This window comes from Trichogramma pretiosum, unplaced genomic scaffold, assembly GCF_000599845.2.
Source record: "Trichogramma pretiosum strain Unisexual culture from Peru unplaced genomic scaffold, Tpre_2.0 scaffold13, whole genome shotgun sequence".
Lineage (NCBI taxonomy): Eukaryota > Metazoa > Arthropoda > Insecta > Hymenoptera > Trichogrammatidae > Trichogramma > Trichogramma pretiosum.
The window spans coordinates 1833338-1903669 of record NW_019641606.1 but is presented as its reverse complement, the minus strand read 5'-3'; the positions used below and the strand labels follow the sequence as shown (position 1 = coordinate 1903669).

General features: G+C 40.6%; 9 protein-coding genes across 10 annotated transcripts; 1 reads left to right on the top strand and 8 right to left on the bottom strand.

Moving 5' to 3' along the window:
* The first annotated feature begins 12973 nt into the window (after positions 1–12973).
* LOC106651992 lies at positions 12974–15313 on the top strand. Its single transcript, XM_014370708.1, has 9 exons — positions 12974–13021; positions 13541–13717; positions 13775–13953; positions 14011–14385; positions 14475–14600; positions 14680–14770; positions 14849–14988; positions 15055–15187; positions 15257–15313. Exons 1-9 carry the CDS (start codon positions 12974–12976, stop codon positions 15311–15313), a joined length of 1326 nt encoding a protein of 441 aa, XP_014226194.1.
* A 2318-nt stretch (positions 15314–17631) lies between these two features.
* Positions 17632–18783, bottom strand: LOC106651993 (chymotrypsin-like elastase family member 2A). The gene is made up of 4 exons (XM_014370709.1): positions 18720–18783; positions 18300–18631; positions 17938–18225; positions 17632–17862 (listed from the first exon to the last, which is right to left on the bottom strand). The coding sequence occupies exons 1-4, from the start codon at positions 18781–18783 to the stop codon at positions 17632–17634; spliced, it is 915 nt and encodes a 304-aa protein (XP_014226195.1).
* Positions 18784–19843: 1060 nt separating this feature from the next.
* On the bottom strand, positions 19844–20996 carry LOC106651994 (trypsin eta-like). The gene is made up of 4 exons (XM_014370710.1): positions 20933–20996; positions 20510–20850; positions 20151–20432; positions 19844–20071 (listed from the first exon to the last, which is right to left on the bottom strand). The coding sequence occupies exons 1-4, from the start codon at positions 20994–20996 to the stop codon at positions 19844–19846; spliced, it is 915 nt and encodes a 304-aa protein (XP_014226196.1).
* A 1136-nt stretch (positions 20997–22132) lies between these two features.
* On the bottom strand, positions 22133–23461 carry LOC106651995 (mite allergen Der p 3-like). Its single transcript, XM_014370711.1, has 5 exons — positions 23398–23461; positions 22976–23322; positions 22617–22898; positions 22451–22511; positions 22133–22167 (listed from the first exon to the last, which is right to left on the bottom strand). Exons 1-5 carry the CDS (start codon positions 23459–23461, stop codon positions 22133–22135), a joined length of 789 nt encoding a protein of 262 aa, XP_014226197.1.
* An 11917-nt stretch (positions 23462–35378) lies between these two features.
* LOC106652072 (zinc finger protein 431-like) lies at positions 35379–36895 on the bottom strand. Its single transcript, XM_014370815.2, has 3 exons — positions 36749–36895; positions 36554–36677; positions 35379–36483 (listed from the first exon to the last, which is right to left on the bottom strand). Exons 1-3 carry the CDS (start codon positions 36772–36774, stop codon positions 35428–35430), a joined length of 1206 nt encoding a protein of 401 aa, XP_014226301.1. The 5' UTR covers positions 36775–36895; the 3' UTR covers positions 35379–35427.
* A 2871-nt stretch (positions 36896–39766) lies between these two features.
* On the bottom strand, positions 39767–41073 carry LOC106651996 (neurofilament medium polypeptide-like). Its single transcript, XM_014370712.2, has 2 exons — positions 40926–41073; positions 39767–40628 (listed from the first exon to the last, which is right to left on the bottom strand). Exons 1-2 carry the CDS (start codon positions 41053–41055, stop codon positions 39976–39978), a joined length of 783 nt encoding a protein of 260 aa, XP_014226198.1. The 5' UTR covers positions 41056–41073; the 3' UTR covers positions 39767–39975.
* A 236-nt stretch (positions 41074–41309) lies between these two features.
* Positions 41310–43178, bottom strand: LOC106651997 (circumsporozoite protein-like). Its single transcript, XM_023458451.1, has 3 exons — positions 43037–43178; positions 42519–42950; positions 41310–41443 (listed from the first exon to the last, which is right to left on the bottom strand). Exons 1-3 carry the CDS (start codon positions 43176–43178, stop codon positions 41310–41312), a joined length of 708 nt encoding a protein of 235 aa, XP_023314219.1.
* Positions 43179–43865: 687 nt separating this feature from the next.
* On the bottom strand, positions 43866–44705 carry LOC111693566 (clumping factor B-like). 2 transcript variants are annotated; one of them, XM_023458408.1, is made up of 3 exons: positions 44524–44705; positions 44269–44442; positions 43866–44124 (listed from the first exon to the last, which is right to left on the bottom strand). In XM_023458408.1, exons 1-3 carry the CDS (start codon positions 44675–44677, stop codon positions 43898–43900), a joined length of 555 nt encoding a protein of 184 aa, XP_023314176.1. In that variant the 5' UTR covers positions 44678–44705; the 3' UTR covers positions 43866–43897. The 2 variants fall into 2 exon arrangements, with proteins under 2 accessions (XP_023314176.1, XP_023314175.1); XM_023458407.1 differs by having other exon boundaries at positions 43866–44442.
* Positions 44706–54331: 9626 nt separating this feature from the next.
* On the bottom strand, positions 54332–55234 carry LOC111693567 (coiled-coil domain-containing protein 80-like). Its single transcript, XM_023458410.1, has 3 exons — positions 55063–55234; positions 54472–54993; positions 54332–54387 (listed from the first exon to the last, which is right to left on the bottom strand). The coding sequence occupies exons 1-3, from the start codon at positions 55214–55216 to the stop codon at positions 54374–54376; spliced, it is 690 nt and encodes a 229-aa protein (XP_023314178.1). The 5' UTR covers positions 55217–55234; the 3' UTR covers positions 54332–54373.
* Positions 55235–70332: the final 15098 nt, after the last annotated feature.

The window sequence follows — 70332 nt, the reverse complement described above, 5'->3', positions numbered from 1 at the left end:
GAGAAAAGAAGAAGAAAAAGAAGAAGAACGTAGCGTCTCATCCCGAAAGAAACTCGGTGGATAGCTTTAATTATTGTTTATGCATTATTCATCCTTTTTTCTGCGATTCCGAAAAACGGGCAGAATTAAATTTTTCGAGCTCCGCAGCTCTGCGATATGGCTCGCGGACGCGTCATGCGTGCAGTCGAAGTAGTGCTATATACAAAATAATACCGAGACTCGTCGATGCATTATCTCGCTGTGTTTTTATTATATGCAGATCCGCAGACAATAATATGCAAAACTACTCTCTACCTCTGTTTTCTCGATCTACATCTACCCGTGATCGGTGCATAATGGCACCCACAATTATCAAAACATTAACATAAATCGAAACTCTCTCTCTCTCTCTTCTGCCTCGTAATGCCGTGATACACAACACGCATGCGGCAATAGTATCCAGTAGCCCCATCGCTCAAGAGTCGAATTCACGCATACGATACACGAAAACAACACATTTGCGTATTCGGTAGCCGCGCAAAACGATCTCTTTTGGAGTAATGATCGGTTTGCCGAAAATCTGTCGATCGCACGCACACGTATATTATGAGCGCCCGAAAATCGGAGACGATTTAATACAATCGCACATATAGGAGCCGGCCGAGTTTATGCCAAAACGAAGCTCCGATCGGGTTACCCTAAAACATCGTGTCAAGAGAAATGATGATGCGGCCGTCGATATACGTCGCTCTGGGTGCCAAATTATATTCGCTGGGGCAGCAATAGAAAACAGCAGCTACCGATCATTTATCTATCGAATCAATGACACACGCGATATCGTCCCGAAAACAAAAAGAGGGAGTCTCTAAATCCTCGTCCAAAATTACATCCTCTCGGGGCCTCTCTCTCTCTGCGTATGTATAATCGTTCTTCCCCGATACATTCATATATATGTACCAATCTATAATGGCCAGCCGGCCGGCAGAGCTGCGCAAATAGCCGAGGTATAGCATAAGAGAAAGAAACATAAAACTACAAATTGTGCATAATTTCTCTTTCTCTTTCTCGTTCTTTCTCCTCCTCCTCCTCCTCGTCTCTTGCCCAATAATGTATGCGTTATGTGTAAGTGTTAGGCCCTTGAGCGGCCCATATACATACGTGAAAAACACACGTGTATATGTAGGTATATATATGTGGGCCGCAAGTCGCGAAAGTTCGCTCGCTCGCGCGGGCGCGCGGCTACACAACCAGAAGGTTTTTAAGGCCCTCCTCGCAACGAACGTCTCTCGAGTCGAGTTTAAGTTCCAAAAATATATAATGACGGCTGAGGGGCCCCACATATGTTCCTATTATACCAGCGAGCTGTATATGGCGCAGCTTTGAACACTCCATATATGATCCCTGAAGGGCGTCCCTATGTGTATGTGTGTGCTCTTCGTACGTATTCATATACCTATATGCATGATAATACGCGCGCTAATTTTTTACTCGTCTGGTTCCTCAACACACACACACACACACATATACACGAGACACTCACGAGATCGGCTACCGCCGCTGGCGTACAGGCGCCGCCTTTATACACAGATCTAGAAAATCGCTTGCTCGGGCCCGAACGTCGGCAGCTATTATCTCCGCGAGTTCGACTCTCTGTCTGTATAACCATGCACACACACACGTGTGCGATATATTCGCCTACGGTCTGTTGTATACCAGGACTCATATACGAGCTGCTATTGATTATATTTTTCTGTGTCCGTGTAACTCGCGTTCCTACTGTCATTATACTATATACGCTCTCTTCTTCTTTTCTCGTTTCTCCGATTGCTCGCAGTCGCGTCGTCTATTCTTCTACGCCCGAGGATCGTCGTCGTCGTCTACTCTTTAACGATAAATGCGCGCGAGCATGTGTGCTCGTATATGCGCGCCATGCACCCTCGGCCGCTCTCTCGATTTAACGAAGAGTATAATCGGAGAAAGAGAGAAAATTTCGGTCACTTATAGTTTCGTCGTTGCATATTACACACCGCGTAAACGTGTACCGCCGGCTCGACTCGTGTATAATGTGCGAGCAAGCTCGCAATTATCGGGGGCCGAGATGAGCCGCGCGTGGTCCACCACCGACGAGTAAACCATTATACATACGTAAGTAACGCGCGCGAGGGGGTAATTATTGCGCCGTCGCCGGGGGACTCTGTTTTTCTTGCAATTTTCTTGTGTGTGTGTGTATATCGACGCGTTAATGCGCCGTTCATTAACCGAAATCATACGATTTTTAGCTGCCCTCGAATGATACGGACTCGCGTAAATATACACACGCGTATACGCGTGACCGTATTAGCATTGTAATATCATTCGCTGCTGCTGCTGCCGCGGCGGCGGCAAAAGCAATCAAAAAATTAATTAGCTCGCACCGCACACTGTTCCGGCAAAAATCCACTGTATCGTAAAACTAATTGTTTTCCTCGCGGCTTTTATGTATTATTTTAAAAAAACCTTCGGTATATATAAACACGCACGGGCAAGCGCGCGCACGTGTTTGTAAGTGCTAGTTTGTTCCGGCTTTATGTATTTTGATATTAAAAAATTCATGCCGCCTCGCGAGCGGACATCGATACGTATATATAATATGCGTATATTGTAGAGTACCGTTAAAACGACGCTCGAGGTGTTTGCACGCCACAGCTATTTTCTCTGTATTACGAGTGTCACTTAAAAAAAAAAAAAATCTCCGTGGACGAGAGAGAAAAAAGAGAAGGCAACAATATTAAGTTAAGAGCGTAATGTAGTGCACTTTTCGATGCATTAAAGCGAATCATAAGATCCAATTAAGACCTGTTGGATCGACCGATGCTGCTCGGCGCGCTGATAGTAGTAATCTACCCTGAATTCAACACAAAAATAATAGCTAAGGTCCCTCGAAAAAGTTTCCAATTTAATGCACGAGCTTTGTCATCTCGCCAAAGCGTCACCTTTATGTTCACCAATTTACTCTTTCTCTCTCTTTCTCTCTCGTTCCCTTGAAACTCACATCCAAACGCGAAAAATGAGTCCCCGCACACGAGGATCCCATTAAAATTATTTCGTTATTTTCGCATTTCGCGTAAAGGCACTGTCGTGCGCGCTCAACGATCAGCTCGTGTATAAGTCCCACCTGCGCGTACAGCGACGACTTTCTTTATATATAATATATTTAAGGTAAAAAGCTCACTCGCACATATTATATATATATGTATAGGTACGATGCAACCGGTGCACTACTGCACCCAAGAGCTGTATCGTTGCCTGCACGCACACACACACACACTTGCGACGTATAATTTTTTGTCGACGCATCGAATAACAATCAATAATAAAATTCGTGCACCTTTTGATATGGCGGCCTGTGCGCACATACGTAAATGCATTTAATTTGTATCGTCGTGTGTGCGTGCGCTTGTGTGTGTGTGTATGCGTCTCCCGTACTCGCATGCACGCGTCTTGGCTTGGAAGAGCTCTGCCACGCGCGCAGGTGATCGAAAATGGACGCGTGTCCGACGCATAAAGTGCACAGTACTATATACATATAAAACGCGAGCTCAAGAGCACGCGTATGTACATATACCATAAGAGTAATTGGCGTTTTTTTTTTTTTTTTCTGCGCGTACACCTCGTGGTATATGTGTAAGGCTCTACTACACTACGATCTTCTACTGTATGCACTCGTTGTCCTTCGTAATCGGCCGATCGCACGGCCCGATAGGCTAATGCTTATCGCGTGCTGCTTCTTATATTATGATTATATTCCTGGTGGACGTGGTTTGACAGTAAGTGATATCCTCGATAAATATCGTTTCTCCGGGGCCTTTTTACGTGTCCGTCATTCCGATCCACCGCCGCGTGCGTGCACTCGGCATGATAATTCCATTATATGGCTTTCGAAGCGACTTTTTATGCAGTTTTTTTACGCTGTTTCGTTTTTTTGTGGATTAAAACGATATAAACTCGTATACCTGGGTTAAAACGATACTAAAATCTCGCAAAAATTCGCTCGTTATTGCTCAAATATATCGCGCTCAACAAGTTGCAATAAATCACGGTCACTGTGTATTATAACATACCCTTATACAAATCGCAAGTACACACTTAGCAACAAATGACGCGAATACATAAACCATCGGTGGCGTTGATACACCCCATTGGGCTCGGCTAGCGGGTCGAGAGGCTGTGCAGGGCGTTTGTGTTTGCCCAACACGACACGCCGTCGTTCCATGCACGACATGCACAATGCCACCCGCCCGAGCTGACTATCCGCGCGGGCGACACAAAACGTCGATGCACGGCACAATAATACGTAACATTTGTTGTAAGTATATAACCAGCTGCAGCTTCTCTCGTATAGAGACGAGAAAGAGAAAGAAAAGGTGAGAGACTATATGGCGAGGTACTTGTGGGGGTGCAAGACGCGCTATATGTGCGATCGTAAATTCGTAAACGTAGAAGAGACCAAAGGACCCATGAGGATCTCTCGAGACTATACTGGCTCGCAGCCGCGCGTGTCCAAATATTGAGGCGCGACGAGCACGACGAGAGAGATAGTTAATGTCCATCGTTAATCTTGCGAGAGACGATCGACTGCGACGATTCTCGCGCGTACTCCTGAAAAGAGATTTATTGTCGAGAGGACGTTTTCGTGTGTGCGGTAGCGGGTGGTTTGTTCGCGTCTTGTTTTTGTTGTTGTGTATTATATTATAGCGAAGCTTGATTTTCGTAAATCGACGTGTGCTGCTACACGAGTGTGCCGCACTATTTAACCTTTTATTGATGAATGGGTGAATGTACGCTGCCGAACACATACACTTTTGTCAAAACAGCTGACATAATAATGCCGTTTAATGAACTACTAACTCCTGGCTATTTTTCAAACGATCCTCGGCATTTTTCAGAGGGCATACTTTGTTCTTTTTAACAAATGAGTTGATCGTTCAAACGCAGTCCGACAAAAAATGTAAATAATAAATTGATATCACAAATCGATCCAAATGACTCGGAACATCGTCAAGTTATTAAAAAATATTCATTGATTTACTATTTATTAAAAACTTTTTTTTCGTACGACAACCGATGCATAATAAATTGGTCTAAAGGCACGATGACGTACGTCAACTCGAAGTGAGCGAAAAAGCATAAAAAAGCTAAAAAATCTACTTACGCTCCAACAACTCGGCCTTTTCACGATGGCTCAACGCGTTATGGCCCTTGACCAATGATTTTCTTTTCTTTGCAGTAGACGAAAGAAAGAAATTCTAAAGAAACTTTTGTAAACGTCTGGTCAGCTAATGCATTACTTATTACCGTGCAGCGCCTGAGTGAGCATGATGTAAAAAACGACAGCCAATATTGAATGACAGTTCATTCGTCATTTAATCAAATAGACCGTTTAACACCATCTGATATTTTTGTGATTGATTTCAGTCAAACGTACATTTCATTTTTCAATATTATTTCATTCGTCTCATTTTCTATCAATTTTTGAAAAAAATTCAACTCTCACCATCTTATCCAGTCATTTAGACATATAAAGAACACATAAACAATCGAGAAAAATTACGTATCAAATAAAAACTCTCTCCTTTACCAACGTCAAATTTATAAAAAAATTCAAACCACATTGTCGTGTCATCTCCAGTTTATACCTAACACAATGCGTACTCGCATGCATGAATAAAGAGGGGGATAGATAGACCAGGTCAAGGATCACACGAAATCAAAGATTTTTCGCATTGTATTACGACATATACGACGCGAGCGCATATAGTATACACACAGGCATATAGAGTCGCGAGGCCAACACTGCAGCAGCAGCAGCAGCTGTCGCGTCTTAAAACTCGATCACGGTGGCGCGTGCCAAAATAATAATATAACATATCCACGCGCGAGAGGTACCTACAAGACGTATATACGAAGCCGAAGTGCAACGTGTCTACCTACGTAAGATTTCTCGTTTATAATAGGGGCTGCTTTTCGGCTTTCTTCGCTATATATACACGTATATATGCGTATCGGTGTAAGAAACACCGAGGGTGACGCGCACCGGTTGCGCCTTTTTCCCTCTCTTTATACATACGTATATAGGTACGCGCATTATCGTCATCTCTCGAAATTATGACTGATTTCTGATGTTCGCGCTGGGGATGAGACGTCGGGGGCCGAGGTTAAAGAGAAAGAGGGAGCACGGCCCGAGATTCGCGCGCGCGCGCTCCTTTTGAGACGACGCGCAGCGAGCGACGATCGTCCTAACCCAGCGGGGGGAAGGATATCGCGTTCTCGGCCTCGACTCTATTATGTTCCGAAGATGGGACGATTTGTACGTACGACTGTGCGCGCGAGAGCCAGAGGTTTGTATATAATACGTGCTCTTCTGTGCGCGTGTGTGGCGAGCATCTCTCTCTGCGAGGCTATACATATACGGAGGTACTTATAATACACAAAGACCGCGCGATACCACCTTTATATAGCAACCGAACCTAAGTCCGATGGGGGATGTTTTCTGATATCGAATTTTGTATGCTGCGTTACGATGTTCTTGCTTCCAACAACGGCTTGGCTTATATTGTCCAATCGAACTTTTCGACGCTACAAATTGTTTACGACGTGATTTCGACTCATCGTCGTGCTTGGCTTCTTCAACGGCGTTTGAGAATTCCGAGGATGTGCTTCGTATTTATAATCGGTGACTGAAGAGCTGGGAATGATTCGCGATGATACCTCGGTAACTAGCTTTCCATAAAAAATAGAAAGTGGCATCCCTGTCAGGGACGCGCGCTCAACAGTTTATGTCTAGTTTTTTGCCACAATGAAAAAGTTTCCTGAGCCGTTAGAACTGAACATGTACTATGAAAATACGGAACATTATTTCAACTTCTATAGTCGTACTTAAACCGCTCTTTGACTTATACAAATATTATGACTTTATCACTTGCAGGTATACATATAGAGATACTCGCCATCTAGTGGCAGAGACTTGAAGTAGTATAATCGCATTTCAAGTAGTTTGAATATCAGTCAAAATTTTTTTAATCGATTAAATAATTATTTTCACATCATTTCAAAATGAAAAAGAGCTTAGAAATTCGATTATTATAGAAAAATCGCTATAAACAAGCAAATTAATGGTAATGTATTTTGAAACATTTCAAATGGTAATTTCTCAGTAATTAGGCCATAATTATTATTAATCATTTCTACCAAAGATTTTGAAGTTAAAAGTCGACATTTTTCCTTAAGCATAACTCAAATTGATGAGAATACATTCATCAACCCACGTAAAACCTTAATTTTTTGTTAAAAAAAAAAAAAAAAAAAATGAGAATAAAAAATTGTATCGCTAATATTTATTCTAGATTTTCGAGCTATATCTCGTTAGGAAGCGCATCGGCCTTTGACGATTTCGAGCGTAAGATGTGCGCCAAATTACAGCAGATATACGTGACGAATTCGAGATTAAATTTTTCACGAAAATCTCTCGTCGACCGGCAGCAGACAGCGCGGCGCGGCGCGCATAATCCATTTGCGCGTATACAGGCTTTGTCGCTCATTGCGCCTCGGTCAGAAATTCTATATACTCGTCTTTCTTTCTCTCTCTCTCTCTCTCTCTCTCTCTCTCTCTCTCTCTCCGAACATTACGGCTATGGAGCGTTGACTGCGTTGATTCAAAAGGTTTCTCTTTTTTTCTGGCGTGGACTTTATAAGCTGCGATATGCATCGGGCTCTGCGGTAATGCCGCTGCTGCAGTCAGCCACGAGGCCCGCGCTGATGCGGGGGGTGCGCGCAACAGCTACATCTTAAAACAGCTGAATCGATGTGTATATACGTCCCCCTCTTTTTTCTTATACCTACTTGCAGCCTGAATATATATAAAATATATATATGATATTATTATATATGAGTAACGTGTGGTACAATGAGCAAGAAAAGGTGAGAGGGAGATCTCGGGCACGCGCCTCCTTCCTTCTTCCGACTTGCGTTTAGATTTCTTCTTTTTTCTTCTTCTTTTTCATTGTGCTTAGCTGCGGATTATGCTGCGGGTGAAGAAAGTGAAAAAAAGAAAAAGGGCGAGGGTGAATTCGTGCCTGGATGGATTTTGATAACCGTTGCCAGCCGTTTATACTTTATATTTTTTGAAACAACAATGGTCTCTGCGGCTATACTATGATAACTTAGCGCGCAGATGGCCTAGATAATCCTTTAGCGTTTTTGGACCAGCATCTTCAAGTCATAACTGAAAACATTTTTTTAATTTTGGCTGTGTACTCCTTTCTCATATATAATTACAAAAAATATTAGAAGATAACGGAAACAATCGTGTTATTTATTCATTTGGAAGTAATAATAAGATAAAAATTATTTTCATATTAGAGATTACTTTTATGAGACAAAAAAAAATTAAGTATAAAAATATAATTTGGTACTATAGATTTGTGTTTGTATTTACGCGCATAGCGCCTACTGCGCTCAAAACCGAGCAAGCATCATCATTTTCATTTTACGTAAATGGAAGATCGTTGACAAGTTTACTAGATTCAAACAAGACCTTTGCCTCTTTGTGGCTGGACTCGCTCTCGTGCGTCGAGAAAAAAAATCCGCAGCCGAGATGGCGCAGTAAAGACACGTCGAAAAGTCGGCGTTCCCAAACGTGACAAGTACGAAGTGCAGCTTTAACCCTTTAGAATAATTAATAGGGAATGCGCTGTGTGTCGTGCCACGGCGTATAGTACACCAGAGATGCGCAGCTCTCGTGACGCCTATATAGCCGGTCCAAATGGAGCAGTGCAATATCGCATATAAGCGGCGGCGGCGGCTCCGAGACGATCAAATTTATTGCGTCGGACTTGGTGCACTTAGAATGCCGAGAGATCACGCAAGTGCCCCGCGTGCGTGTCGTTGTATTTCTTTTTTCATCGTCTAACGCCCGAATATCAAAAATTTCTATTTAGAAAATAGTTTTTACAGCTATTAGCTGTTCAAAGAATCAATCGAAATATATTCCATTATGAATGCGATTTCTTCAATAGTATGTTACAATAGTATTAATTATATTAATAGTTGATTTATACAATTATTTTGCTCTTTGACGTATGCAAATATTATGACTTTGTCACTTGCGAGTTAACAGATAAAGAGGTACCCGCCATCTAGTAGAGGAAACTTGAAGTAGTATTATCGCATTTTAAGTAGTTTGAAAATTGTTCAATATTTCTTAAAACAGTCAAATTATTCGTCTCAGGTCAATTGAAATATAACAAAACTTAGAATTGAGATTATAACAGAAAACTCGCCAAAAACAATCAAATTAATGGTAATGTATTTTAAAACATGTCAAATTGTTATTTTCGCTAATTAAACAATTATTAGTGTTGAGCATTTTCACCAAAATCTGAAAGTCAAAAATTGACCATTTTATCGAGGAAAACTTAAATTGATGAGAGCGTATTTATTAACACACATTAGAAAAATGGAAAATTTGATGAAAATTACAATTGTTATAGCAAACTAAAAACCATTAATTTAAGAAAATTAATTTTTTTTTGTCAAAAATTTCTATTTAGAAAATAGTTTCGACAACTATTATTTCGAAGAATCAGTAAAAAAATTTTTCTCATGCACTATTTTCGCATAAGTATTCTCATTCACTTGCTGCACATACTGAACCCAACTGAAAAATAACCCTTTTATCCGGGATGACACCAATTCGACAGATCGTTATGATCAGCCGGCCCCGTACATAATAGTCGCACTTTCTCGATTCGTCGTGCACTTCCTCGATCATTACGCAACGATCTCTTCACCTGTACTGTGCGCCAAACATAATGATACACAACGACACGTACCGCGATTCACCTTACCTCGCTCACCTAAGTCGAGCGACAATGAAAAAAAAGTGTCCAACAAAAGCTCGCCTCGCTCGTGCATCCTCATCTGCATAAGTTCCCTAAATTTATTTCCTCGCGCGTATTATAATATTCGTATCCGGAAGAACCTTTTTAGGTGACACGAATACACCGCGCGTACGTTGGATCCGTGCTCGATCGTTTCCCCCTGCGGGCACAACACGATCATCGACGCGCGCGAGCCGTATACTAGCGTCTGCCGGAGCAGATGCTGCCAGACATACACGACGGAAGAGACGTTACGCCATTGTGCCGAGAACGCGTATACGTATCTTTGTAAGTTGCCTGTAGCTCTGTATATAGGCAATAATAAGATCAGAGGACAAAGGGATGAGCATTATCGTTACGGACTAGATTTTTTTTTCTCGTGTGTGTGTGTGTTTTTTTTACTCGTAATACGGCGTGCGCGCGTGGGCTGAACGAGTTGGAGCTGAGGAGAAGACTCGAAGAACGGGAGGAAGAAAGAAATGATTGGCTTAGTTTCCATTCAAGATCATAACATTTGAAGAAATTGATTTAAATTTATATAATTATTTTTACTTTGTCACTTGCAGATTTACAGATATATAAGTACTCGCCATCTAGTGGTTGAGACTTTAAGTACTATTATCGCATTTAAAGTGGTTAAAAACTGCTTCAAAAATTTTATAATCGTTTAAGTTGTCATTTCCAAGTCATTTAAAATGCGCTTAATATTTATATAAAAATTGTAACAGGCTGTGGGCTAATATTAATTTGAGAATTTATACAAGAGAAATCAGCTTTTATATTTTAAAAATGTAACAATTGAGCGCAACTGCGATTTATAGTATAGTCTGTGAGACTTACTTTATCTCCAACACAACAGCAACAATAGCAATCATGTGAATGTTTTTATTTATTTTTACCAGTTGAATATTTGAACAATATTGTCATTCTTTTATTTAACATAGTAATTTTTAGAATAAGCTCATGCAATGAATTATGTAAACAGCTTTACATTCTACGCTTAATATTAATAGATGTGGCTAAAAATTGTTATTCTGAATCTACATTTTATTTCTAATGCTTAATGATCAAATAATTCGTTAAGCTGAAACGGTAGATCTTTGCAAAACAAAAAGCAAAATAATCAATATTTGGTTATTTACAAACGCAAATAAGCGTTTATTGAAAAAAATTCTTATTTTTATTATTACACTACTTAATAATTAGTATTGCATATTAAAAGTTATATTATTACAAATATTTATTCATTGTATCCCCTAAACAATGCATAAACTTGAGGCACGCTCTTTATTAATTAAAACATTTTAGTCGGTAAAAGAGGAACGTGAGTTTCATACTTTACGCGAGTCGTGTCTTCGTAATAATTTAATAATAGTTTTTCAATTGTACAATGACAACAGAGCCATTATATACGATAAGACTTTGCTTACTACCTATTGAAAGAAACTGTTATACTAATTTAAAAATGTATTTTTTGGTCATATTTTACTTACAACTCCACCAATCCTCACATTTAAAGGAAAATTGGAAAAACCAGCTGAGAAAATTGTAGGGTTAGACGTCCTTGTTAATATCATCAGTATAAATAATCTGATTTTGGGAGGGTATAAATACCAGCTGTAAGTGTGATAGCTGTTTCCAAAAAGATATAATTTATGAACCATTTATTCAATCACCTTAATTATATTTATTTACTTTTACCAAAAGTCATCAAGGCGACAATCGTCGAACAGTTCTTGACTTGGATAAATAGCTATAAAAAGGATTACTATCGAACCAAGCACCGAAACTAGTAATATTTTTGCGCACTTTGGATTTGATTTCATTGCCACGACCATCTAGAAGAATGCATTGTATAGTTTTTGAAAACTCATTCGAAACATAATTAATCAACTTACCCAAGATCCACTCATACATCCATTTATAACAAGCACAGAAATAGAAAAAAGTAATGCTCGATTAATAAAATTCTTATGAGAATCAAATAATTTTATACATTCTTGATGATTGTGAATTAATTTTCTGACTCGTTGAAATAACCAATGATTCGCATTTTCATCATTTTCATATAATTTGAACTTGTACTCTCGATCAGTAGTTTTCATCTTCAATCTGACAATTTTAGGTCACGTTATAATTTATATATGAAAATTTTTGATTTTTAAAATCTCACTTCATAATTTGATATTGAATGATTAAAGAAACTACCAAAAATCTGTAGTGAAAAATAAATGCCCCCGATAATAAACCGTACATAAGTAAGTAAAGCATGCGAAAAAACATTAAACTGAAATAATAATCTTCAAAGTCGATAAAAAACTTGAATTCAAACCATAATGGTCTCTTTTCCCACTTAATTAGACCCCAAATCATATTGTGCTCGAGAGAAGTAGCCATTACTACGAATAACACTGTAAAAGGAAACGTTTAATTTATCTACTTTTACAATTTTAACATTCAATTTTAAAACTTACTCCATGCAAAATTACTTTCTCGGTAAAATTGATTCAATTTTCTTTGTAAAAATGTTTGCTCAACTTTATCTAATTCCATTGTAAATATTGATACCGAGATGTTAAACGAATTTCGTAACTATTAATTAAAAAGAACGAGTAAATTTTACTTTTTGTGCGAATAAAACATAGGTGAAAATTGATTTTCAAACGTCCTGACCCTTTCATCAATAGTTGATGTCATTATATATAAAGTCAAAGCTCCCACAGATGTTAAAAGTTGAAAAGCACATGGAACTATTACTTCCCATTTTGTCTCAAATTGGCCACAAATTTCCTCAATTAATCTCCATAACTTGAATTAAACATTTGTTTGAATTAATTTATAAAATGTAAAAAGCTGTACTCACCGAACCTATAAAGAAAACTAAGAAGGTTACTATTATGAAAGACCTCCCAGAATAGCATAATTTTTTATTCATCCAAGGCCATACAAAAACCGATTTTAATAATATAATATTCCAACGAAAATGAAGATTCAAAAATCTTTTGGTTTTTAAAGATGCAAAATCGTAATCATCGATAACCTTCGAGTTGGCTGACATTTTCGAAGTTTTTTCAAAAATGACGGAGGCAACCAAAAGTATACCAATAGAGAACACGTGGGATTTCGTAAGCTTGTAGGTCTTAAATTTATTATTTAGGCACCTTTTGAATTGAATTGTAAAGGTAAATGCATTTTTAATTGTAATTTTATTTGCAAGGTTCAAGTAAACATTTCTGATACGCTTTTTTGTGTCGTAAATTTCACTTTTTTTTCACCTCACCTCACTTCATGGTACCGAAAAGTTCTTCGATCTCCAAATGATGATCATAATAAATTTCACTTTTTTAGTGGAATTCAAATAAAAAATTTTTTTATGATCTCATGAGTCGAGTTTTTTAACTTCTTGAAGAAATTGGTTCGACGAAAAATAAATCAAGTGTAACTAATAAATCATTAAACGTATAAGCTTAAATTTTAATTTGTTCAGCTGTCAAAAAAATCAATTCAAAATTTTCGTTGCATATAGGTACGGAATAGCATTGAATAGATATTAATAAGAAAAGAGACTATTTTAGCCACGGGGTAATTTTGACTTTAAATTAAAATATCTTTTGTACCTCGTTTTTGTCTTCATGGAAATACAGACGACACAAGCTGAGCTCTCAGAGCTCTCCAGGCAGCTAGACTTCGAGGAAAATCATTTTTACTGGCTAAAGAAATTTCTCAAGTTCGTTTTTTTGTGTCCGGTGCAGCCAAAAATTATTCAAAAATCGGGAAGAGCCATGATGCACTCGACCTTTATTTTTTCAATAACAGTGACGGTAATTGTTAAAAAAGAACCTCAACTTTACCACGAGTAAAATTTAAATAATTTGCAGTGCACCAAAGCTTACAAAGAATTATTTGTAAATGAAATATATCCACCAATGCTGGCAGAGCTTGCTTTTCAATTGATCGTTTTGTCGACCACTTATATTATTTATTTGCAAGCAATAGGTATGGAAAAAGAAGTAAGAATCCGAATTCAATCATTGAAGAATCCGAATGATCCTAATAGGCTGAAAATTTTTTTTTATGCATCGCTCCTATAACTAACGCAAACTTAGCTTTACAGGATGTGCGAGATCATAACAATCGACTGGCTCGGTATCAATGATCCAGAGGAGAAGGATATCATGAGGGTGGTGTGCGAACGAGGATCTCGCCTGATATTCATACACTTTGGCGTCTTGCTACCGTGCTTCATGGGTTACGCATTTGCTCCGGTGGCTTTGCCGTACATTCTCAATCGTTACTTGCCGGAAAACAAGACCCTCAAGAGATCCCTCTGCGTTCACGTCGAGGTGTTCATCGATCAGGACAAATATTTCAACTTCATTTTATGTTTTGTTATACACATGATTATGTTGGTTCTGCTGATTACCTGTGCCCTAGATTTGGCCTACACGTCTTGCATCACTTACATCATGGGCAAAATCATATGGATAGGGTTGAGTATATTAAAAACAAATCATTTGAAGATTTTAAACTACAAATGATAATTTTTTTCCTGCTGCCTTTCATTCTTCTTTGTTGCAGACGAGTTTTCGAAAAACTTAATGAAGTAAACATTTATGATCAGAGCCCGAGTTTGAAACAAAAAGCAAACATTTACATTCATCAAACTGTTATCGGATTGATTAAACGTCATCAAAAATGCTTGGAGTAAAATATGTCGTATTGAAAATTAGTTTGAAGTTTTATCTTAAAACAATAGTGTAACGAGTAAAATTTCATTTTAAAGTTTTTCTCAAACGTTGAACGACGCCTGTAGTCCCAAGTTCATTATTGTCGTGGCATCCTTGGTGATTTTATTAAGTTTATCCGGATCTATGGCAAGTTAAATCATAGTTGAACATATTTTAGCATTAAAATTAAATCCAGTATTACGTTTAATTTTTTTCATGCTACAGGCAGTCGTTGAACTTTCTTATGACGTAAGTAGTGCTGCTAAGATGACCGTAGCTTTTACAGTGTTATTGGTCATAGTACTAGTAATGTGTTACCCTAGCCAACTGATGCTTGATGCCAGCCATGATATATATTTCAAATGGTATTCTTATTATTCGTAAAAATCATGATTACTTTAACACAAAAGATTTAAAATGTTGTTCTCCAGCTACTCCAGCAAATGGTACGAGTATCCAGTAAGAACCAGAAGACTATTGATTTTGATGATGATCAAAGCAGCTGAACCTTGTTGTATGACGATCGGACCCACAACGCCTCTTAATTTTAATACAGCGGGCAAAGTGAGTCCTGATAAACACAAAACCTTCATTTCTAATAGCTTCTCCGCTAAATTTCGTATTTTTTTTTAGATAATCAAAACGGCTCTGTCATACGTTACGACGCTGGTATCACTGTGTGCTCTCTAAATCTATTAAATTTCCTCACCTATGTATCCTTTATTACATACGTAACAGGCAAATTTACCGTTTAAGTTTGACCGCCTGGTGACAGACGCGTTATGGGTCATGTCATGCACACAAGTTTCATATAATTTATGTAAGTTTTTTTTTTATTCAACTATGTTCCCGTTGAGAAGTTCACTGAAAGTTTACTGTGTATTCACTGTAATTGTTAGTAAAATCAGCAAACATTTCTCACTTGATATGGTTTATTAGTAAATTCTACTGAAAATTGTGTAACTTCAGCTTAATTTCCTATTCGGAGAAAAAAACTTTAAGAAAAGTGTATGATCAGTTTTTTATTCAAATCATAAAAAAATCTATTTTGGCTACGAAAATATATTTTTTACGCGGGTACAAACGCATCAGCCATCTCGACGAATAGAAAATTCACGTACTATAACTTTGTACATAAGTTTATTCGAAATAATTCCATTATCGCTTTTCAAAAGTCAATAAAAGAAGCTTCAAGTTACGTTTTCATTTCAAACGAGATCATCTCAACGTTCCGCTATAAAAAACGTAAAAAAAGTCTAGCGAGTCGTATTCGTTCACTTTTAGCTCACATTTACGTATACCATAACGAGAGTCGCACAATTTTCGGTCAATCGAGAGCTCTCCAGCGCGATTCTCGTTCTCACACATATGTAGCTCGACGCGGCACGTGCAAGGCGCGAGAATTGAATTATCCTCGTACTTTATTAAGATTAAGATTTCACTCTCGGGGCGCGCGCGCATTACTGAAATAATCTTAAATTTTCTCGCTCTCGAGAAACCGTGATATGGTCGCACACACATACATGCCACAATACTCATTCACTCGGGGCAAAAGTGGCATGAGCATCGAGTGCAATTCTCTTCTCCTATATCACACGTATAGTGCAGCGCGTGAACATCGGGCAGCAGCAGCAGTCCAACTTGTGTGTGTGTGTGTGTGTGTGCGACTCCGCCCGCAGTACGTACACATATATACGCAGCGCACGGGCCATTATTTATGCGTCCATTATGAAAATCTACGCGCTCGACTCTCTTTCGCTCGACTCACACTCGCCCTTTCTAAGTTCGTAAATGTGTGCGTATGCATATTATACAGCGGAGAAACTGCGCGACTGCGGTCGTTATATTGTGCTCGAGACGCGAGCGCACAAACGCATGAATTTATATCCTTAATGCCCGTACATGGCACATAACGAGATATAGCTACTCGTCGCGCGCGTATACCCGCGTGCTATATTATAATGCGCTTGTTTCACGCTCTTTCGGCCTTTTACGCGGCACTTTTTAATTGCGAATTTTTACATTCGATCTCTTTCTGGGCTTCGTGAAAATCTGCATCGACCGACTCGACTGGTGCACCGCCACGAGCGCGCGCGCGCGCGCGGGAGCAGAGCAGTGTCGGCTTTTATTCTAATTTAAACTCCGCGCCCGTTGAAGTGTACCGATAAAAAACGAGCCTCATCAATTGCTCTAAGTACTAACAAGCCTTTCTCTCTCGCTCTCTCGGTATCTTTCTCTCTCTCTCTCCGTCTGACTGCACGCGGGTGCGAAAAAACGATATATGGCGCGTGCTGCTGCTGCAGCGTTGGACTCATTAAGCCTGCAGTGCTCGGTAGTAGCAGTGGCGCGCCGAAAATAAAGGTGGCGATAGTCGATGATCGGCAGTTAATTTTAGTGGCGCGCGAACAGTACGAAGCGCTCGAGGTTTAAAGAAGAAGAAGAGAGAGGAGCCAAGAGGAAGAAGAAGAAGAGAGGCGTAAATCCGCGAACACAATCGGTTCGTCTAGCAGCGATCGCTCAACGTCCGCAGCTACAAGACGCTCTTCGGCCCCGGCCAAACACGATCGCGCTCATGCACTTTGCCGGCGAGCGAGCGATATTTAGGCAGCGGTAGATACGAGTCGGCTTATATGGACACAAAGCCGCGCAAGCGGGCTGCAACCAGAAGCTGCTGCGGCGTCTCGAGGGAGGAGGAGGCGAGGAGCCACATGTTGCACGCGCAGAGTCACGCGGCGATGCGTACGGAGAAACGCGAATTTATTGCCGAAAATGAAATGATACTAAAAGTGTATACTTGATTTGCAGAGTTTAAGTTTGAGTGCGACAAAGATGATATTTAATTCGATGAGTACGGATTTAAAAGCTCCATTTAATTGAAAAATATCGTATAGCGATTACATTTACTTAAGTACGTAAGCCCGTAAATTAATGAACTTAAAAAATTAAATTTTAGAATAATATTAAATAAATCCACAATTATTAGTAAAAAAAATACGAATGAATAGCTGTTATTTATAATTGCATAACGGAGATCTAGATGAATCAATGATAGGCAACCGTGTAACATAAGTGGCATCGGACAATCGACGTGGTCTGTATAACGACTCCCCGATAATTTTCCGATAGGACGAGACTCGGGTGAATTTCTCGACCTTTCCGCACAGATCGAACTCCGAGTAACTGCTGATACCGATCAGCGTATTTGTCTTTATATCGACGAGCGGTCCACCACTGTCACCCTGAAATTCGTATTTAATTAAATCGAGTCCGAAAGAAAAATGCATTTGATTATTAATGAACGTTAGTCAACGTACTCTGCATGCTCCTGCGTATTTACGATTGACAGGAGAGACGCATACTAGATGGTCCTCGCAGGGCTTGATTCCGGGAGCAACGTAGTTGATCTGTCCCACACTGTACCGTAAAATCGGACTCGCACCGGATTCCGAAAGTAACTTTCCGTTTGGGTCTATTTTTTGTTTGTAAATACCGAAACCCGACAAGACAGCGATTTGTGTAGAATTTCCTGGCAGATACTGATTTGGCTTCGCTATCCTGATCTTACCTAGTCTATCGTCATTGAGAGGGAACGGCTCGCTCAACTATTATATCAAGAGGAACGAGATCGAAACGTTAAATTCGATGAATAATTGTTCGACAGTTCCAAGCGACTCACCCTCAAAATTGCTATGTCGTTCGCTCTGTAGCCGGTCTTAACGTAATCCGTAGGCATGAAGACCCACTTGGCGCTGCGGTACACGCCTGATCCCGGTTTGCGCAGATCCACCGTGCCGGCCACGACGCTGATCGGGTCAAGGATAACCAGTCTGGTGCGATTGTTTACGACGCAGTGGGCCGCCGTGATGACGTGATATCTATCGAGTATGCTGCCACCGCAAAAATGTCGAACGCATCCATCCCATAGTGAGACACGTTGAAGGGACACTTGATACTTGAATTGCTTTTCACGGGCGACATCGCCACCGACTATTCGTTGTATTATTTTCGCTGAAACTGAATTTTTGGGAGAAAATAGAATCGATTGCAGAGTGGAGTTTGTTTGGATAAAACGGGTGGAAAAAAGAGAAAAGCTCACCATTGCTTACTGCGGCGATCAATAGCAGTCCCAATAACAAACTCCTTAACGATGTTTTCGACATCTTGTTATAGCTTACTAGATTATGAGTATTATTAAAACTGACACAAGTTGATCTGCATCATTAAAGCTTCAGAGTTGTTATACGTTGAACGATTGTCATATTATGTATTCATATTTTTCTTGACTTTTGTTTTAATCTACCTGTAGGTTTTTTCGAGAAATAAAATGCAAACATAATACAAAATAATGTCGATTTTATTATGCTACATTGATGAATGTGATGATTTAAGATTTGAATAAAAGGACAATAAAATGAAAGCCAAATAAAGAGATGAATTTGTAAGGTGCAAGCAAAGTTCAATGATCAAATTAGTATTTGCAATTCTGTCAGCTCTCTCATGCGTGAAGGCTATGTAAAATCTGTTTCAATACGACTAAATTTTCATTGGTGAAGGTATGCTTATCATCACAAGTAAATACCATTATTGGCCTTTCTTTTACAAGCAAAACTGATTACGGATGACAATAAGTGTTCAAGTTTGATTTGAATATAAACCGATTTTTAAAGCTATTGTCTGAATTTCAATTAGACGTGCAAGATTTCATTCATAAAAAAATTCCTCTCGCTGTCCGAAACTAATTACAGTTTTTTACCAACAATTTATCCTTCAATTATAGTTTAGAAAAATTACAAATCTTATTTAATACCTATGTAAGTGCCGGCGTCTATAGTTATTCTGAAGTAAAAAAATGATTCCTCGGAATCCCATATTATTATCTTAGAGAATTCAATTTTCTTTAAATTTCTTTTTTTTTTAATCTTACGATTAATGAGCCATATGAGCTGAAATATATAGGCGTTTTTTGGCGATTTCCGCTTATCAGACGCTAGTTTAAGTCATAAATTTAATAAATTTGTGCACGACAATTGATGAACCATGAGTACGCAACATGAATTTTTAGACATATAATCATCGAATATCAAAAATTTTGTTTATCATTTTTTATTCAATTTTTTTTTTATAATTTATACAAAATAAAATGATTAGAATTTAACTAATAAAATTATTAGAACAAAGTGAAGAATCATAAACACTTCCGAATGAATAGTGGTTTTATTGTTAGTTGCAGAGAGGAAGCGTGGGAAAAATAAGTTCATGAACATGCTTGAACTGTATACCAGAAGTAGCTGTTCTAAACTGCAAACTCCGTACATCCTCAATGAATTTCAGATAAGATGAGACTCTGGTAAATCTCGTCGTTATTCCGCATTGGTCATAATCCGAACCGCTTGTGACACCGATCAGGGTATTTGTGAAATAATCGACGAGCGGGCCGCCACTGTCGCCCTGAAATTTGAGAAAAATGTTTAAAAATATTTTTAAAAAGAATATAATTTGATTATTCATAAACGTATGATCAACTTACGAAGCATGTTCCTGACAATACTCCAGGAGTCACACCTTGAACACAGACTACCGTGCTTTCGCAGACGAATTTAGGATCAAACTTGTTTATGTATCCGTAAACGAACTGTAAAAATGGAGTGCTACCAGAGTCTATTAATTTGCCGTTTACCAGTGTTTGTTTCCAAGCGCCAAAGCCAGACATAACGGCGGGTGGTGAATACGGTGGCTGATACTGATTGGCCGTCGGTAACTTGATTGCACTTATTCTGCCATCCGTGTGCAACGGCAACGGATTTCTCAACTAGTGTCAAAATGTAAAAAGTCATAAATTAATTGAAAACGTCATCGGTTTTCTTTTAACAATTCCAAGCAGCTCACCCTCAAAATCGCTATATCATGTATTAATTTACGAGTTTTTTCATAAGCTTCAGGCATGTAGATGTACTCGACATCACGATAGATGCCGGGTTTCCGGGTTTTATCCTTCAGATCGTCCGTTCCAGCCACGACAGTAAATTCTAAATTGTTGAATTTATGTGTGTACTTGTCAGTGACACAGTGAGCGGCCGTGATGATGTGATACTCATCGAGTATGCTGCCACCGCACCAATGATAACTGCAACCGTCTGACGAGAGTAACTGAAGAGATACTTGGTACTTGAATCGTTTACCATCTGCTCTTGAGCCCCCGATTATTCTTTGTTTTATTTTCGCTGAAACTGAATTTTTGGGAGAAAATATAATCGATTCCAGAGTGAAGTTTATGTAGATAAAACGGGTGGCAAAAAGAGAAAAGCTCACCATTGCTCACTGCGATGATTAACAGCAGTCCGAATAACAAACTCGACAACGATGTTTTCAACATCTTGATCGAGCTTACTAAATTTTGAGTACTATCAAAACTTACACAAATGGACAGAAACTTTGATCTACACCATCAAAGCTGTAGAGTTGTTATACTTTAAACGATCTTCGTAATGGATATTTATATTATTTTTTCTTTTTAATTTGGATCGTGGGATTTTTTGGGAAATGAAATGAAAATATAATTGAGAGAAATCTGTAATTGGCTTGAAACAATGAGCGGCATGTTTTAGATGAAATTTTGCACAACCTATTGAACTTTTGACAAAAGCTTTGAAACAATAAATTCAAACATACCAAACTGAATAACTATTGTCAGTTTCTATTGAAGAAGAAAAAACATTTATGTTATTGACTCATGGTGATAAGCACACCTTAACCGAAGATGATAAATTAATCGTAATAGAGTAGATTTTACTCACGAGAAAGTTTACTGAATCACAAATGCTAGTGTGCTCATTAAAATTCACATGCACCATTAAAATTGATTTCCTAGTCTTTTATGCAAAATGTTGCTATCAAAGGTATAATGAAATGATAATTCCTTCATTCATTGCTAAATTGAAGGAGACTTATTATTGTTTGAGTGAACTAGAGTGTTAAAACAATACGAACATCTAAAAGAGAGTGAACAATTAATTTTTATATAGATTTTAACTGCTACAAATGTCAAATGTGAGACAAAAAATTTAATAAATTTTCTTCTCAGCTTTATTATAAAGCTCTGTGTAAAATTTCAAAGATAAAATTGTACTCAGGCTACACTTATTTCATTGAAAAAAATGCAATATTAATTGGTTGTAAAGTTCAGATGCAGACTGTTGTATTGACACTTGCTGCGTCTACATTGGTTTCACAAACGAAATTGAGAGCGATAAAAAAGGAATTTCACTTCAATAATGCGTTGCTCACCACGAGCATGCGACTGCAATGATATCGTGCTATATCCACTTACAACGAAACATGTTCTGCTGCATGTGCTCTAATCAAAGTACGAGTACTTATCAATAAATAACGTATATCGATTTACTGCTGACTCGAGATTTTCAAACAACGCCTATATTTATTTTGAATCCAAGTAATTTACTTTTGGGCAAAAAATAATACATTTTTGCGTAAAAATCAGTGAACTATACATTAGTACGTAACATTAATCTTTACACCATTGAACACTGAACATCAAAAGTATTGTTTATTTATTTTATTTTTTTTTTAATGATTTGTACAAAATTAATTGATTAGCGATTATAAATGATTAAAAGAATATAAATCAAATCTAGAATTATAATGGCTCATTTTCCGTGCAGTGACGATATTGGAATAAGTTATATTGATATGTTAACTTTTTGTTGACCATATTATACAAATTATAACTTCGTACATTCTGAATGAAGTTCAAGAAGGACGAGACTCTGGTGTATACGCTTGGTCGTCCGCACTGTGTATAATACGAACCACTGACGACGCCAACTAAGATGTTTGTTTTGGGATCAACGAGCGGGCCGCCACTGTCACCCTGAAATTCGAGTGAAATTTGTGAAAATATTTTTAAATAAATACGACTTCATAACCGTATATTATTAATAAATGTACATAATTAATACATGAAAGATTAACGTACGTAGCATGATCCTCCCAAATTTTTGCCATTCCCATTTTGAACGCAGACTTGTGTGCTTTGGCAGACGAAATTTTCATCAATCTGGTTGATCCAACCCCAAACCCATTGTAAAATTGGACTGGTAGGAGATGATTTATATTCACCGTTTACCGGTGTTTGGTAGTCAGAGCCAAAACCGCTAATCTTGACGGGTACTGAATTAGGTGGCAGATAATCATTTGGCTGTGGTAACTTGATTGCGCTTATTTTCGGATTAGACCTGAGAGGCAACGGATCCTTCAACTAGTGTCAAAAAGTAAACCAGTAAAAAATTAAATGAAAACCCGATGAGTTTTTTATTAAGGTTCTCAGCGACTCACCTTTAAAACTGCTATATCGTTTTCTAAATTTTTCTGCGGGTACTGGAGCCAAGCGGTAGGTATGAAGACCTCATCGACAGCGTGATACAAGGCGGGATGTGATTGTTTTTTGTGCAGTTGGGACGTACCGGCCACGACGGTAATTGGAATATTGTTAAGTCGATGGGTATTCTTTTCGGTGATGCAGTGGGCGGCAGTGATGATATGATACTCGTCGAGTATGCTGCCACCACAAAAGTGGTGGGTGCAACCCGATGTTGTGAGGAATTGAAGAGACACTTGATACTTTAAGTCACCATAATTTGCTCTTGAGCCCCCGATTATTCTTTGCTTTATTTTCGCTGAAACTAAATTTTTAGGAGAAAATAGAATTCATCGTTGTGGAGAGTTAATTTAGATAAAATAGGTGGAAAAAAACTCACCATTGCTCACTGCGATAATTAACAGCAATCCGAATAACAAACTCGACAATGATGTTTTCGACATCTTGAACGAGCTTACTAAATTATGAGTATTATTAAAGCTCTCCTAAGAGGACAGCTTTGACCCGTACCATCGAAACTGTAGAATCGATATACTTTGAACGATTTCCATACTGAATATTTATATTTTTTTCTTCATTTTAACTTGGATCAAACAGTGGGATTTTTTGGAGAATAAAATACAAATATAATTTAGAGAAATGTGCAATTGTATTGAAACAACGAGGGGAATTTTTTTAGATGAAATTTTGCACATCTCATTGAACTTTTAACAATAACTTTGAGATCATAAATATAACATTTCAAAATAAAACACCTTTTGTCATTTGTAATCAGTTTTGATTGAAACGCTTAAACCGATGACAATTTATCGCACTGAAATAGATTTTACGTAGCCTTCTTCATTCTCGAAAAAGCGGAATTGCGACTACTAATTTGATCATTAAACTTTAATTGCATCATTAAAATTGATCTACTCGTTCGGAACTTATTTTAGTGCAAAATATGTTTTAAATTGCCATCAAAGATATTATGAAACGACGATGCCTTCTGGTTCCATTTCTTGCTGCATCGAAGGAGACTTATTATTGTTTGAGTGAAATTGAGTGTCAAAACAATACGATTATATCAAAAAGAATGAGCAATTAATTCTTATAGCCGATTTATTTCATTCTTCGAGGTGAGCATAGGATGGCTACGTGGAGCGCAACCCACGCTCCTCGATAGGCCGAGCTCTAGAAAGGTCTTTTACATTCATTCCTTACATTCTTCCTTCAAAATTTGCCACACTCACACATTTATACTTCGTGAGAGACGTAAGACTGCGATTCTAGCGCTCGATAAACAGGAACAAATATACCCTCGACGCGGCCAATAATAATGCATTCGAACCGAATGATATAGAATAATATACAACTATAACAATGAGTCGTTGGCGGTTCCCATGGTGCATATCTCGGGGCCCCGATACAACGCGCGAACACCCATCGAACTCGCGGTAAATAGCTCGTAAACTAATACACAATGTCGAACACGCCGTCGAAACATGCGCCCATACACGTGTGTATGTTTGTACCTTACGCACAAGCATATCGGCTCTGGACCAAGATCATCGCTGCCGCATAATATGCTGTACGAGCCCGCGCACTTTTACACTCCTACGACATCGACATGCGAATAAGCCTATGTGTACGAGCGTGTTGCACCCCATATGTATAAATATACTCTAAAAGCTCGGATCTCGATATGCCGAGAGAGAGAAGAGTTGCCTGTGTACGCGAGCGAGCGAGCCCCGACACACATCCAACGCCGCACGGAGAGCGAAAGAAAGAGGATCGGTGTTAACACGAGCACAAAACACTATCTTTCATCGATGCTCGTATCGATATGCGTGTATGTGTGTGTGTATTTCTACCTTGTACGTAAGTCAGCCTTCGAGCGCGCCTATGCGTCGAAATTTTTCGACCTCTCCGTGGACGAGGTGTGTCTGTCTTTTTAGCGATTTTTTTCAACTCGAGCGCGTTTTTTATTCTCGTATATGTTACAATAGCGCGATCGGCCACGCGCACGCACGCGCGCAAGAAAATAAAAAAAAAAAAAAAGATTTATTCGATACGATACGCGAGCGAGCTCGATCAATTTGTACGATACGTCCGCGAGTATTTTATATTATATTATATACGTGTGCCGATCGTCGACGCAGGTGCAAAATCGGCACGAGGATATACACTCCATTACCGAACGCGCGTCTCGATTATTGCGGGCGCTTAGAGGCACGAACTGCCCTTGTGTACGTGTGCGCGTGTATCGATATTGAATTTATATTAGTGCTCAATTACGCGCGACGACCGCAAGAAAGCGACATGTTCGTTTTTTTTTTGCTTCTGTCGTCGTTATTTTTTCCTTTGAAGGAAATCAATTAAATTTTCCGTCCTCTTGGGGATTGATGAAAATTGTATGGGGAGAAGAGAGATTGCATTTCATTGAAGTTCGTGAAATATTTGAAAATTTCAATGAATCTCAGTAGAGTTCTACTCCGTCTATTCAAAAATATATCGCTGTAAAATTCGATAAAGGATAATGGAGTAAAAAATGTACGACAAGCTTCGAACCTTACAATCTGACCTGAATACCCGATGAAATCGCATTTAGTTGTCCAATAGCAAATTAAAGGTACGGAAAAGTCGATCGGGTGATAAATAAAAAACAATTCGACCCAGTTAGCCTTTACTTTATGCGGTAGCGCGACGTTTAACAGCAGCAAAAGTCGATGTCAATGTTATTAGATGACGATTAAAGTTCAATCGCTGCTTCGTTACGATAACTTCTCTTTAAAATATTACAACTTCACTCAAATTCAATTGTCTCAATTGATTTCGGTTGAGGTTTTGAAGGGGCCATCGTAAAGCAATTCTAAACATCAAACAAATTGTCACTTCCTTTTTTTAATTTTTTGTGATACGCATAGAGATTAGTTCAGAAATTCTTGGCAGAATTATGATCTCAAGCTTCGGTTGATGAAGCTCGCTTCTTCATAGGATTATAACTTCTAAGCTTCAGATTCGCAATCTTCACAGTTGAAATTCATCATCTCAACCATTTAATCTCGAGCCGGTGGGTCATACGTCGTTATCGCATTAGCATATCGTTGCTTTCTTTGCTTAGACGAGTCATTAAGCTTGGCGAAGTTCAGATGCATCCAAAAATATAGAATATGAGAAATATCGCACCCATTACAGCCAGACGGATCTAGCTTATTTTAATAGAAAAATAAATCGAGAAAAGGCATCGAGACAAATAAATAAATAAACAAACGAAAAAAATCGTCGCTTTTTGATGTACGCGCAAAAAGCTAAATTAGTCGTGTACGCGAAAATCTATTCTCTCTCTCTCTCCTCCGTGGGCTTTTCTTTTACACGTCCCCGAACGTATCCCGAAATAATTGGCAAAAGAAAGACAGCGAACAATGTGAATTATTCGAGACGCCGCCGCAGACGTCAACCGAAAATCTTCCTCGCTTCCAGAGAGAGAAAGAGAGTGAGAGAGGGGGGGCAACAACTCCACAATGAAAGTAAAATGAGACGAATTTCTATGCGTCACTATAAAAGCGTCGTTTTACTCTTTTTCCATCGTGCGGCGTGTGTTGTGGTGTACCCCTTTAAGAGGCCCGACGAATGATCGATCGCAGAAGAGTCGCAGCGAATGAATGTACTCAGATGCGTATGCAGCTATATAATGTTTTAGGAGAAAACAAATACATACACAATGTGCAAAGCTTCTTTTGCTTAAATCACGAGGAATTCTTCATTCTTACTGAGGGAGGGGCTATTGGACTATTAAAATCTAAGAATTAGATTAATTAAGAATATTTATAATAGCTTAATTTGTAATTGTTATAACTGTGTAAACAAAAACATTTTCACGTAAAATGCATGTATTCTATTGAGAGACACCGTCGACAGGCTAGTTCAGACGCAAACACTAGATGGCTTACACGAATAAAGATGTAAACATGCTAGGAAATTAATCATAAAATAAAGATAAAAGAGAGAAGTTAAGCTTAATGAAGTTCGATTGTGTACCTTTTTCTTCGCTAGGAAAATATTTAGTATTACTTTTCAGCAGGCACAGAGATTCTACGTGTTAATTGATTGCACTGCATACTATACGCGAGACAGCTCAATTAAAAAATTGTCAAATATTGCCTCCGTTTCATTTACACACGAGGAACACCATCGATCGAGATAATCCGCAAATTCATGCGGCAGTGCAATATTACATATTTGCAAATAGGAATTATGAGCGGCGCGCCCTCGCTCTAACTATACGCAGAGGGCCTGCGCTCCGATACGTACGAGGCTCTCTCTCGGTCTCGCGTACACATTTACAGACTCGAGTGATTTATCGAGTCGGACTCGCGGTGCGGATCGATTTAAAACTCTCGACTCGTTGGCATTATATATAGGCCGAAAATAGAATTACTTTTAATGCGCTCGCGAGGGGTTATATAGCATGCGTACGCGCGCGTATGTAGGCCCGCACACACTGTTAATCACCTCGTCTTCGACGTAATTATCTCCTTAGCCGCGTGCGGTGTGCTCGGGCAGCAACTCGCGCGCGAGGAAGATCGCCAAACGATGATGATCGCTTTTGGTCTCGAGTCTCGATCTGCGGCAGCCAACGTATATACGTGTACGCGCGAGCACGAATGCACCTGGTCCCGCCGTGCTCTACTCTATATACTCGGCTCTTTTGTGCGCGTATATAGAGGGCTCGATCGGCTAATGCATTTCCCTCGTGAATGAAATTGCCATATCGCGCAATTTCTCTCTATCCGTATTTCGATTCTCTCTCTCTCTCTCTCTCTCTTGCATACACGCATGCCCCGTGTAGCGACTTATGTTGCCAAACGATGATGTACGCGAACGACGACGCGACACGCGTCGTTTTATAACTTGTTCGAAGCGGCTCTAATGCGCGTTTGTAATGGGTGGAAAATGGCCTCAGGATCTCGCGTGTAAGCGCGTTTCAAGTAGGTCGAGATTCGCCTTCGAGATAAAAAAACTATATAGGTGTCTGCGTATCGAGATTTCCCATATATATACCAATGCTGCAGCCGTATATGAGACACTGCCGATCCTGCCGATCGATGCAACCGCCGTCGCGATCATTGAAAATTAAGCCGTAAAAAGTCGCGTACGTACACGCGCGTGCGACATTAATATTTATATAAGTCGCGGGTTGGGTCGCGCTCGTACAGGCTATAAAATAAAATATAATATAGCGCCATAATGTCGCGCGTTTATTGAGTTTATGAATAAATTAGCGGCGCGCGCGAGCAACAATAAAAATACACGCATACACGTGTGTATGTCTGTTGCTGACATCGCGAGTACACGGCGCAATTGAAAGATTTGAGAGACTCGTCGACTCCGCTGAACTATTACGCGTCGGGGCTATTGGCGATCGTGCTAAATGAATTTTCGTACGACTCTCTCGGTTATATAGCTCGGCGCGAAGGTATAATGTCGAAATGCGATTCGATGTACCGGCGCGTTAAATCAAGTACTCAATAATATATGCGTCGACGCAGCTGTTTGGCCTTTTACTGCCAAAGTGTCGAGTATATTATATATTGGCTTCTGCTTGCTCGAGCACCTCGCGAATCGATCGATGCAGTCCACTAGCGCAAAGAATTATATATATAGTCAACTCTCGCGTATTATAATAATATAGCACCTATCGCGCGCGGTAGATATGGATAGACGCGCCGATATATAACGCAATTACTCAAGAAAAAGTTAGTTGCGCCTATGAGAACTCGGAGAGCTTTATATTGTTTCGCTCGTAAATTCTGTCCCTAAACTGACACACGTGCAAATCGATCTTTTCCATATATACACGCGTATAATACATAAATCGGCTTGCCACTGCTACCATACTCACATGCATATAAATAATAATAATAATAAGCGAGCGATAATACGTTGGCTTTTTTTTCGTGTCACACGCGAATATTTTTGCCATGTCATCTGATAATAAACAAAGCTCGTATAGCGCACAGGAGTGCAGTATATAAATATTGCCCCGCGACCTGTGTGCGTTATACGCGCGGCTCGTCCATTATGACGCTATATATGAGCAACAATAGAGGGACTCCCGCGCAAACGTCTATAATATGCAGCTGCACACACACTGACTGACACAAGAGTGCGTATGTATATACTTATACGAGTGACTTTTATGAATACAAATAGTTTCGATAAAAGTGAATGCGTTGTGTGCGGTGGTAGTATGTGTACCTATATAAAAGCTATACAGTGCGATCTGGGTCGCGCCCGAGAGAGAGAGAAAAGAAAATTATTAACGACCTCGCGGCAGTCGCGGCGCTGCTCCTATGGGTTGACACGCGTAAATCATAAGGCTATTTACACCTTTTGCGTCGTACACAGCAGAGATCGAGATCGTTTTTATTTACAAGTATAACCGAGCAGAGCTCTTGTCTACGCGCGTTATATAAGTCCCCGAAGCCGAGATAGAAACGTACACGAAAAACGATGCGATCGCTGGAGCGAATCCGGCGCACGAGAAGAAGAAAAAAAGAAGAAGAAGAAGGAAAAGCTCGGTGGCGGCAAAAAAAGAGTCCCGGAGTAGCGTACGCGTACATTTATAGCCGAGCGATTTAACGAGCAAATGGCCGGTATTTATACGCGAATATACAACATCAATGCGCGAGCAAAACACGTACGCATCTAGAAGGACAAAAGCGAGATGAACGCTAGACACCCGCTCGCGCGACCGCAGCCGACACAAGTGATTATGAGCACAGCTCGAGGAGAGAGAGAGAGAGAGAGAGAGAGTTAGAGCTTTTGGAAGAAGATGCAGCGCTACAGAAAGGGAGAGGCAATTTCGCCTTCTTCGCGCTCCATTAGTAAATTTGGGCGCGGACAACTGTATGCACTCTACGCGCGCCGATGTTTACAAGCGCCAGCTCCGTCTCTGAGCGATGCACGCGTTTATGAATTTATTTACCGAGCCTGGATGTTAATTAAACGGCTGGTTTTTAATTTAGTACGAGACAACTGAAAAGCATCGTAGGTCTCCATATCTCTATAATTCTCGAGATATTTTCTCAGAGACTCGAAAAGCTCAGAGAGTGAAAATTATAACTATATATTACAATGATCATTAAATATGATCGCCTTGAATTTTGAATTCCGCGAGTCGACAACTTTACTCGAAGGCTATGACGTTTCAATTTCTCAAAACGAGTCATACGCATGATGAAGTTTGTACGAATTTTTACGACTAGCTCGAGCAAAAAAAAAAAAGATAACGCGCTGCATTCCGTGCGGGGCCGCCGCCGCCGCCACTGATCGTGACATTTCGACGCGACGATTCCTCGAAATAATACATCAGTTTGAGCACTATTAAGACTTTGCAGCTTATACACACACACACAGAGCCACCCGCTGTCATACGTCTATATATCGGCCCACGCATCGGCGCGTATATAGTTCGTGGCGTCTGCGGCGTAAAAGTTCGCGCCACGCAATGAAAATCTAAATCTCGAGTCGAGCGGCAAAAGTGCACGAGCGTGACCGTGTCAATGAGCTCTCTTCTCTCTCGCATACACTGTACGAGTCGCGGGGCGCTTATACCGCTCACACACACAGCTTCGTGGCCCCGCGCGCGCCGTATTACGCCCAATGCGAACTAGTCGAAGCGTGCATGACGCTCGGCGCGCGGTGTGCATGCCGCAAAAGCTCTCTCTCTCTCCGTCGCTAAATTTACGGCTCGCTTCCATGGGGGATCAGCGGGCATACGTACGATGTAAAGCATATACTTGTAGATATGGGCGCATGTGCGACTGCGAGCACCGCTCTGTGCGCCGTGCACCGTCGAAATCCATCCGAACGCGTGTACGATATACTACATCGTATACGACACTGTTTCAGGCATTATAATGACCATTAAAATATTTCAATAGAACTTTAGAGCTTTAGCGTTGCAACGGATCGTGGTATAACGTACGTAAAAGTGTGTGTGTGTGTGCTTGCAGAGCTTGCACGCCGAAGCTCGCTAAATGATATTCGAGAGTTTAATTAAAAGCAACGGCCGGTCGAGCATCCGCCTGATTCGAGCCGACGCAGTATAAAAGCCGCATTTGTCAAGAAAAGTCGTCGGTCAAAGTCCACCTGCGGACGATATTCACAAAATTCAGAGCTTGCGTAGCGTGGAAAATTTCAGGACTCGCGCACGTGCGTTATCAAGTATCAAGTCTCAGTTACTCCGAGCTGCTCCAGCAAAGTGAAATACCACTGTACTCGCGAGCTATACGGCCCGCAATTTGTTACCTCGTCGGCGCGTGTATATATACACAGCTCGCGCGGGGGCTGCTGCTCGCTCTCTATATGAGTAATTGCCTTATAGCCGCGGCAGCGGCGGCGGCGGACGATATATATTCGCGCGCGGGCATACGTGTCGTCGCTCGAGCCACGCGGGCCGGAAGTGCAATCGTTCATCGCGTTCAGCGGGCACGCAGCAGCACGTCTTCATCCGCAGCAGCAGCAGCAACGGTATGCGCAGTGTGTATACCTCGTACTCGCGGCGTGTCCGCAGCTTTTCCGCGACGCGTGCAGTCGCACGCGATAGATACCATACGCGCGTGCATTTCTCCACTCGCGCGAGGGGCAGAGAGAGAGAGCTTTAATAACTCATTTATGAAACGCGAGGTATATATATAATGCACAACACTCGTTTGGCCATAGGCGATCCCGTACGTGGCGAGTTCGTGCCGCGTTCGAATAGTGTTTGTATACATCAGAGAGGCTGCTGCTGCTGCTGCTATACGTACTACGCTACGAGTGACACGACACTTGCGGGAGTATATATACGGGAGAGCATCGTATTAAATGTGCAATATACTTATGTTTGTACCGCACACGCGCGCGCGAGCTCCAAGGTATCGTATACGTTTCTTACGACGGATGCGAGACTCTAATCGAGATAAATCGTTCGCGGAATTATTTATTTCTCTCGCGCCTCGTGTACGCACGCGCTACACAGCTACACGGCTCGCGCGCGAGTTATTCGCGCGAAAATAGAAATATTTCGCTTTTGCTGCTGTAGCATCGGTATGTGTTTGTGTGTGTGTGTGTGTGTGTGTGCTCGACACACGCAAGCTTTACAGTTATAAAATTGTGCGCGGCGATATACGCGTGCGCAAGATCGAGGCCCGATAAAACAATGCAAAGCTATGTGTGCACTAGCTGCTTCGCAGATCTCGACGACTCTCGTAGCTACTTCGTAAATTTAATCGCGGAATTCGCAAAATTTTCCCGAACGCACGAGCGAGCGTAATTATCAAACCTGAACCAGTGCGCGTTTCCTGGACCCGCAGCAGCACCAGCTGCACCAGCAGTATATATAGAGCTCATTTGCACCAGCGCCTGGCGTGCAAAGAATCGCCTGCCGCTGCAGTGGCCACTTGCAATCCAATCAAAACGCGATCATCGCGCGAGCACAGTGTCAGCTGTACCAGAGAGAAAGAGAGAGAGAGAGAGTGAGTGAGTGAGTGAGTGAACGAGCGAGTGAGAAAGAGAGAGAGAGAGAGAGAGAGAGAGACACGCGGTACGAGGGAGACCTCACACGGAGTTTTCAGATTTTCAGAGAAAGATCGGTGGCGGCGGCGGCGGCCCGTTGCGCACTCGGTTCTCTCGGCTGCTGCGGTGCGGGCCTCCGAGGAAGCGATCAGGAACACGAAGCGCTCGCTATGCATGACGACGCGTTCGAGGGACGCAACAGGCCTGGCTTTCATTCGCACTCGAGCCCCGATCGCGTCGAGATCTTTCGCGCTTTTCGAAACATACAAACTCCCTTCAAAAACGCGTAATCAGCCCTCGCCGGCCGAGAATTACATTACGCGTATATACCTACGTGAAAGTGCATTTGCACCAGGCCAACTCGACCGAAGCTCGACGATATCTCCGATAAAGATCGTTGGTGCGCGTGTGGCAGTCATTAGTCCGAACAATCGCGGTATTGTACTCGCCGCGTGTGTTTACCGAGGCAAGCTCGTAACGAAAGATCGTGATGCGATAACGATCGATGTCTGGCCCCGCGCGCGTCCATCGCGTGCGTACAAACGTTTATGAAGCAAATTTAATCGTAAAATAATTCATTCCTATGTTATAAGGACGACAAAAAAGGCAATCCAGCTCTCTTAATTTTTCCCTTTTACAAGAGCTTGCTCTCAAAAACCAACGAACTGTCCATCACGTATACGCACGGCTCGAACTATTTCGTCCGCAGCTAGCTCGCAGAGAGAGAGAGAGAGAGCACTGCTAAGTCGACAGGTGTGTAACGCGATCTCGCTCTCCGTCGTCTCGCCCCGAAGCGTCTCTTAAGCCAACCGGAAATAGCTTAAGTAAGAAAGAAAAGAAGAAGAAGAAGGCAACCAACACCCTCGCATCTCTCTCCCTCTCGCGCGCGATTTCTTTTTAGCGATCGTCTGCTTCTACTTCTTATAATACAGTCGAAAAAGACGTGCTCGACGCAACGAGTCGCTCGGCCGCTCGCCGTTGACAGGTTTGCGGTTGTCTTATAATAGTCCGCCTGTGCGCTCCAAACGCGTATTATATGTAGTAGTGGCGATCGCCACACTTGCACTACCGCACGCACGCACACACACCTTTGTCTCTGCTCGACCACTCGGCTATATTTATCTTCTTATAAAAGCGATCGGTGCGAGCTGCATAATAGGTGAAAGATGGCACGCGAGCTCTCGTCTACTTCGTCGTCGTCGTCGTCGGGCAGATGCGTGGGCGCTTCGTTTTTTACCTTTTTTTTAAAACTACACCTCGACTCTCTCGTTTATGATATTATTATAGCTCGTTGTTCCGAGTCATCAGGCGTAATTAGGGCGAAATGTGTGGATTCACGCGAAAGTCGGTGTGTTTTTGTGTATATATTCTTTTTTTGGTTTTTTTTTTTGTCGAAGGGAGAAGTTGAACTATATGGGCTCGTTATTGTGTCAAGAGGGAGACGGATGTGTGTCCGTGTGTACTTTTTGATGGTTTTTTAATCACGTTGGCAAAAAATTGGAAGACATGCCCACGCCGCGCCGCCGCATAAAACACGCGAGCGCATACGGCCGTATAATCGAATTAAAATTCAAGATAAAGCCGCAAGAGGTATCCTGAATCATAATCTCTCATAATTATTCATGAATTCATAATATTCCAGCCCAATGATTAATAATGAATTTATTAAACAAAATGTTTACACCAAAATAAATCGAGCGCACGCACACACGCGCACAGGTACGCCGTATACGTTTTATGACTACATAATTAAATTAGAGCAAATCTAATATCGTACGCACGCGAACGGCGTTGGCTGTAGCTGCACTCGAGCCGGGTACGAAAAGCCGAGTCGAGCTATATAAGAGGCGAGCGCTGAGAGAGAGAAAAAAACAAGGTACTCGAAATAATTAGCATTCCAATAAAACTTGGCGTTTTCCGCGCGTCGAATTCCGCGTCGTATACGTACGTATGTACATACGTAATTATACCGAAACTCCCTCAACACACGCATACACACACACACGGCACACGGGCGACTCGTTGGTCTTTTTACATATCTCCGCGGGGATTAGAATCAACCTCTTTTTTCTTCTCTTTTTTTTTATACCTTCTTCCTCTCTTCTACCGTCCGATCGTATTGCTTCGCGCATACACAGGAGCTGCGACTCGTAATTGTACGCGTAGACGCACACACAGACGCGCATACATATGTGTATAATTAATTCAAGGATTGTGCAGGACCGAAGATAGATACGCGAGCCTAGGCGCATACCGTTATAATACGTGCAATCGAGCATACGTGTGCTTCGAGACTCCAACTTTTGCCCAGGATGTTTATATTCGAGCGGCCGTGAATTTCATACGGCGTACGCATAGATCGGCCTATATGAGTATCATTTTAAAGTGGACGTGTATTTGCTCGCAGATATCATTTGCGTACACGCGTGCGACGGCCTACCGTGTGCGTCGCGCAGTTCGATACGTTCATCTTTTTTTTTTTTTTTTTTTAAGTGACGGCCTGATCGTGTAAACGCGTTGTACAATGATGAATTGGAGGAATCGACGTAAAAGATTAAAAATGACAAGGATTTTCTACAAGGATACCGATAGTAAATAAGTACTTCGGAAAAGGTTCAATTAATCATTGGAACTTTGAAAAATCGGTTCAACAGCAATACATTCGAGAAGGAATTAAAATTTGAGTTTACATACGACAACACTCATACAAAAATGAATAACAGTGAATAACGGATTGATATATTTTATTGTTCTGCACAAAATTGAAGTATTTTCAGGTGAAACATTTTCAAAAACTACATTGTGCACTCATATAATTGTATAAAACTTCATTATATCCGAATGTCTATGAACAAATCTCACTCTCCTAGGGTTTGCTTCGATTATGTACTACATGAATGTGAGTTCTGAGGTTACGATAATGTACTGAATTTATGTGAATTTTGAGGTGACTTTTTCGCCCAAATGCTTTCTGACAAATATCACATTCAAAGGGTTTTTTCTGATTATGTACACTGTTTATATGATTTTTGAGGGTACCTTTTTCTCCAAATGACCTGTGACAAATCTCACAGTTAAAAGGTTTGCTACGATAATGAAGTGTCATAATGTGCCTTTTGAGTTTACCTTTTTCTCCAAATAATTTAAAACAAATCTCACATTCAAAGGGTTTGCTACGATCATGTACTTCGATCACGTGTCGTTTAAGGTTTGGTTTTAGCCCAAATGATTTGTGACAAATTTCACATTCGAAGGGTTTGCTTCGATCATGTACTGCTTTAATGTGACGCTGAAGGTTAGAGTTGAGTCCAAATGATTTGTGACAAATTTCACATTCGAAGGGTTGGCTACGATCATGTACTGTAATTATATGAGTTTTAAGTCTTTCTTTTAGTCCAAATGATTTGTAACAAATGTCGCACTCAAAGGATTTGATACGATTATGTACTGAATTTATGTGAGTTTTGAGATGTGATTCTTTTCCAAATGATTCGTGACAAATGTCACATTCAAAGAGTTCGTTCTCATTATGTAATGTATTTATGTGAGTTTTGAGACTAGCTTTGTATGCAAACGACTTGGGGAAAATTTCACATTTATATTCAATGCCCTTATGTGCCGAGTTGATACGTGCATTTAAACTCGACTTGACTGTGTAAAATTTTTGACACATTTTGCACTCATAAGATAATTTGGTTTGAGGTTTTTTTCTAAATATTTTTTTCTCCTCACATTCATTAGAGTAATTGGTCTGAATTTGATCTTCTACTTTCACGATAGGTGGATTATTCTGATATTCAGTTTTGCAAATGGTGGCCGATGGAGACTTAGGTTCAAGTTTAACATTTTCACACTCAAAATCGACGAATATTTTTTCATCTATCTTTTCCTGTAACGCTACAGTCTCATTTATGTGACTTGTCTGAAATTAAAATTTTTTATAACTTTTTGATATCGAAAATACAGAATATAATTTGAATCATTGAACTCACTGATGATTTATGAAACTGAAGAGTTTCAATGTTTTTGATGTCGCAATAGTCTACAAAATCGAATGGAGGGTCACACAAATCGTCGCTGGCAGCTGGCCAAGAATCTTTCGGCTCTTCCTTAACACTAAGGAATGATCAAATTTAATGAAGCGATCATTTGAAAAAGCATCATTGAACAAACATAAAATGTTATACCTAATTGTATCTACTCTGCTACCCATCACTCACTTGATTTTGAGTATTCACTGTGAATTCGCACGATACAAACTGAAAAAATATTCGAGGTTATGTGCAACTAGATTTCACCAACTTGTAAACACTCGCTTAATGCAGAAATTTAGCTCTCCTCGTCAGCGACTGACTCACTATATTTGTAAATAAGCGAGGTTATCCCGCGACTGTGAATATAGCTCCTCGCCGATACTTTCCCCCTCTAATATCGACCGGTCGTACGCTAGAGGGATTCGCATGACATTAAAACTGAAAAAAAATTGTAATAAAAGTTGCATTCATTCGGGCGCATAATTTGCTTACACATTGTAAAATTGAAGCGGAGAAACATTTACAGTTAAGTGAACTCACACCGATAGTGCATTATGGTATTACCTACATTATTATTAGAAATTATGTTATATTAGTCATTGGAGCCGTAAGGTGTCAGACGTATTGATAATTTTACAAAATACATCTCTTATATTCTATATTATTTCTCTTAAAAAACTAACGGCCTGATTGTAACACGATCGCACAGTTTGCACTCGTTTTTAGTGTCCTGAAAGGTGGAGTTTATGTAATATAAAGAATGTCTCAGGCTTCAGTATGATTATGGATTTTGCACCTCACTGGAAATATATTCAAATGCAATGATGAATCGATGCGCATCACGGGCTTTAAGTATCTGACGTCTATATGTGTAAGCACAGCGAGCCGAAAATGCGCTCGGGTGCAAATTTTTTTTTTTTTTTTTTGCGATTCCCTCGATTAATCGCTCGATTCACTCGTGTACGCAACATAAATCAAAATCGCGCATAACGTACGCATTCTTGGCATTGCCGCTCGGCTCTAATGCGTATCTCGTCGAGAGTCGGCGACGGGCGACTTATAAACTCGCTCGAAAAACAGAAATATGGATAAAAACGTCCGATAAGTATAAATATATAAAATGAGGCATACTGGCGCCACAGGAATGTACGATGATCTCTTGTCTCACCTACACAGACGCGTATGTATAATACTCGCTCGCGAGCATTAACATGTCATTTAATAGATCTAAGTACTGTAACGATTTATAAGAGCAAAAAAGAAGGCCGAGGCACTCGAGAGCTTGCGCGAGTATATCTCGAGCGTGGCCATCTCTCTCTCTCTGTCTCACCGCGTGCAAAATATAAACACGTGTCGCCTCATAGTCTACTACCGTATTTAAATGCCAGGCAAGTGAAACGACATCACCTCCGGTCCTAAGGATCATTAATTAAAATTTCGCGACGTGCGCGATATACCGGAGCTGTCACTGCTCCGCTGCTACTGCTGCTGCGCCATGCCATAAGCATCACAATAGAGATATCAGCGTGTCGCGCGCGCGATTCCAAGCAGTGGTGTACACCGGTGAACATCGCACATAAGTGGCTACCGTCGTGTAATAATCGCCGAGCGCGCGCGAGGGACTGCATATTATGTATGGAAGCAAAAAGTTAAAAAAAAAAAAAAGGAGAAAGACAGAGAGAGAGAGAGAGAACGAGAAGCTCGTGCAGCTGCAGCAGCTGATAATTTATTAATGCGTCAGTCGAGTTCCCTTATCTCGTGGGTGTGTTGTATACGTATGGCTTGTATATAATATACTTGTTGCACACCTACAACTAGCTGCTGCTGCTGCAGCTACACCATATATATACGCACACGATACGTTACCACTTGCGTGTCTCGTAAAAGGAACGACGAAAGCGAGTTTGTCGTTTATAGTTTGCGGATGATTTACGGGTTTTACTTGCCTCGCGCGCGCGCAAAACCCGACTCCGTACGTATATATGTATATAATACCTGCAGTCGATCGACTTAGCGCCGAGATACATATATATATAGCTATGTACACTGATATTCTTGAGACGTTGTTTAGATCCGAGATTGCCATGCGCGCAGCCATACGTAATGTATGCTTGTGTAGCTTGCGATAAGTAGTAGCGACAGCTTTTGCCAGCGAGGAATTAACGTAGTTCGAACGAAAAAAAAGCTTCTAATGAGCCCCGAGGCAGAACTTGAATTATTACGTTTGGTTTATTTTTTGTTCGTTTCTTTTTTTTTTTTTTCAACGAGTCGCAACGAGCTTTTTTCTTCGAGTTCACGACGATTGAGAGAGAGAGAGGGGAAATTGGGATTTGAGAAATTGATGCGAGCGATTCTTTCTTGCAGTCGCGAGGTGTCATCAGATTTTTGAAATTAGCAATAATTTTCATGGTATTGTGTGATAGCGACTTACTTGCCATGAGCCAAATGTAGCAGAATTTTAGTGTGGGTGACTCGATTAACTCGTTAACGCCGAGATGGACAGAATTTTTTTCTCTATTGTAGTCTACAATTAAATCATCTTATCGGAGCGAGAAAAATTTTTGAGTACTCATTTTTTATGTAAAATTTAATGTACTTTTTGAATATGCGTTTATAATTAACCTCTGATAAACATTAAAACAGTTATAAACAATTACTGCAAAAAAACACGATTTTGAATCTTGAAAAAAACTTTGATTTAAATTTTTTTTATGAAAGAGACTTGAACTGTGGCCAATAATATCTAAAATTGTGGAATAATGATCAACAGTTTAAAGTACTGTGGGTGGGATTTGAATATTCAAAATGGTAGACTCCAAAAAATACACTTTTCGCAAGAAATTTACCAAAAAATGTTCCAAAAAATGTACTTTTTTGTTCGAAAACGATCAACATTAGAAAAAAAAGTTATTGAATATTCGAATCCCACCTACAGTACTTTAAACTGTAGATCATTATTTCACAATTTTAGGTATCATTGGCCATAGTTCAAGTCTCTTTCATAAAAAAAAATTTGAATCAAAGTTTTTTTTCAAGATTCAAAATCGTGTTTTTTCGCAGTAAATTGTTTATAACTTTTTTCATATTTATCAGAGGTTAATTATAAACCCATATTCAAAAAGTACATTAAATTTTACATAGATAATGAGTACTCAAAAATTTTTCTCGCTCTGATAAGGTGATTTAATTGCAGACTACAATAGAGAAAAAAATTCTGTCCGGCTCGGCGTTAACGGGTTAACGACGACATAAAATAATACATATAAAAAAGATTTGCATTTAAATTCAGTTTTATTTGACATTTAATTTGAAAATTCAAGATTTAATTTACCCCTGAGAGTAAAGATTTCTCTATTAATAATATAGTTGATAATACGAATTCATTTACTCCACTCTTCAGCATCATTATCGTGTTTTACTTCATCTTTATTTTCAGTTGGATCATCTTCATCTTGATTTTCAGTTGGATCATCTTCATCTTGATTTACAGTTGGATCATCTTCATCTTGATTTTCAGTTGGATCATCTTCACCTCCATTTTTAGTTGGATCATCTTCATCTCCATTTGTAGTTGGATCATCATCATCTCCATTTTCATCTTCATTATCGACATAAGACGACTCTGTAGTTGTGGATACAGATTTAGATATAGGTGTACCGTTGATAGTTCCAGTAATATCCCTAACTATATCAGACAATTCCGGAGCTGACTGTGCTAAGTCATGAGTTATATCTGACACATGACTTAGCCAGCTTTGGTTATCTCCTGAATGATGCTCGACTGGAGGCTTACGTTTAGTTGAAGGTCTACGCTTAGTTGAAGATTTATGCACCCCTGTAGGCTTATGCGGCCCTACAGGTTTACGCTTAGTTGAAGATTTATGTACCCCTGTAGGCTTATGCGGCCCTACAGGTTTACGTCTGGTTGAAGGCTTACGCGGGGGTTGAGGTTTACGTCCGTTTGGACGCTTACGCGGGGGCTGAGGCTTACGCACGCCGAAAGAAGGACCCTTTTTTTTCCTTAATGCTGAGGCTGAAAAAGAATGAAATTCAAGTCAAAGAATGAAAAAAGGAGAAAATATACTTTTCATTCCAGCGGCCCGAAAGTGACTACTTTCCTGCCGCTGCGCAAAGCGGGAAGAGCGATTTTCGGGCCAATGTGTATGAAAAATAGTATACAGGCCTATGCCGCGAAAAAAGAAAACCCCAGAGCACGTGTTTATCGGCTTCGGCCACTAATTACACGTACCCTGAGACTTTTCTGTTTTTCGCGGCCTAGGGAAGTAATATACTATTACTTATCACCGGGATGATATACTTTATTTATTACCTTCTGCATCAGGATCCGCTACAGCATCAGCTTCGGCAGTTGCTTCAGCATCTGCTTCAGGATCGGCAATCGCATATGCCGAACAAGAATAAACCACCAATAAAAAAAGAAAAAACAAAGATAACTTCATTTTGGCTTAGCCGTTCGAATCGTGGAACGTACTGTACTCAAGACGAACTTTCCTCGATGTTTTTATTCCTAAAATTGGTCACGTTATGCATTTTTAGTCGTGTATTGTATACAAATAAAAAAACATTATTATGCAATAGACGTAAGCGATGTGGCTTGCGATAAGCAGCACCTACAGTTTTTACGAGTGAAGCATTTACGCAGTTTAAAAAAACTGACTATTCATTAGAAACGAGCTTGATCCTAAAAATATGCTTATTCTTTTTTTGTTGGCCCAAAGACGTCACGGTGGGCGTACCTCAAGGATCTGTACGTAGCCCCTTTCTTCGGAACGACATCGATAACGAGATCCTTGGGCTCGAGCTGTTTGATACCTAATAAATCGTCGGCTATGCAAATTACATCGCGCTTATCAAATTACAAGCGCCTGGTCTAATAGCAAAGAACAAACGGAGGCGTTAAAAAAATTTACAGATCTCATGAGTCCGCTCGAGGAAGGGTCAAACATCACCCCATGGGTTAAAAGAAAACGTATAGAAGTGAAGACACATGTACACATAAACAGGTATTTTTTGGAAGTTTAATCTAGTTCACAAATATGTATGGAAGAGCATTGTACGTTCAAATTTTTTGTCTTTTTCGAAAGAGTAAATACGAGATTTTTTTTATATTCACGATGATTGAGAGCAATAGAAATGTTAAGTAATATTTGAAAAATCGTTAAGGTACCATCGGATTTTGATATAATCTTCGAAGTTATGTTATTGAATGGTGACGTACATGAGATAAAAGACAACGTTGACTTATTGTTGCCCGTAGTGGATACTTAATACATTATAATTTTCTTGAAAAGGTCAGCGGAAAATTGCTGACGAAACGTCGAAAGAGTGTATTTTTATTAATAACAAGAAAAAGTGACAGATTAAATTCAACCCCATTTGTGTTTGAATATTTTTCTGGAGGGTTACCCTTGTGGAAATCGTTTGATTTTTATTTATTCACAACGTTACAGCTTTATTGAAAAGTAAACCATGTGAGAGATGCGAGTGGAAAGGATTTTATTGAAATGAATAACGACAAAAATAACATAGTTAAATAAGATTTTCATTGAACTTTTATTAGAAATTAATGTCAAATATTAAAAATTTCATTTGCCATTGATAAGTTGATAATTTGAAAACATAGATTTCATTCAATTCAAGATAGAGCAGATTTAAATAAAAATGTATGAATGTTTGTGTTGCAATGATTATGGCCAATCACATCAATATTCTTCATATTCATTTAGATTTTAATTCAAATTTTCATCTTTATTTTCAGTTTCATTTTCATCTTCATATTCTTCTTCATATTCATCTTCATATTCATCTTCATATTCATCTTCATATTCATCTTCATATTCATCTTCATCTTCATTTTTATCTTCATTTGCATCTCCATTTTCATCTACATATTCATCTCGACCTCCGTATTCATCTTCATTTCTACTTGCATCGTTTTTATTAGATATTTCTTTTAAATCACTTAAATCCAATGAATTTATATTTTCCTTGAAATCGCTAATTACATTAGACGGCTTTGCTTTTGAAAAATTTTCTGAATTTGGAATGAGTTCGTCGGTCCAGATAGGTCTCGAGGTAGATTCTTTATATTGATCTTCATTTCCACTTGCATCGTTTTTATTAGATATTCCTTTCAAATCATTTAAATCTAATGAATTTATAATTTCCTTGGCATTTGGAATGAGTTCGTCGGTCCAGACAGGTCTCGAGGTAGATTTTTCCTTTGAGGAAGAAAGTGTAGTTGTTCGCGTCCTGAGTGGGTCAGTAGTAGGCTTGGGTTTACTTGGTTTTCTGATTGTGGGCTTGAATGGTTCTGGGCGTGGGATTTTCAAAGCTGTTTTTTTTTTAATTAAAAAAAGTATGTTGTGACTTTTTAAAAAATTAATAAAAGTGGCATCATTTATTCATCGTCAAACTTACGTTCTGCATTAGGATCCACTGTAGCATCAGTTTCAGCAGTTGCGTCTGGTTCTGCATCTGGATCAGCTTCAGGATCGGCAACTGGATATGCTGAACAATTATATACCACCAATATTAAAAGAAAAAACAAAGACAGCTTCATTTTTGCTTCGCCGTTCGAATCGTGAAAAAAACTGTATTTAAGATGGATTTTAGGCGATATTTTTATACTAAAAATGTGTCATAATACACATTTTTAGTCGTGATTTACGTTCAAATAAAAATATTTTTTTGCGAATCACGTAAGCTATATAGTTTACGATAATTTTAATACCACCTACCTTTACATGCGAGAAATCAAGGTGACTCAATGTAAAAGCTTTTAACGATCGCTTCAAAGCCGATTTTAAATTTTTGCATTTTTCTACGTCGAACGAATAATTAGTTATTTTTGTGAATCTACGAAAATTAGATCAATTCACCATCATCAAATTTTCAAAGGCAATAATAAATTAAATTGTTTTCCAACCTCTTGAATGGTGTAAAGTACTTGTGGCATTAGGTCAAAGTCTATGTTACTTTTACAACTTTATCGAATGATAAAATGCACTATTTGTTAGATGTAGTTAGAATGGATTTTATTGGAATTAGCTAACGATAAAAAAGAACACAAACAAATGGAAACTTTCTTTGAATTCAGTTTTATTGGAAGATTAGTTTGAATGTTAAAAATTTAATAAACAATCGAGTGTTTAATATTCTGAAAATTAAGATTTCTCAATTAGTAATATAGTAGATAAATACAAACACGAATACGGTTTTTTCAAAGTTGATTAATAATCACCTTTATCCTCTATCTCATCGTCATCGGAGTCGTTTTCATCATTTACCACTTAGTTCTGCCATATGTCCGAGGCCATGATGCAATACATCGTCCCGTGGGGGACTACCGAATCTATTTGCAATACCTTCTTCATCTTCATCTTCATCTTCATCTTCAGCTTCATCTTCATTATAATTTACATCGTCTTCATTAGATTGTTCTTTGGGTGTACCGTTGATAGTTTCGGTAATATCTTTAACTATACTAGACAGTTCCGGGGCTATTTCTGCAACATTACCAGTTATATCCGATAATGAATCTAAGCCATGAAGGAATTTATCGCTCCAACTGGATGATTTTGAGTCGTGGTCATCGGTAGAGTGGTGATTGTTATGTCCGGATTGATGTTCGCTTGTTGAATGATGCCCACCTGGAGTATGATGCTCTGCTGAGGGATGATGTTCGCCACTAGAATCATGTCCACCTGGTGTATGATGGCTAGTCGAGGAATGATGCCCATCTGAAGAATGGTGCCCAGTTGACGGATGACGACTGGATGGAGGTTTACGACCTGAAGAGCGACGCCTGTTTCCTGATCTCTTCGCTGGGGTAAATATATAAAAAGGTATATGTCAATTTTTTGAAAGTTGAAAAAGGATGATACTTTACTCATCGTCAGACTTACCTCCTGCATTAGGGTTAGCGATGGCATCTGCTTCAGCAGTTGCTTTTGGTCCTGCGTCTGGATCAGGATTTGGTTCTGCTTCAGGATTGGCGATTGCATATGCCGAACAATTATAAACCACCAATATTAAAAGAAGAAACAAAGAGAGCTTCATTTTTGCTTTGACGTTCAATCGTGAAAAAACTATATTTACGACAAGCTCAATTCGATGCTTTCATACTTGAAGTTACTGATGTTAGAAATGTTCGGTCGTGATTTCTGTTCCAATAAAAATACTTTTGCGCAATTGACGTAAGCTACGTAGTTTGCGATAAGTAGTATCGACAGCTTTTGCAAGCGTGAAATGAACGTAGAATTGACAAAGAAAGCTATCAACTAATCAGCCTCGAGAAAGTACAGTAGTGTAACATATGATTCTTTTCTATTTTAAACGAATAAAAATGAGATTTTGATGTGAATATACGACTATTAAGAGGAAGAGAAAATTTAACGAGGATTGGAGGAATCGAGATTTTTTATTGCAATCTTGATATATCATCGAATTTTCAAAAGTAAAAATAAAGTTTTAAGTAACTAGGTCAAAGTCAAATTCACCATTACAACTTTATTGAAAAGTAAAGTACACTATGTGAAAAATACAGGTGGCAAAAGATTTTATTTGAATTGACCTAATTTACAACGTCAATAAGAATAACAATAAGAGAGATTTGCATTAAATTTAGGGTCTAATTGAAAAATACTTTGGTTTATAAAGATTCGATTGGCCATTAAGAATTCAATGATTTAAAAATAAGTAGTTTAACATTGAAGTCAAATCGCAACCTGATTTTTTACCCACTAAATAACGTATATTTGCATAATTTTTTTACAAAACCCATTTTCATGGTTCATTCTCATTTAAATTATGATTCTCGTCTGTTGTATAAAGTATGATGCACGTGGTAATAATGATGACCGCCCGAAGTATGATGCCCACTAGAATGATGCACGTGGGAAGAATGATGTCCGCCCAAAGTATGATGCCCACCAGAATGATGTCCTCCAGAAGAATGGCCGCCTGAAGAATGCCCACCGGAGGCATGTCCTCCTGAAGAATGCCCACCCGAAGAACCTCCACCTTAAAAAAGGTATTTTCAACATTTTGACAAATGTAAAAACGATATCATATTTTACTCATCGTCAGACTTACCTCGTGCAATAGGATCTGCTTCAGCAGATGCGTCTGGATCTGCATACGCCATGCAACTATACACTACCAATATTAAAAGTAGAAACAAAGACAGTTTCATCTTGGCTTTGACGTTTGAATCACGAAGGGAACTATACTCAAAATGGGCTTGAGACGATGTTTTTATACTTGCCTGTATAAACAAATCTTTATGCGACTGATGTAAGCTACGTTACTCGCGATAAGTAGTTACAATGGCTTTTGCACGCGTTGGGGATTCCCGGGATGCTTCGTTGCGTCCGAGTTTCCGGCAACGTTCCAGGCGCTTTCGTCAAGGCTAAAAGAAGTAAGCGTTGAAGAAAGTATTTAGCAAATGGTGTACTGCTACGCAAAAGTGCAGTCATAATGTTGGAACCTTTATCCGATCAAGTTGACACCAGCAAAGGGCCAATGCAACTTTGTGCATAGTTATGAGTCCTAAAGTAGAATTTGAATTGTGACGTTTGGTTTTTGTCTTACTCCAACGAGTGAAAACGAGCTGTTTTGCTGATTCCCAGAGATTTAAAGAAAGAGAAATGAATTTTACTGGGATTTGAGAAATCCACGCGAGCCGTTTTTCTTTACAGTCGTAAGATGTCATTGAATTTTGAAAAGTAATGATCTTCAAAGAATGGTAAAAAAATTATGGTGAAAATGTTTTTGTATCAAAATAAGCCAGCCGTGGCTTTTTGCTCCGCGATACAAAATCGTGCACAGCTCACTCGTAATTGTGCCACCTGTTCCGAAAGTGGCGAAAAAAAGCCAATTGCTGCCCCCGTAAATACACCCGCAGAAAGTTCAAACGTTTCACCGATCGGCAATCGTTACATACGCGCAGGATTGTGTCGCGAGCCGCCTATATAATAATCGCTCGTCAGCCACCGCCGCAATTAAAGCCGAGCGCAAATGAAATACATGTGTACCCGCTCATGCGCATGCCTACGTACAACAACGGAGGCTCCTACAATTAAGTTGTTAATGAGCCGTAAAAATAATTCGCCAAACGCACCGCCACCGCACCGCTGCACAGAGGCCCTTTTGCACCGCTGCCGCCGCCGCAAGCTGCGTGCGCTCACGCGTGATTTCGCGGCATTCTGTGTCATTTTTTCGGCGCTGCACTTTTCGAAGTACACTTTATATAGCGTATAATAATAAACGCTTCTGAGCGGGTGCGAGCGAAATTACGATTCCGCCGAATTTATTATATATATATAGAGAGAGAGAGAGAGACAGAGAGACTGCAGAGAAAGAGAGAAACGCCCTGTTGCGTGTGCCGCGATCTTTCGGATGGGAGCGTGGGCCGCCGCCGAATTCAACCCGAGGAATCGTGTCGGACGACGGTGATCCTATCGCGCTCGTGCGTTTCCGAATCCCAACGTCTTACCTCGAGTTCCCGCGAGTCATTTTCAACGCCCAAAAAAGAAGAACGACAAACAGACGTCAGCCCGAGTGACCTTATTACGATATGTGCCATTGTTCGTAAACGTATCACTTTCTATACACGAACCACCTCAAGTTGCTTCCTCAAACGAGCATCATCTTCATCTCCGTGTTATTTAATGGTTAATATCTATTATTCAATCATCTTCGGGTCTTTTAACGATATTTCAAATACTTGTCACTGCGAGAACGATCGAATAAAAATTGTAATAAATCTCTCTCTCGAGCGGCCAAGTAAACACTCGTATATAATACCTCGGCTACCATAATTCAAGTACCCAAGATATTCGTCAAGAGGCTATCTCTCGTCGCCTGTGTTTATACAATCATAATACAAAACTCGTTGCGAGAATTACTACTCGGCGGTGCCACTCGACTCGTTGCGCACATTATACTAACACATACATAAGTAATAATCAAGCACGCTTACGTGTGCGCGCGCGCGCGTACGATGTTCGATGAAAATGTTAACAAGCCTCGTCGTAGTCGTCGTCGTCGTCGTCGCCGTCACCAGCGTCGATGAAAAAAAAGTCCTCATCTTGCGAAAACAACCGCATTTCTCGGCCGACGAGAGAAAGATCGTGCGCGCGTATATGTGTACGCGTAATTATATTCGATATACGTGTATAAATGCGTAAACGTTACGAGCGTGGGTCGAGGAGCCTGATGATCGTTTCGTGCGGGCCTGAGTGCACCTGCCCGCGCAATAATCACGCGTCGGCGGCGGCGGCCGTCTCTTGATCTTAGATGCGAATTTTCAAGAGTGAAAGAGGGACACGACGACGACGACGCGCGTCCCTCAGCCGCGTGTGTGCGTACGTAATATTTTCACCTCTGTACTGCGGTGTCGCGCGCGCCACGTTTATAAGCTTAGCTATACTTGCGCGCGTTCGATAAATAATATGCATATTATATGCACGCCATGAAAAGTGAAAATTCGTCGAGAGTGTTTAATTGATGAAAGATTAGGAGTTAAACTTAATAGTCTTCAACTACGTAGGACCTTAATGCTAAAACTTTGCTATCTCTCTTTTGTTTTCTTAAAATTTGGCTATACGCCATCTAGCGGAAACTTATAAACTATTATGGTCACGAAAAAAGTATTTGATTATATGAATTTTTCAAGTTCACAGTTATTTTAAAATTAACTATTATTAAAAAAGTCAACAAGGTACAAATATCGATTAAAAGTACTTAAAATTTGCGAATAATTTTTGCAATGAAATGAAATGACATTGAAAAGATAATGAATTTCATAGGCATTGGTTGAGAAAATATATCCTTCGAAATAGCTAGTTATCGAATCTAGGTAAGGTTATATGTAAGAAGTTTTCAAAGGTCATCGTCAATCATTCACGATTAACTGCACAAAATTTAAAATTTAATCAAAGCCTAATTATTATCTCAAAGTGAAGTTTTCGTAAATAATTTCACTTTCAGGCATGAAAATTAAGGTCAGCACGTTGGAGCTCAGACTTGACTTCTGTGAGTTTTTAAAAGTTGAACGTTCGTGTTTTAATCAATGAAGTCGTGAGTAACGAGCGCTCGAACAAGGTACACGTAACTCCGCAAACTTGAAGCACGATAACTTCGCTTTGATAGAAGCATCAACAAAACTTGCACGTTTTCGTTTAAAAAAATGCATAATATAATTTACTCATCAATTTCGCTCGAGTAAACAAGTCAGCCAACATCTTTGCGAATTAAAGGCAGACAAACGAAAATCCGTACCCGTGGGTGAATTAAACAATTGCCGACCGCGTTAGCCATTATCGTACGCACACACACACTCGCTCGCGCACGTAACTGGAGGTCGCATGCACGATTATGCACACACACACACACAATACTTTGAGCGACGAAAGTGCTGTTTCCGAGAAAACGTGCTGCATTTTATTTCGCGCGCGGAGATCGTGCTCCTCGCCGGGTTATATGTGTGTACGCAGCTCGAGCGCGTAATCAAGCCCCGGGAGCGAGCGGGAGTCGCAGCTCTCGCGGTGCGTGCTTTTTATTGCGTGAGAATATGACATTTTTTCGGGGAGCGTATGCATGCAAAAAGAAACTACGAAAAAAAAATAATTATTATAAAGTTGTCTGAAATTGTGTCATAACGCGCCGAGATAAAAGTGTTTGAGAAAACCTCGGGCGCGAGTTCGTGCTGGGGACCCTTTAATGCCGCTCCGAAATGATGCTCGTGATTGCCGAGTCTTAATTGATATAAAAAAAATTTTATCGTTAGCGTTTTGTATAAATTAACGAATAAATTCAACGTTATGCCGTGAGATTTTATTTTATTTAAATAAACTTGTTTGACCATACATTTATATATTATGCAATGTATAAGTTTTCAACGTGTTACGCGCGTATGTAAATCTTGTCGAGCCGAATTTAGTATGTACTAATTACATCGTATTGACACTTTTGATATAGGCCTTGTGGATCCTTGAAAATTTCATATGCAGTCAGCAAATTAATAGTTTACATTTGCTATTCCATTAAGCGCACGCAGTACTGTATAATATCACACTTCTAAGTAGCTGAAATTGTAGTTTCTATAATATCGCTTGTTATCGTGTTCCCAGAAAGCTCATATGCATACTAGAGTTTCAATTTATCAAAAAAAAAAGCCAAGGAAAAATAAGTGGGGCCTCTCGAAACGCCGTATAATTTTTATAAAGGCTGCGTGCGCGCGCGCGACAAACGAGATTTTTTGAAATAAAAAAAAAAAAAAGGAGAACGAGTTCCGAAATCGGAATATGGCTATCGAAAAATGGGAGGCTTTTATTACGACGCGCGGGCAATAATATTTTCGCGCGCCGAGCTCGCAAATTCGCCGCCGCGTATATGGCCAGGCTCTTCAAATTGATAACGCGTATATAAGATGCGCGTGATATACAATTTTGAAAATCGATCGGCATAAATCCTACTTCGGGAGGGCCTGGCCGAGAAATAACAATAAAAAAGAGCACCGTTAAAAACGTCGCTGCTCTCGGTTGCTGCAGCATCCCTGGCCGGCAAACGTATACACTTTCACCGCGTGTATAGCTCGCAAAAAAGAATTAAAGGGACTGTATACTGCATGTGCGTGCGAGCTCTCGATATGCAATTTTCGCGCTTTGCCGCGCGCGCGCGCAGCTGAAAATCGGGTGCAACAAACAACAAGTGCACGTCGTTCAAGGCAGAGAGAGAGAGAGATAGAGAGAGCCGCAAAGAGTGTCAAGATTATGTACCGCTTAAATGTATTATTACGACGCGGACGAATTTAAAGCTAACCAGCCGCGCCGCGCGCGAATGATTATTTATACATCGGTACTTGTTGAGGTTTTTACGCGGCTAATTTACCCCACATGGTGTCACGGCTATATACAGTAAGCGTCGTGTACTTAAAGTCGATGGTCGGAGCTTTAATTTTGTAGCATCTTTTTTCGGTACGTTCAAAAAATCAATACAAATTGAAATTTTTTAAGGAAATAACACTAATTATAAAATCAACAAAAAAACTATTTGAAAATATAAAAAAGATGCGATCGATGTACGTACTTTTTTTAAAGAAACCGACGATAAACTTTGCTAAAATTCCAGAATCGAATTTTTTCCTCCTTCGTTTGTTCACATGCAAATATACGAATCGTTAAAGTACGGTCAGGATTTCTGTACGACTGCGGAATATCGAAGTTGCAATTCGTAACAGGAGCGTAAAATTAACGATTTCTTATACAGATAAGGTATATTATATGCGCAGAATGATAAAGTAACGATCGTTTTGCACGGAAAAATATTTAATCACGGTATATTCGTATGAAATATAAATGGGTGGGCGATTTGTGCAAGCACAAAACAGCTGCTCGCAGGAGAGAATAACCAATTATTTAGCTGTATGCGCGCGGCACGTATTTTAACTATCGCTTCGCGAAATCGCATAAATTCGTGATTTATTGTCTATATGAAACGAAAATATAATATTTATACGAATCCTAATTATTGAAGAATAAAAGTTAAATCGTGGTAAGTATATCCCTTTCGTTCGGTGCGAAGAGGGTATATCGCGAGCATCGTACGTGCATAATATAAAAGATTCGAAAGAAAGACATATTATAATAATTAATAACGATTATTATTTCAGGAATGTTTAATTGCATTTATAGCGCGGCATCATAAGTTAAAGTGCCATTAACGTAACGACGAGCGACGAACGCGACGAGACTCTATATAGCTTACTACGCGATCATTACATTACGCAAAAGAAATTACATTAACCTCTCGCTCCGAACTTGATTTTATCTTTTACAGCTCTCGACGTATCGCGAGGCAGCAGCGCGTGCCTGCGTGCAGTGTCCTGCACGTTCATATGTGTCTATGTATAGGTTCGAAAGTTCAGGGTTCAAGTGAAAGCACGTGCAAACACACACATAAGCGCGTGGCTGCTTCGTAAGATACATAGCCATCTGACAAAGTGCATTTAATTGATGACTCAACTTCTCTCTCGTTGCAGCCGAGAGTGCGTGCCATCATCCCCGCGCGCGAAACATATATATGTATAAGTAAAGTCGAATATTGCGCGCGATTGATTTTTTCGATATGTAAATCGTTGCGCTGCTTGTATATGTGTGCACCGCTTTATGATTGATTTCTGGCCTCGTACATAAGTATAAAAGCGTGACTCTTTAATCGAGTGGCAGTACTACGGCGTATGCCGCGTGTGCAGACGTTGAGAGAGAACAAAAAAAAATTATTAAATGGATGGGTTATGATGTATCGGTTGGAAAAATCGTTCCCCTCGATTACAGATACGTTTCTCTTATCGTTCGTTGATTGTCGATGTATCGTTAGCTACATATATTTAATGAGCTCGCGAGTGCGAAAAAATAGTCGCGATCGAAATCAAAAATTACACACGTGATAAATATCAATGAATGCATAAAGTCCTCAAAGAGGAGAAAAAAGGCAAGCGAAAACGAAGGAGGAAATTCACACCTGAATTTTAATATGCATTGAAAATCGTGCAGCCCGCGCGCCGTGTATACATATCGTTAAAAATTCGGACGCGGACACCGCATAAATCATTTAATGGCCCGCGCGGTGAAGCGGCAGCGGCGGCACGACTGTCGAGGCGCGCGCGAATTAGCATTGCAAATTTTTCGTATACGGACTAAAAATTTTAATGAAAATGTAAATGTTTATATGCAGCAGTGGTTGCTGCATCGGTGGTAGTGGGGGTGGGGTTGGTGGTGGTGGTGGTGGTAGTGGTACGGCTTCATTCGATTAATTTTTACGAGAGAAATGCATCGCACACACGAAATGTACCGTTTAAGTCGAATGAGATTTCTCTTGCCGGCGACGATGTGTAAATCGGGCAAATATTTTTTTTTCGTCGCATCTCTCTCCGCGATCATCTCGCGCGAAAATTGTTTACACGTTTATAACGAAAAATCGATCGACGCATCTTCGCGCGCTTGATATACGATCATCTCGTTTACGCCGCATGCGAATGCACGCAACATCACTCGCAGCGCAGCACGTGACACTGTGTGCAGGCAGTCCTCGGTGCGTCGTCTTTCGCACTGCGCAATCGCACTCGTGTGCGCCGCGCACTTATCTATTGCGCCAATCGCATCGAGCCGTATATAGTAGTCGAGCCACAGGTGCCCCGCTTATCAGCTCGCTCGAGTGGCGCACGAGTACGAGGAAAAAAAAAAGCTCAGCGCGCGACAACGACTTGTAAAAAGGCCAATACATAAAGTAAACAGATTCGACGAGCCTATATTATATAGCACCCGCATCGACGCGCTTGTGTTGCGTATAATACAGATGCACCGCAAGCACGTATAATACATATAAATGATGCACGCGTGTGTGTGTGTGCGTACGGAATTCACTAATTAAATAATCTCGCGTCGCGATAGGTTGCGTCACGCGGACACACTTATGTGTGTGTGTGTGTGTTTAGCATAATCCGCGCTGTAGAGTGAAAGAGAGGAATCGAGGCAAGTATAAATAAATGCAAGCGCGGAGGAATTTAAAAGATGCGCCGCGCAACGGTATCGCTGCTTTTCGATTTATAAGTAATTTGCTCGCTGCTGCTGCCGCCGCCGTTGTTGCGCTTCTGGAATATGTATAGGACGTGTACAGGTACAGCTTCGATGGGTGTTTCTATAATTGTTAACAACATACCGTTGTAATTGAACCAATTTTTGCGTATAATCTGGCACACACACACACACATTTCTGGCAGATATTTCCCCCAAAAAAAGTAAAAATTGAAAATAAGTTAATTATAATATAGTTATCATAATCGATGAATGTTGCGAGCGCTGCTCATGTATATAATGTGGTACGTGCGATACGCCCTCGTTTGCCTTCGAGCGCGACTTTGCCGCGGCAAAGTTGTAGTCGATCGATCGAGCCGCACGACGTACGTACCTCGCGTTTGCTTTCGCCGCGGCTCGGTATGCATAGTATGCGTATACCCGCGTTACTCTCGGCAGCTACCGCCCATGCGATGCCCGCGGAAAACACCCGAATTATTATTTCGGGTACATTATCCAATTTAACGTGTATCGATCGTAATTTTTTTTTTACGTTTCTTCAAAAACGAGTACATCTGCATATTATGCTCGGAGATTCCAGAGCAAAGTTTAGAATGAAGTTTTCAAAGTATTTAAGCTTCCATTCGAGTGCTGTTTTAAATATTTGCAGTTTTTGATGCAAAAATTCTGACTTACGATGCAAACCATCCACGATTATATTCAAATAAGAGTTAAAATATTCGTTTTGTCAATCGCGATGCCAACGTAGTAAAAGCTCGTCTGCTGTCCTTGCTCTGACGCTTATTTAACACGATGCTCTCTTTGTAACATCATTGCGGTACAATCCGATTTCGAGCTTTTTTTTTTATTGGCACACGCAAGTGCCGTAGGCTAAAATATGGCTCGTAACAACTTCATTCGGGATCGCTCCTCCTTTTTTTTTGCAGATATGAATTATAATTGCGTGATATATCTCGTTGAATTAGGTCATAAGTCAACGTTAACATTGGAACTTTACTTAAAAGTAAAATGCACCATTAGCCAGATGCAGGTTGGACTAGGATTTTATCGGAATTGAATGAAGAACGACAACATGAATACAAATAAAACAAATTTTCATAGAACTTGAATTTTATTTGAATGAAGTTTGAATATTGAAGATTTACAGACCATTGAGTTATTGGGGATAGTCTGAAAATAAAGATTTCAGAGTTAGTATTAGAGTAGATGGATAAAAGCACGAATACGATTTTTTTATTAATAATTAATAATTACCCGAATAATCTTCATTTTTCTCTTTTTTTTCCTCGTCTTCGTCTTGGTCATCGTCTTCTTCGTCTTCATCTTCATCTTCGTCAGGCTTTTGTTGAGATGTTGCACTAGATGTATGAGCGGTTTGATAAATATCTTTAACATCGCTAGCTATACTAGCCACATGTTGTAAGCTTTCAACAAATTGTTCGCCGAAGTTAGAGGTAGGTTTACTGGTGGTGCTTGTGGACGGCTTGCGAGTAGTAGTAGATTTACGGGTGGGCCTTGTGGGTGGCTCGCGAGTAGTAGTAGATTTACGGGTGGGCCTTGTAGGTGGCTTGCGAGTAGTAGTCGGTTTACGGGTGGGCCTTGTAGGCGGCTTAGTATGCGGCCGAGGTGGGCTGTGTCGTGTCGGAGGAGGACGCTTAACGGGGCCTGAATTAGGATTTGGTTTCTTAATGCCGTTCCCGGACTGAGGCTTGACCGGCTTTTTCCCCCCTGAAACCGTGCGTGTAGTACTACCCTTTTTTTTCGCTAACGCTGATGCTGAAAAAATGTAATATTCAAGTTGTTGACAAATGAATAAGGAGGCCAATGTTTTGTTTTCAGACTAACCTTCGGCATCGGGATCCGCTACAGCGTCAGCCGCGGCATTTGCTTCTGGCGCTGCGTCTGGATCAGGATCTGCTTCTGCCTCAGGATCAGCAATCGCATATGCCGAGCAATTATATACCAACAGTATTGAGAGAAGAAACAAAGATAGCTTCATTTTTGTTTCAACGTTCGAATCGGGAAAAAAACTATATTCAAGACGAAATGGAGGAGGTGATTTTATACTTGGAATTAGCAATGCTAGAAATTTTTAGTCGTGATCTGTGTGTTCAAATAAACACATTTCAATTTTATGTTATTGACGTAAATACTTTTATTAATGTAAGTTTGTGTAGTGGAACAAAAAATGAATGATTTTTCTTTATGTTTTATTCACGCAGTCAACTGCATTAGTGATAGCATTGAATTCATGTACAAAAAAAAAAAAAATATAAAGTTTTACCTGGTTGGCCAAAGCGAAGTTTTGGATCACGACTATCACGAACAATTTTTAATTCCAAATAAGAATATCTGTACGTTTGAAGCCACGATACATCTGTAAACATTTTCTTTAAATTGAGCCTATAAGTTTTTTGATCGCGCTTGATTATAGGGTACTTATACCAGTGATTGACCGCTTTCGACCAGTAAATGACCACTTTTGGATGAGCAATAATTATTGTTTTTCTTTGTTAAATTATGTTCGAACATAGAAAACAAGATGCATCATTCACTAAAGAATTGAATAACGTCCATACAAATGTATTTTTAATTGTTTTTCATATGATTATTCCAAAATGGTCATTCACTGGTACCCGGTCATTGATTGGTGTGACTACCCTATTCTGTAAATGTGTTTTATCAGTATTTCCAAAGTGTTGTTTTAAATGAATAATTTTTTTCTATACGAGTAACAATAATACAATGAAAAAAATGTACAATTTTTATTCTTAGCCCTGTATTGAGAATTGTTTATTTTCGATTTGAAAATTCGTTTACTTTTTATTGTTACTGACATTGAACTACAATAATTAATTGAGTCGCTAATGAAATCGAGTTAAAAATAACAGCTCGCAACATTCGATCTTGATTCAAAATAGCATAATTATTCAATATATCATTTGAGTGAACTATTACATATTTTGACGCACATTATAAATTTGCCTTGAACCTCGCGCATCGGTCGTATATTAATTGCCGTAATTTTTGAAAAATCTAGTCGTATCAGATGCGTAATCAACGGCTAATGTAGATGCATTAAAAGCTGATTCTTTATTCTGTATGCGTCAACCGCAGCTCGATTAAAAGTCGACTCTCGTAAACTAAATCCTTTCAAAACTCATCTCCTACTAGGAAGAGGGAGAGAAAAAAAAGAAGAAGAGGGAGGGAGAGGCTATATCGTATGAGTCGAAGAACTTCCATCGAGATTTTCCATCGAGATAAAACAAGCGATTGATTAACTTTTCATGTAGTTGAAGTATTTTTGACTGATACTTTATTAATAGACCTATTAACTAGTTACTCTAATTACTTTTCGTGCAAGGAAGCTTTTAATTGAATATACTTGACTTGAAAAATCATAAGGATCACAAGAAAAGATTTCACATGGAACGAGTGTTTACTCAAGTAAGCGTGTGGATGCTGCGCTAAAAACTTTTCAGCCGAGCCTTGAAAATTGATGAATAGATTACACAAGGTAATAATTTGTAGATCGTAAAATTATTTCGCCTCTGATGTACATCACTTTTTTGCACGAGCAACCGTTAACAGTAACTATTGCAAATCATTTTAACTCACCGATGAGCCACGGTGACGAACTTGGCTGAAAAATACAAAATCAATCGCCTCCAAGCATAAAGCTCACTTGTCACCCATAAAAGCGTAGCGTCAATTGCTACCGTAACGCAAAGTCAATAGTTTACGAAGAAAAAAAAGTAAAGTACACAACGCGTGTAATTCAAGCCGCAAATATGACGTCGATCGCGGGTGCACGAGGGGGGCGGGTCATCGAGCACGATATCATGCTAGCCCATAGGCCACGCGTCGAGCGCGTAATTATTATTTACCTAGCGGCGTTGCAACGATCAACAGCTTGTTTGTACGCTTTTAAAAACCAACGCGATGTATCGAAGCTCGCGTACCACTCGGCGCGGTTAATATACGGCGCGCGGATCGTATATATAGAAAGCCCGGGTACAAGCATAATGATCGAAGGATATAGCTTACTACTTCTCCGCGAGCTTCAATTAAATTCAATTTCGCAAAACACCTGTAGCAGTAGCTCAAACGGATGCCAGAAGGCACGGGAGCTGAAAAAAAAAATCGACCGCGGGTGAGTGCAGCATAGCACGTTAATTTTCGTGCGTTTACCGCGCGTTTCGTCGCGCTTTTGCGCTCCAACTATACTATACGTATAGCAGCCTCTGTGTGTGTGTGTGTGTGTGTGTACGTAAACGGAGCTCTGGCTCGAGCTCGGCGAGATAAATACCGGCGAGTAAGCGCTCGATACATACTAGATTGCATCTTTGCATGTTGTTGTGTCTGCCTCTCTCGACTCCGCAACCGATACGTAATAACGCACGTTCTATGTATAGCTGGGGCAGCAGCTTGCTCGATATTATGGACCAAAAAAAAAAAAAAGTTGAGGTGAATTTATGCCGCGCGAGATGATTTATTGCGCGAATTGCGCTGACTGTGCGCGCAGGGATAGAGAGAGAGAGAGAGAGAGAGAGAGACATTCGTTATTCGATAATTTACAAACTCGCGCGAGGACGAAGAATTTCACTGCACACACGCGCGTTCGCGTACGCTGCATTCTGCGTTTTATCATTTAATGAGTCGCGCGGCGACATTTTTTTCTGCCTTTCGCGCGCGCGCGCGCGCGACACGAATAACTAGCCTTATCTCGCGCTGATATGGACAGTCATTCAGCTGCTTTTTTTTTATCGTCGTCCTGTCCATACAGCTTTAAACATCGAGATCGATTTCAATATTGTAACTTACGACCCGTATCGATTGGTGTGCATATGTCCGCAAGAAAAAGAAAGGGAAAAAAGCCGTTAACTCTGTGTGTCACCGTTAGGATATTCTTTATACATTTCTTTGCGGGCTATCGTCGCGCAAGGGGTTGGTGATCCATTGAAAAGAAAAAAACGAGAGGCCAACATATTGGGCTGCGAATTCAAAATATAGGTTGATGATTCGTGCGCGCGCGCCTTAATGCCCATAAACGTATACGCGAGGCACACAATTGCGCATAGCTGTAAATTATAATCCATCATTATATTATGCACAAAAGGGTAGTCGCACACGCACGCGCACGATATGCGGGCGCGTCGCGCGGGACGAGTCGGACACGCGAACGTATCGCCCACTCGTGCGCTCGCGTGCATCGTGTCTATGTAGCATCTATCGACGCGCACGCACCTATACTTAGCTCTGTATGTTTTCTTTTTTAAATTTTAAATAAAAAAAAAAAAACGTAATAACATGCGCGCATTGGGATCCGCTCCGTTTCGTATGTACACACTCGCACACACACATCGCGTCGGAGGCCCTTCTCGCGGACACACATTCAGTGTAATACACTGCCGAGCTACAGGTGTAATTGCTCTGTCTCTCTCTCTCTCTTTTTACGTGGTTAATGCGAGGTTAGACCGCGCTTATACTCGTATTGTACACACACGCACACACATACATATACACGACACGCGCCGCGCGCAGGAGAGTATTTAATGTGTACGAAAAAAAGGGGGTGTTCTTTGCAGTAATACGCGCGATCTGTAAGCTACGATGTACCAGTCGGTGAATTTGTTTTTTTTTTTTTCAACCCGAGTCTACCCCGTGCATTCGTGGTTCAGAGCAGTGATATCAAGAACGATTAATGCATAGATCGAAACATCGGCGCATATGTATTGTGTCTTGTAAGTATCCTGTCGCCCCTAATCATGATTCTCAACCCAAAATTATAAAAATTTAACAAGGCTTAATTACTTATACAAATATGATTACTTTGCCACTTGCAGATTTACCGATGAAGTTGCTCGCCATCTAGAGGCAGAAGTTGATTTCAATTATGATTGAACTTGCATGAATCTTGCACGAAGAATTCAATTTCATACATAAGAATTACACTAATAAGTACTTATACATTTATTTTCACTTTGACAATAGCAGATTTACAGCAAAAAGATACTCACCATCTAGCTGAAGAGATTGGCATTAATTATGACTGAATTTTTATACATTTTTTGGTGATTGCAGCAAAATCTAAATCATAATTGAAACAATTTATTTTCAATAAAAATGCTCAAATTTGAGTACGGAATCAGAATCTCGGCTTCGCCTCGGACGATAAATTACACGTGCTCTGAGACTTTCCAGTTTTTCACTCCCTCGGTGCAAAATATACTATTTTTACTACCATTGATATAGTTATTCACAAATCGGTATTTATTTTTCCATTAGTTTCTAAAACCTGGCAGATCGTACGAAGAGTATTATTGAAAACGTTCGTAACGTGTTCATCGATCACTCCGCAACATCAAAGGCTCAAAAAAAGAGAAGAAGAAAAAAGAAACACAATCGAATGACCTAATTTAAATCATTTAATCGGAACATCCTTTGTGAGCGCCACTTTGCCAGTGCAAAACACCCATATATCTTTTACAGGATCGACTGCTCGTATTATATGAAGAGCTTCGTTCTTCGACGCAAAGATACACACACACACACACGTAAGCATTCACGCGCGTACATAAAACGATCTAAATCACCCATAATTCATTCAATGCCGAAAATTCTCGGAAGAGCTCTCCGACAACAGCAGAAAGGACGAGGGGTCCTGCGCGCGACTTATATATAACCATCGCAGTATATAGTATATATGAATTTCAAAGGCTGAGCGCGTGTCCGCGCGTCCGCCTACCCAACGTGAGCAGCAGCAACGGCAACCTGTTGCTCCGCCGCTCTTGTGCGTGTGTGTGTATGTGAGCTTTATACAATGTACACCATACGCAGCAGTGCCGTGTGTAGTGTGCGTGACGAGAGCTAAAAAGGGTCAATGGCAAGCCGAGAGAGAAAGAGAGAGAGAGAGAAAACGTGCGCCTAGGAATTCGGGACAATGACCTTTAGCCTTTGTATAATAGCAACGTCGCTGTATACGTTGCTGCATCATATTAGTCCTATCGTGTGTCTCGAGCTAGATATTCTCCCGTGAACGGGGAAAACGATCGAAGGGACGAAAAATAGCTTTGACGTATTCGATTACTCGAGCGAGAATCTTTCATCAAAGTCTACATTATATTATGTGTATATACGATATTGAAAATGCACCTCTTTTCATAACCGCGGAGATCATCATCGATTTACATAAAACCAATGAAGAAGATCGAACGGCATGGCCTTGAAACTGGTGATCGTTTCCCTTTCACCCTATATAAGCTGTCTTATATGGCTATCTATTATAGTCGATGTAAACGTCACGTTTAAATTGATTCATGCACAACTTCTTAGTTAATTACATTTTTCTCGACGATTCAATAGCAATATCGATCTTGAAAATGGTAATTTGCAGTAAGCGCTGAAGTACGTATATAATATAATTGCGACAGAATTGACACCTCTCGCGCTCGCGCGTCATCGCTCCTACAACAACAACAACAAACAGCAACAACAACGAGATCAAATACACCACAACCATTATCCACGGATTCCACGCAATAACTCGGCGATCGCTTACCACGTCCAAAACTACTATCGTTACAAGTTTAGATTCTCGGAAAGCAGTGTAACAATACCGCGTGCATTAAAACTCGGCGCGCGATATCGCTATTATTGCGCGCCTCGGCTGCTTTAATTTTTTTTCTCGCGGGCGCGCGCGCGCCAAAGAGGACGTAAAATTATTATTATCGCCCCCCTTGATGTCGAGGTGAAGAAAAAAAACAACAACAACAGAAATAATATAAAACTTGGTAAGCTACGTGTTTAAAGAGGCTCGTCTCGCAGATCATAGTTTCTTCACAATTACGGTCGAAGCATAAATTTTACACTGGCAACAGCCGAGAGCGCGTCTACATCGTCTACGCGGCTCGGCTAGAGTCGAGACATTAAGAAATGCAGCATTATAACACACATTCGCCGTACATATCGCTGCTACGTTTATAAGTACGTATACGATATAATAATAACGGCACACAGAGTCCAAGTGCGGAATCCGAGCGCGAAGGTACACACACATATATATGAGTATACCATAAAGCCTCCCGGCATCTTTTATACTCGGCGCGAAAATGGGTAATCGTCCTCCCGCGCAGCACACACATTACCTATAAAAAGCTTAATGTACGTGTGCTATATAACGCACAGCGATTCGATGTTGTTGTTGTTGTTGTTTTTGTCGCAGGATTACTCTTGGCGGGAGCATCTCTCGATATATCGAGCCTTTTGCGTGGTGTTTATATAATTTTATCCTCGTTCAATACACATATACATAGCAAGAGACGTACTGTACGATATTATGATTTAAAAAATCATTATGTATGCACAGAGAGAGAGAGAGAGAGAGAAGGATCAGAGACGTATTATATTTCGTGATGCAAGCTCGGAGCGTCACTTGTCGGCTGCGCATCGATCACGACCTCAGCTGTATGGTACGCGGCTGTGTTATATTTATATATCATGTATATCGGGTGTATAAAAACGTGTGGAAAGAGTAAGAAAAAAATCCTCCCTTCCCTTCTCTATCATCTCTCTCTCTCTCAGACGCTGCTGCTACGAACGGAGCTCTCTTGTCATCCTTCGCTCGTATGTGTTTGTGTGTGCATGCACAGCCTCAGCAAAGGACTTTTTTGCCCCGCGGGTTCTCTCTCTCTCTCTCTGTGTTGCATCGAGGCACATATAGCAGCGCGCATGTACCTCGAGAGCTCGAGCTTCTATATTTACGCGCCGATATACTATTCAAAGTCCTTGTTCCACTGACACCGGATTGCCTAGAGCTATGATAGACCGGCGCGAGCTGCTGCTGCCGCGGCATATCTTATAAAGGCAGACCCACAAAACGTATGTATCGTATGCTTGTATACGTACGTACCTCTACACATGCACCTTTCACTTTCGTATACGGAGGGAAATTATATTGCGCCTCGAGTACATTATATTTGTCCGATGTAAGCGTGCCTATGTGTGTATCTATCTACGTGTGTGTGTGTGATTGTGTGTATATTTATATGTGTCAGAGAATTAGTGAAAAAAATAATGGCAGTGTGTTGTACCGGCGCGTGTATACACATGCATCGGGGTTGCAGCGAGCGGCTATGTACGCGGCGGCGGCGGCCGATCGGAGACGGAAATGGGGTAATAGCAATTCAAGTGGGTGATTTTTTTTTCTCCTCTCTTTTACAACGGCGCGGCGTTTAATGCACGTGGACACACACACACAAGAGGAAAAGTTATATACGTGCCGTAGCTAGCTCGAACGATCGAGTAAATTATTTTCCTTACGCTTGACTCGCGCGCGAGCCCCGGCCTGCAGCTCTCGACGAGAGGATGTGGTTAAAGGATATATTATACACGTGTATATCAATGCTTAAGCAGGTATACACATTGTGCAGTGCAGTGCGTGCGGTCGATATCGTGGCCCGAACCGCTGCCACACACACACACACACACACACACACACACACACTTACACATAATATATAATACAACACTTGCACAATTTCACTTATGTGCGAGTAGCGCAGGGTAAAGAAAATTCATAATATTATATATGTAACGGCGTGGCTACCAGTAAAAAAAAAAAAAGAAAAAGAAATTGGCGATCGATCTGGAAAATCGGCACGATATCCGCGCGATCGCGATGATTCTAATTTCCCCTCGCTATAGGAGCTGCTGCGGTTCTCTCGGATCGTTTGCGCGCGCTGATATAATTACCACGTTATTATTATCTTGTGGGTGGATTAATCGAGCGCGATTAATGCTGTATAACGCCGCAAATAAGAACGGAGTCGAGAGCTAATTTTTTGCCCCGAAGGAACGTGTTACGCTTTTTGTACACGGGTACATTTATTATTATATCTCACAATCGATCGGCAAGGTCAGAGAGAATCGACCGGCTGAGTCGGGTTTAAAAATAATTTACCGCGCGCGGCGCTACGCAAGTGCAATAATATATAATAATATCGTGTCCCGATGCTGAATTCGTAATGTCTTGATCGACAACAATCAAGTGCGGAGTGCGGATATTAACCTATATGCCTTTTTTTTTTTTAAATTTTTTCTGCCGATCGTAAAGTCCGCCTCATTACGCGCCATTAGTCGATCCCCGCGTATTATATGCGTGTCTTACGCGCTCGCGGGTTCCTACATCCATATCGTAGTCTAGACATTTGTGCGATAATTAAAATCGTTTCGCCTTTCCCCGGGATACAGCGCGGCTATAAAAAAAAAATCGGGAGCGATCGGTAATATGCTAAAACATGTCTGCGTCTGTGCATCGAGATGAGCACTGTAAAATCTCGCGTAATCGTGAAAAATTTACGAAAGACGTACCTATACGCGCAGCAGATATACGACTACGTCGTCTTTTTAATATTGTAAGCATACATAGCTTCATCGCGTGCATAGTTGCTGTTGTTGCTGGATGTTGTTGTTGTTGTTTGCGTCGTCGTAACAACACGCACGGTACTGCACGGCGTCGCGTTGCGTCATCGTCGCATCTCTCGTCTCTATAGTCGACGTTATTACTCGGCTATTTTTTTTTTTCTTTTTCTTGTTTCATCTTCCTTCTCTCTCGCTCGCCACCCGCGAAAGGCATCAATAACGTCTCTTTCGCCGCTCGATGTAGCGTAGGATATATAAGATGCGCTGCATAAGCAGCAGCGGTGCATGTACGCGCGCATAAAGATAATGTGTACATATACATACGTACGCGTGCGCGCACTAATACACAGCACGAGTCGAGGCTCATATTGAGCGATTTTAATCACAGCTGCTGGATAACGACTCGTCTTTCTCTCTCTCTCGTCAGTGCACAATACGTAGATATATAATGTAAGAATGCTTAATTGCCGGCGAGAGAGGCGCAAGGACTTTAATAGCTTGTACACACACTGATTCGCGCACGCGCGTATAGATATATGTAATACCTGTATCCGTATTTAGAATGCCTGTATTGGAAAGCTATTCTTTTGACCGCGAGAGAGACTCTGCGTTATGCGCAGGTACATATATATACTGGCCCAGCATAGCTCGCGCGGCAGAGATTTTACTGCCGGTGCGCACATATATGCACTCGCCGATTTCTGCGCGTCGCGCGTACCGTACACGTATTTTCGAGAGGTAAGAAGAATACCTCGGGTACTGTATCTACAATGCAGAAGAGAGAGAGAGAGAAAGAGCACTTGTTCTTCAAAAGCCATAAAAAATTAAATATATGCTCTTATGTGTGCATGAACACCACGAGATGTTTCGTTGAAATAAAAATAACGATATTTATAAACACACAAACACACACATGTACTGGCGTATATAAAGTATGAAATAGCTCAACGTTTCGAAAATCATTAGCTTGATTGATCAGTAAATTGTGCTCTCGAATCCTTACCGTGCATGCGCGGGTTGATTAAAAATCGTGAAATAACGCATAGGCGAATCGATCGTCTACACGGCGTAGAAAAATTTTCATCGATCGAGATCCCTATAGACGCGTCTTGAACATTTTTATGGTGCGAACGAAAATCCTTGCATAGCGCGTATCACGCGAGCCACACGGGGCTGCGGCACATGTGAGAACGAAAATCCATACGTACGTATACAACCTCGCGATCACGCGAGGCAATTGCAAAATTTTTTACTTATAATATATATAAAATATATTATTATAATCGAAAAAAAAATCCGGCGGTTAAAAGATCGCGTATATATATATATATATGTAGAAAAGCGCCCCGACATCGTGCGTGCATGTGCCACAAGTTTATATAGTTGCGCCCGGGGAAGCAAAATTACATTCCAAATCACTCATCAATCAATATCAAACGGAGCGCTAGCAACAATATAAAAAAGTGCGTATTATAACGTGCGCCGGCACTGCACACATATGCGTGCGTTTGATACGATATCCTGATAATAATGGCCGGGGCCAGCAGCAGCAGCAGCAGCAGGTACGTATGTGTGTATACAAGCCCTTCGGGGCCTGGCGGAAACACGAGCAAGAAAAAGAGAGAGAGAGAGAGAGAGAGAGAGCTTCGCGAGACGCAACTCTGGATTTAAAGCTTTATTAGCGAAATTACAGATAATCGATCACAATTTTCGCGTATATACCAAGCGCGCGTATAATTCTTGGCTTTAATGCGCGTGCAAGAGGGAGAGAGAGAGAGATAGCCGCGCGGCGTGACACTTGATATCCGAGAGGTGCACACAAGCTTCCGCGTCTACGTTTTAAGTACATATACTGATATCGATATGTGTCCGATAATAATTGCCCCGTGCGTAGCGAGGCTAGCGATCAGGTGCGTTTTTAATTCCGCGCTTGATATAATGTTATTATATTTTCACCGATTTTATGCTAAAACGTCGATCGCCTATACTAACACACTGCAATACGCAACGATGAAAATTCACAACTTATCGATAATATTCAATTCAATAATAAAACGTTTATTGCCGAAGCGATCGATGAGAGAAAAAAATGGCAACTCGTTTCAATGCGCATAATAGGCGACGATGATGAATGAAGATGTCAATATAGACACATGGAGTGGATTTTAATACAGTCAACAATTAGCCATAAATCATCGAGAAAATCCAATCGACGCGCTTGCGCATATTATTATATACCGCGCGTCGCTCGACGCGCAAAAACGCACATACATCTCGCAATAGCTCCTGTTCCTTCGAGACTTACCCGTGTATAGAGCCAGTGTCTAAATTTTACTCCGTGTGCGTTATATATATATATTCGAGCGAAACATAATAACGGAATCAAGGAGCAGCGAGAGAGACGCAGAAACAAAAAGGAGCAGCAGCCACGGCAAAGCTGCATAATACACGTGTGCGTGTGCGCATGTGGTCGCTATTTCTGCTACCGCTGCGGTATAGTACCTATATTATATTATATATACTCGAGACGCGTATACAGCACCGACCTCTCGGCGCAGCAGCGCACGCACAGACAAAACTTGTTCCATTCAATCGCCGAGGTATACAGCGAGGTGGTAGCCGAGGAGCCGTCCGCCGTACGTCCATCCGCAATACATACATATAGCAGCAGCAGGAACAGCAGTAGGTCTCGCGCACACACACAAACACACAGACACTATATACGCGTTTAAGCGAGAGAGCCTCGCAGAGAGAGAGAGAGAGAAGTCCTCTTCAAAAAATCTCTCACCTCTCTTGCTTCTCTCTCTCTCTCTCTCGCTCTTTGCGCGTTGCTCTCCTATATATAATGTGTATACCTTCTCTTCTGGCTGTGCTCCTAATCCAAGTCCGACACCTTGAGCCTCCTATTATCCAATAATCTACCTGCCGCATCTTCGACACCTTATCGTCGTCTCTCATTCTCTCCTTCTCTTTCTTTCTCTCTTTCTTTCTTACTTTATTCGTTTCTTGTATATACACTTGTGTGCGCACCGTCGCCCGCAGAGATGTGTATATATATAAGGCCAAACTTTTTTCGACTCCTAAATGGTCTTATTTAATGACGAGATACAAGTGTTGAGATTGTGTATATTGCGCGGCGCGACTCGATACTCGACTCGACCGAGAGATCGATAAATGATCTTTACCTACATACGCGTATCCGTGTGCGCGTGCAGGTATACGCCATATTTGGCTTTTTTTCGCGCGATGAGCTCGGCGCTATTTTTTGCGCCAAAACGCATAACGTTTTATGCTCGCGTCCTACCGCTCTCTATGCCATGTCTAACGTCAATCGACCGAGCCGAGAGACTGATGTATTGGAATGTTCGTAATTAATGATTTTACTAAATGTATACGTACAACAGATGCATTTCCACACACACACACACACACACGCACACCGTATGGATACTTAATGATCGTTCGGCTGAAAAAATAATTTATGCTCGTATCAATATTGGTGATTTATCAGCTGATGGATACACTCGCGCGTGGCGTTCCGCAAAAATTGTGCAACATTTTTCCTCGTAAATCCATTCAAATTTGCAGCCTCGCGACTGACGCGTTCAGCTGCTAAACTGTAGCTCGTCTATGTAATGCCGTGGCTTTTTGCTTTCTGCTAGAACTCGGGTAAACGATACAATCTCTCGCTGTTTTGTGTCCAGGAAAAAAAAAAAAAGGAAAAGCTCGAACGAGATGAGTCGAGCACGTGCTGTATATACATCGTTGGCAAAAAGGCGCGATCTATACCAGGTTTGCGAGCTCTTCGAGAATTCACAGCGGTACCTCGCCGAGCCAAGCCAAGCAGCTCGGGGTTTAGTCTTTTAGCCAAGTGATCGTATTTATATATTGTACGCGTGTGCACACATTGATCGGTACGTGTACGTTATGTTAATGCCTGCATAATACCGGCGCGCGAGCTAGGTGCGAGAAAAAGCTACACATCCAGAAACAGCGGCAGCTGTGCAATGTTTGAGAAGAAAAAAAATGAAAAAAAGAGAGAAGAGAGGGAACGAAGTAAATAAATCAATGTGTAGCAGAGAAAACGAGTTTGAATATTGAACTTTTACGCTTATAAATCATGCTAGGAATACACACATGATACACTCGCACACAGACGAGCGTGTATGAGTGAGGTACATTACGCGGTGCAATCGAGAGCTCCTTCGAATTGACGCGCGGTGCGGTGGAGCAAGCTTCGCTCTCGATTTAAATAAATACACATAACATGGGCGCAGATTTTGGTTTTCTCAAAGTAAAAAATTCATAAGTTGCGTACTTGGCTAGAGGTTAAAAAACCTTTAAAAAACGAGCGAGCTCGATGATCGCGGAAACACGGAGCCATCGAGCGAGTTTGCAGTGATTTTTCGCCAAGCTCTTGGAGTGGCTAAAGCCCACTTGGTCGCTTCTATACTGCAGCGAGAGAAGCTCATGACTAAGTTGCGTTCATGTAGCATCGGGTTCAATTGTTTTTCTCTGTCGCACTCGTTGATGAGCCTCGCTCGAATCGAGCTTTTCGATTCCGTCGATAGATGGAGTATGGTAAACTAGCAAGCGGTAAATGACTTTGATCAGAATAAAAAGCGTTTTAAACTCGTTTTTTCAACGTTTTTTGCATTAATGAATTCGTTTTTCCATTTTTTTATACCGCGCAAACTAGCCTAATCAAATTTGTTCGCGCGCTCAGAAACTGCTGGCGAGCCTATCGCGAGGCTAATTCGTCGTGAAGCCGCACCACTCGATGATATATTCGAAGCTCGCGAGATCGCAGCAGATCTCCTGTCTCTCCTTCGAGTGTGCTTATACGTGTTTGTTGTACCAATATGAGGCGCGCGTTACATAAACGGCCCGCACTGCTGCACTACTCGCCGTGCTTATATGCCGCTTGTGTGTGTGGGTATTTATGTCTGCTGCTGCACAGACACACGTTATCTCGAGTGATTCGTAAATCCTCGGCAATATAAACTTATACACGAGCTACTCGAGCACAGATGCAAGTTGATTTTGACTGATTGTTATGTGCATCGAATCTGATTTTTCGCCGCTTATATATATACGGTTTCGTACACGCGGACACGCTGGAGAGAGATATTGCGTCAAGCAGCAGCCGCACGTGTACAAGATATTTTTTCTCTCTCTCTCTCTCGCTTTTCTATATGGATGTGTATGGTCTGTATGCGACGAGGAAAACACGACTGCGTGGTACGTATGCCGCGAAAAAACGTCGTAATTCAGTGGATTTTCTCGGTAAACAATTTGGCCGCGCTCGCTCGATCGCGTCTTATACCTGAAACGCGCGCGAAAATCTTACGCTGCCACACGAGTGGCCTCGTACGTTTTATATAGATATTTGTATCTATACGTTACTCGAGCGCGCGCCGCACACGCAGCAACGCGAGAGTTACGAATTTTCGTAAAATCCCCGATTATTATATATACACGAGCGCAGGAGTTGTAATAGAAAACGATACAAGCGTCGCTATTTCGCTATTGCGCGGCAAAAATCCAAGGTATAGATGTGTGTTTGTGCGTGTATCTGGAAAAGCGCATATAATACAGCGCTGAACAATGTATATATACGTGTGTATAAAAGGCTCGCGTGCAGAGATAAATTATCCTTTTACGACGTATTGTTATTCTCTCGCAGACAAAATGAGGATCGTTAATCGAATTATCGGTCGCCTATCGATACGTGTATATGTACGTATATATGTACGAGAGAGCTCATTTATCGCGGGGTATGCGTTTTTTTTCCTCCGTCAATTCGAAGAGCAAAATAATTAATTCATCATTATATTAAGACACTCGCGGGCGATATACCAACGTATTGCACAAAGAAATCCGAAGGTGAAACGTTCTTACGCGTCTGGGGCCAGTGGTATTGTATTGCGCGAGCTTTTTTTCACCGTATCGAAGCGCCAAAGTGAGCTGCTCGCGTGTTTGTTTGTGTGTGTGTGCACCTTTTGCATACTATTCCTCCTTTACGAATCGTAAATTTTGTACGCGCAACCTTTTCCGATCTCGTAAATCACTGACTGCGGTGCCCGTAGTGCGCGCGTGAATGAATGGGCCTGAAATATTCTACAATATTCGTAGGCAAATAATATACATAAGTATAAATAAATGTGACGCGCGTAGACACACATGCACACGCGGACTTTTACCTAACGCTTTCGCGGAGAGTTTAAACTTTCGAATGAATTACACGTATTTGTTATTATCCAAGTGGTGTATATTCATATACGCGCCGCGCGGTGTTACGTTTCTCTCTCTTAAACCCGCGTGAGCGTCGTGATATGCATGCATAAAATCTCTACACTTGTGCGCTGATATATATTTTTTTCGACGTATTTTTCGAAAAGATATGTATACAAATTAGCGGCTCGCTGCGCGAGGATTAACGAGGATCGCGATACGTTGCATTACTGTATTATAGGCGCGAAAAGGAGCGAAAAATGTTTTTCAATACGAACGATATGATAAAACGATTATAAGCCGATCCCCGCGCGCACAATTGCAAATCGGCACACTTACATTTATACATGTATATAAATCCACGGCCTTACAAGGACGCGAACTCACGACGTATATAGAGGCACATGCGCTGTTTGTGTGCGCGGCGCACTCGTGTCACGCGATACTACGCGCGCCGCC

Coding starts and splice junctions, on each gene's coding strand:
- LOC106651992 (XM_014370708.1), top strand. CDS start 12,974: ATGACGGAGGCAACCAAAAGTATACCAATAGAGAACACGTGGGATTTC. Junction 13,718..13,774: donor TTTTTTCAATAACAGTGACG/GTAATTGTTAAA, acceptor AATAATTTGCAG/TGCACCAAAGCTTACAAAGA. Junction 14,989..15,054: donor CATGATATATATTTCAAATG/GTATTCTTATTA, acceptor GTTGTTCTCCAG/CTACTCCAGCAAATGGTACG.
- LOC106651993 (XM_014370709.1), bottom strand. CDS start 18,783: ATGTCGAAAACATCGTTAAGGAGTTTGTTATTGGGACTGCTATTGATC. Junction 18,632..18,719: donor GATCGCCGCAGTAAGCAATG/GTGAGCTTTTCT, acceptor ATTCAGTTTCAG/CGAAAATAATACAACGAATA. Junction 17,863..17,937: donor AATACGCAGGAGCATGCAGA/GTACGTTGACTA, acceptor TACGAATTTCAG/GGTGACAGTGGTGGACCGCT.
- LOC106651994 (XM_014370710.1), bottom strand. CDS start 20,996: ATGTTGAAAACATCGTTGTCGAGTTTGTTATTCGGACTGCTGTTAATC. Junction 20,433..20,509: donor ATGATATAGCGATTTTGAGG/GTGAGCTGCTTG, acceptor TTTTGACACTAG/TTGAGAAATCCGTTGCCGTT. Junction 20,072..20,150: donor TATTGTCAGGAACATGCTTC/GTAAGTTGATCA, acceptor CTCAAATTTCAG/GGCGACAGTGGCGGCCCGCT.
- LOC106651995 (XM_014370711.1), bottom strand. CDS start 23,461: ATGTCGAAAACATCATTGTCGAGTTTGTTATTCGGATTGCTGTTAATT. Junction 23,323..23,397: donor AATTATCGCAGTGAGCAATG/GTGAGTTTTTTT, acceptor CTAAAAATTTAG/TTTCAGCGAAAATAAAGCAA. Junction 22,899..22,975: donor ACGATATAGCAGTTTTAAAG/GTGAGTCGCTGA, acceptor TTTTGACACTAG/TTGAAGGATCCGTTGCCTCT.
- LOC106652072 (XM_014370815.2), bottom strand. CDS start 36,774: ATGGGTAGCAGAGTAGATACAATTAG. Junction 36,678..36,748: donor AGCAGAGTAGATACAATTAG/GTATAACATTTT, acceptor ATCATTCCTTAG/TGTTAAGGAAGAGCCGAAAG. Junction 36,484..36,553: donor TTCAGTTTCATAAATCATCA/GTGAGTTCAATG, acceptor TTTTAATTTCAG/ACAAGTCACATAAATGAGAC.
- LOC106651996 (XM_014370712.2), bottom strand. CDS start 41,055: ATGAAGTTATCTTTGTTTTTTCTTTTTTTATTGGTGGTTTATTCTTGT. Junction 40,629..40,925: donor AGCGGATCCTGATGCAGAAG/GTAATAAATAAA, acceptor ATTCTTTTTCAG/CCTCAGCATTAAGGAAAAAA.
- LOC106651997 (XM_023458451.1), bottom strand. CDS start 43,178: ATGAAGCTGTCTTTGTTTTTTCTTTTAATATTGGTGGTATATAATTGT. Junction 42,951..43,036: donor AGTGGATCCTAATGCAGAAC/GTAAGTTTGACG, acceptor AAAAAAAAACAG/CTTTGAAAATCCCACGCCCA. Junction 41,444..42,518: donor AAATGAAGATGAATACGGAG/GTCGAGATGAAT, acceptor TAATTTGCATAG/CCGACGATTTATTAGGTATC.
- LOC111693566 (XM_023458407.1), bottom strand. CDS start 44,677: ATGAAGCTCTCTTTGTTTCTTCTTTTAATATTGGTGGTTTATAATTGT. Junction 44,443..44,523: donor CGCTAACCCTAATGCAGGAG/GTAAGTCTGACG, acceptor TATTTACCCCAG/CGAAGAGATCAGGAAACAGG.
- LOC111693567 (XM_023458410.1), bottom strand. CDS start 55,216: ATGAAGCTATCTTTGTTTCTTCTCTCAATACTGTTGGTATATAATTGC. Junction 54,994..55,062: donor AGCGGATCCCGATGCCGAAG/GTTAGTCTGAAA, acceptor ACATTTTTTCAG/CATCAGCGTTAGCGAAAAAA.